Source organism: Eschrichtius robustus, chromosome 3 (genome assembly GCF_028021215.1).
Source record: "Eschrichtius robustus isolate mEscRob2 chromosome 3, mEscRob2.pri, whole genome shotgun sequence".
Lineage (NCBI taxonomy): Eukaryota > Metazoa > Chordata > Mammalia > Artiodactyla > Eschrichtiidae > Eschrichtius > Eschrichtius robustus.
This window is the reverse complement of record NC_090826.1, coordinates 69,759,296-69,831,384: the sequence shown is the minus strand read 5'-3', so window position 1 is coordinate 69,831,384 and position 72,089 is coordinate 69,759,296.

The window sequence follows — 72,089 nt, the reverse complement described above, 5'->3', positions numbered from 1 at the left end:
CTGCTAATGCAGGGGACACAGGTTCGAGCCCTGGTCTGGGAAGATCCCACATGCCGCAGAGCAACTAGGCTCGAGAGCCACAACTACTGAGCCTGCGCATCTGGAGCCTCTGCTCCGCAACAAGAGAGGCCACAATAGTGAGAGGCCTGCTCACCGCGAAGAAGAGTGGCCCCCGCTCGCCGCAACTAGAGAAAGCCCTCGCACAGAAACGAAGACCCAACACAGCCAAAAATTAATTAATTAATTAATTTAAAAACAAAAACAAAAACAAAGACTATTATAAAAGACAAAGAAGGACACTACATAATGATCAAGGAATCAATCCAAGAAGAAGATATAACAATTGTAAATATTTAGGCACCCAACATAGGATCACCTCAATACATAAGGCAAATCCTAACAGCCATAAAAGGGGAAATCGACAGTAACACAATAAGAGTAGGGGACTTTAACACCCTGCTTTCACCAATGGACAGATCATCCAAAATGAAAATATAAAAGGATACACAAGCTTTAAGTGATACATTAAACAAGATGGACTTAATTGATATTTACAGGACCTTCCATCCAAAAACAACAGAATACACTCTCTTCTCAAGTGCTCATGGAACATTCCCCAGGATATATCATATCTTGGGTCACAAATAATGCTTTGGTAAATTACAGAAAAATGAAATCATATCAAGTATCTTTTCCGACCACAACACTATGAGACTAGATATCAATTACAGGAAAAAATCTGTAAAAAATACAAACACATGGAGGCTAAACAATACACTACTTAAAAACCAAGAGATCACTGAAGAAATCAAAGTGGAGATCAAAAAATACCTAGAAACAAATGACAGTTAAAACACGATGACCCAAAACCTATTGGATGCAGCAAAAGCATTTCTAAGAGTGAAGTTTATAGCAATAGAATCCTACCTTAAGAAACAAGAAACATCTCAAATAAACAACCTAACCTTACACCTAAAGCAATTAGAGAAAGAAGAACAAAAAAACCTCAAAGTTAGCAGGAGGAAAGAAATCGTAAAGATCAGATCAGAAATAAATTAAAAAGAAATGAAGGAAACGATAGCAAAGATCAATAAAATGAAAAGCTGGTTCTTTGAGAAGATAAACAATATTGATCAACCATTAGCCAGACTCATCAAGAAAAAAAGGGAGAAGAGTCAAATCAATAGGATTAGAAATGAAAAAGGAGAAGTAACCACTGACACTGCAGAAATACAAAGGATCATGAGAGATTACTACAAGCAACTATATGCCAATAAAATGGACAACCTGGAAGAAATGGACAGATTCTTAGAAATGCACAACCTTCGGAGACTGAACCAGAAAGAAGTAGAAAATATGAACAGGCCAAACACAAGCACTGAAATTGAGACTGTGATTAAAAATCTCCAAACTAACAAAAGCCAAGGACCAGATGGCTTCACAGGCGAATTCTATCAAACATTTAGAGAAGAACTAACACCTATCCTTCTCAAACTCTTCCAAAATATAGCAGAGGGAGGAACACTCCCAAACTCATTCTACGAGGCCACCATTACCCTGATACCAAAACCAGACAAAGATGTCGCAAAGAAAGAAAACTACAGGCCAATACTACTGATGATCATAGATGCAAAAATCCTCAATAAAATACTAGCTAACAGAATCCAACAACACATTAAAGGATCGTACACCGTGATCAAGTGGGGTTTATCCCAGGAATGCAAGGATTCTTCTATATAAGCAAATCAATGTGATACACCATATTAACAAACTGAAGAAGAAAAACCATATAATCATCTCAATAGATGCAGAGAAAGTTTTCGACAAAATTCAACACCCATTTATGATAAAAACCCTCCAGAAAGTAGGCAAAGAGGGAACTTTCCTCAACATAGTAAGGCCATATACGACAAACCACAGGCAACATCATGCTCAATGGTGAAACACTGAAACCATTACCACTAAGATCAGGAACAAGACAAGGCTGCCCACTCTCACCACTATTATTCAAGATAGTTTTGGAAGTGTTAGCCACAGCAATCAGAGAAGAAAAAGAAATAAAAGGAATCCAAATCAGAAAAGAAGAAGTAAAGCTGTCACTGTTTGCAGATGGCGTGATACTATATATAGAGAATCCTAAAGATGCTACCAGAAAACTACTAGAGCTAATCAATGAATTTGGTAAAGTAGCAGTATACAAAATTAATGCACAGAAATCAGGCTCCCTGATGTCAGACTATACTACCAAGCTACAGTAATCAAGACAGTATGGTACTGGCACAAAAACAGAAATATAGATCAATGGAACAGGATAGGGAACCCAGAGATAAACCCACGCACATATGGTCACCTTATCTTTGATAAAGGAGACAAGAATATACAGTGGAGAAAAGACAGCCTCTTCAATAAGTGGTGCTGTGAAAACTGGACAGCTACATGTAAAAGAATGAAGTTAGAACACTCCCTAATACCATATACAAAAATAAACTCAAAATGGATTAAAGACCTAAATGTAAGGCCACATACTATCAAACACTTAGAGGAAAACATAGGCAGAACACTCTATGACATAAATCACAGCAAGATCCTTTTTGACCCACCTCCTAGAGAAATGGAAATAAAAACAAAAATAAACAAATGGGAGTTAATGAAACTTAAAAACCTTTCACAGCAAAGGAAACCATAAATAAGACAAAAAGACAACCCTCAGAATGGAAGAAAATATTTGCAAATGATGCAAATGACAAAGGATTAATCTCCAAAATTTAAAGCAGCTCATGCAGCTCAATATTAAAATAACAAACAACCCAACCCAAAAATGGGCAGAAGACCTAAATAGACATTTCTCCAAAGAAGATATAAAGATTGTCAACAGACACATGAAAGAATGCTCAACATCATTAATCATTAGAGAAATGCAAATCAAAACTACAATGAGATATCATCTCACACCAGTCAGAATGGCTATCATCAAAAAATCTACAAACAATAAATGCTGGAGAGGATGTGGAGAAAAGGGAACACTCTTGCACTGTTGGTGGGAATGTAAAATGATACAGACACTCTGGAGAACCATATGGAGGTTCCTTTAAAAACTAAAAATAGAACTACCATACGACCTAGCAATCCCACTACTGGGCGTATACCCTGAGAAGGCCATAATTCAAAAAGAGTCATGTAACACAATTTTCATTGCAGCTCTATTTACAATAGCCAGGACGTGGAAGTAACCTAAGTGTCCATCAACAGATGAATGGATTAAGAAGATGTGGCACATATATACAATGGAATATTACTCAGACATAAAAAGAAACGAAATTGAGTTATTTGTAGGGAGGTGGATGGACCTAGAGTTTGTCATACAGAGCGAAGTAAGTCAGAAAGAGAAAAACAAATACCGTATGCTAACACATATATATGGAATCTAAAAAGAAAAAAAAAATGGTCATAAAGAACCTAGGGGCAAAACGGGAATAAAGACGCAGACCTAGTAGAGAATGGACCTGAGGATATGGGGAAGGGGAAGGGTAAGCTGGGACAAAGGGAGAGAATGGCATGGACATATATACACTACCAAATGTAAAATAGTTAGGTGGTGGGAAGCAGCCGTATAGCACAGGGAGATCAGCTTAGTTCTTTGTGACCACCTAGAGGGTTGGGATAGGGAGTGTGGGAGGGAGAGAGAAGCTAGAGGGAAGAGATATGGGGATATATTTATATGTATAACTGATTTACTTTGTTATAAAGCAGATACTAACACACCATTGTAAAGCAATTATACTCCAATGAAGATGTTAAAAACAAAAAGGCATGAATACCAGGAGGCTGTTTATGGGGACTGTCAGGTGACCAATCTACCATACTAGCTACTGTCCTCCTCACACTTTAAAACATTTGAACCAGTGTGTTCCAAAGAGAATTCACAGGTCTATCTCATTCATTTATTGAGTCAACAAACATTTTATTGGGCACTTATTAATTTGCTGGACAATGTGTTAGGCACTTGAGATTAAAAAAAAAAAAAAAAAAAAGAATTGTGGTCATCCAGTTAGGTTTAAAACTAGAAAATTAGAGTCATGAAATAAAATTTAAATTGTATGCAATAGTGATATTGCTAATCTCAAATAAAAAAAAAAAAAAATAAAGACAAACCTTCCTTAGAGAAGAATTCCAAATAATCTATGTAGGTGTTCTCTTCAGAAAGGAGAGGTTGGTTCGCCTCTACTTGAGTGTGGACTGAAAGGGTAAGTTACTTCCAAAGGATTCAGTGTAAAAAGAGGAAACTACAATGGCGGCATCTGGTGAACATTAATTTCATTAATGTTAACATCACCAGGAATATGTTGTTGATATCAAGTAATCTCTGATATGGTGTACTGAGAAGGCCACTTCACTCCTGTTGTATTCTTCCCTAGAACCTCTAACCCCAATCTAAGCATAAGAAAACCATCAGACAAATCAAAATTCAGGGATACTCTACATTACATTACACCTGATTACATCCCTTCAAAACTGACAAGGTCGTTTGAAATAAAGAAAGATATAGGAATTGCCACAGACCGGAGGAGTCTAAAGAGATGCAGTGACTAAGTGCAATGTGGTATCCTGGAATGGACTCTAGAACAGAAAATAAATGTTCATGAAGAAATTAGTGAAATCTTCAGTTAATAGTAATTCACCTATATTAATTTATTTGTTTTGATGAGTACACCATGATTATGTAAAATGTTCATATTAGGGGAAAGTTTATAGAAGCTACAGTATATCTGAAATTTCACAAAATTTGTTTATTTTACAAATATTTATAGAGCATCTGCAATTCTTAAGAGATTGCTGAATATAGCTACACCTACCATATATTTAATATAATTTTCTTCTCAACATTTGTTTTAATTTACAATAACCATAAATATTGCATGGAGCTTAAATTTGAAGCTTAAACTAAATTTGAAACTTAACTTGAAGAAATAAAAAGGTCAAGATGATAATTTTTCATTAGTCAAGAAACTCTTTACTTCATGGATTTTTTAAAAGAAATATTTCATAGTACCCACCTAAATGACTAAATTCAACCACAGAAATTGAGTTTCTGTTATTGAAAGTTAAATTTGAAATATGCTTTCATTTATTTATTGCTTTACCTTTCATGCTTTACACTTGGTCTTATGATATTTTGGAACTTTTACATACTAAATATGGAAGCCAAATAAATAAAGCATGATATAACATGGCATCCAATAGAAGACACTAGCCCAGAATGAGGCAAGGTCCCCTCCACACTAACTAACTGCATTTGGGAAATTTTGACCATTCTTGAGCTCTGTTGCATTGTCTAAAAAACAAAGAAAGAGGTGATCTTTAAAAGAGTTTTTAGACTTTTAAATTTTGGAATTCTTGATAATATAATAAAGAGAGAAAAATCTTTGTAAAGAATAGTTAAAAAACAATTTTAACCCTTATAAACCCTTATACAAATTTAATATAAGTTTAAAAACTTTATATTTTGGTTAAAAGTTTTTAGTCACATAATATACTATTAAAGTCAAGCCATATATTAAATCAAGCTTAATCTCTGTGGACTTTTTATGCATATCTCCTTTATACTATTTACATTAGTATGCCCAATCAGCTTATTAATACAGTAATACAATTTCAAGTGTATGAATGAATGACAATCGACTGAGGCAACCTAAAGTATACTAGACAGTCTCATGCACAGCAAAATATTTGTCCTCTTTATGGCAATAGCCTCTTAAGCACTTTCTCTGTCAATCTTTACCTTCAGTTCTCAAAGTGAACAACAGTGGAAAAGGGTCATTCTTCAATCCCAGGTATTTCTCCCCCAAATATGTAGTTTTGATATACTGTCAGTGAGTTTGGAAATCTCGTAAGATGGAACTTTCTTGCATAACCTTAAGTATTTGCATTTTATCTGTATTATAAATATTACATGAATTGTGCAGTTTTGTTGTTTTATAATGTCTCATGTTTTCTGACATCAACTGCTAATAGGATTAAGGAAACAGATAGTCAGAGGGAAAAAGAAAATGTAGAAAATAAGAGATTGATGTAGCAGAAGAGGCTCTTGGGGAAAAAGAGTAACGTTAAATGAGATGTTTCATTCTCAAGGCTAAGTACTTTCAACCAATCAGGGCGTAGGATGTGAAACAAATACAATGGATCACTGAGACATGGACTGTGGCCTTTCAAGACCTTGGGCCATACAGACATCGCAAGTCACTCAGTTCCTTTTCTTTTTCAGAAAATCTTTCTCAGCAAGAGGCAGCTAGGTTTTTCACACAGCAAGCAAGACTCAGCATGTGAAGCTTTGAACAATCCTGCACTGCAGGGAATGTTTTGCAGAAACTGCATGACAAATTGCCAGAAGGATTACCTCTTGATTTCCTTTGTCCTTGGGTTTATTTCATCTAATAATGGAGCAAAGATGATACCTTCTACAATGAAGAGAGAATTTATTCATGAGTCATATGTGGCAAAATTGTTTTCAAATCCTTCTTGTTCATAACTTTCTAAGAAAACAATACTTCATTGAATATAAGATGTATGTTTTTCCTTTTAAAAGTGTTTACTATCATACAATGAATTGTAAGCATAAAATTTTTTTTTTTTTTTTTTGCAACAGCTTGAAGCCAGAATCCTAAAAAGAAATATTTCCTCCCTCTCTTACTAAAAAGTTGTGAACAACCATCAGGAACATAATACAGGGTCATGCTAAATAAAAATCAGGCCATTTAACTACAACAAAAAATTCTATAAACTAAATAGTACTATAAATTCTAAGGATGTTAGTTTTATCTGTTACTTTGATGTCTGGCAACATATATATTTATAAATTTGGATATCCATTATGATTACACTAACACACATGGTTGTCCTGGCCTAAAAAATACCATGAGGTTGGTGTCAGAACACCTGGCTTCAAGTATCACTTCTGTCCCTTAGCCCTTGACAATTCGAATTGCAGTTTCCTTACCTGTGAATTGGGGATGATGATGTGTAGCCTGCCTGATTCACCTAGTAATTTGGAGGATGCAATAAAAGAAGGTTTACACATTGTCATAGAATTATGAGGATATATTTCATGAGAAATAAATCAAAAGCTAGTGCACAGAAAAATGTATCATTGTAAAGATGAATAAGAGATAATATTTAGAAAGATTAGAAATAAAGATAGCCTCCAAGTAAATGTTCAAACAGGTGGAAAGGATGACAATAACAAGGGAAGCAACTGAGGTTGCAGTAGAGAAAAGGTATAGGAGAGTGGTGAGTCTCAACTCTGGAGAGGTAGGTATGTTTCAGCTCATGTTAGCTGTTAAATATAGGTCTTTAAGGAATAATTTTAAAAATAATTAAAGGATTATTTAAAGCAGTAGAATAATATAATCAGATGTCTTTTTTAATGGATCATTCAACCACAATGTGGCGAATAGATTGGAGGGGAACAATTATAGATCCTAGGCACTAGTTCTTTGGTTATTTCAAAAGCCCAGGCCAGAAATGATAACTAGACAAGAGACATGGTAGTGGAGACAAACAGAAGTGACATGTTTTGCAACATGTTTTGGAAACAGAATTGTTAAGATTTTGTGAGGACTTGAATATGGGAAGAAAGAGGGAAGAGTTAGTGATAACATCTCATTGTTGAGATGCCAAATGTCTGATGTTTTGTTTACTGTGATAGGGAATTTTGAAGGTGGATGATGTTTAGTGAGGGGAAGTCAGGTAAACTGTTGAGATGAATGTCAAAGGAGACATCTATGTTACAGATAGAAAATTGACATTGCTTTTTATAACAATGGTAGTTGAAGTCATCAGTATGGATGACATCAACAGGGAAAGGGCATTAAGGCAAGAAGAAAAATAGCCCAGGATGGCATTTTGAGAATCTCCGAATTTAATAACATTTGTGACAAATGTGTCAATAAGCTGCTTGGTTGAACTGAGCACAAAAGGACAATTCCTTTTATCTCATTCCTTCATTTATTTGTCCATTCAATAAATATTTTAGAGCCCTCCAATATTCCAGGTGCTATTGCAGTTGTCCAGTATAAAGTGACTAACACACAGTACCCATGCTCATAAAGAACTTAACTAACCTCATAAGGGAGACAGACTATACAAGTAAACCAACAGAGAAGATAATTTCATAGAGTCATCATACTATAAGGATAATCAAACAAGACGATGGGATGGATATTAGTGGGTTCAGTGGAGGGAGGGGATATAATATAATATAATACAATACAATACAATATAATATAATATAATATAATATAATATAATATAATATAATATAATATAATATAATATAACCAATATAAACTGGTCAAAAAGGCCTCACTAAGGAGATGCCTTTTGAATTTAGACCAAGAATGACAGGAAGCCACCAAACCTAGGACAATTTGTAGGAGATAGAGATAGAGACTAGTAAGTGTAAAATCTCTAAGTTTGGGGCTTATTAGGTGCATTTGAGAAAAAAGAAGGACATTCAACAAGATGTAGGTAGGAATTTTTCAGTAAGATGATGAAGTAGGCTTGTCTGATAAATCTTACTTCCTCAGTGAGATATTTGGTAATATAATCAAGTGTCATTGAGGATAGTAGAGGGAATTTTGATATTTGAGGAGACATATGATATGAACTGGTCATCTTGAAGAGTATGAACATGGACAATAATAAGGGCATAATAAGATTATTTTGACAGTGTAGAGCAGTCCCTGGTCTTAAATTTAAAGTGAGAAAGGTTAGCACATCTGTGTTTGTTTATTTTTTTTTTTTCCTTCCAGGCCATTTAATGAGTCTTCTTCTCATGTGAAATCTACAATAAATTGGGTTCGAGGTTGTAGTTCTATCAGTGGAGTACAACAGAAGAAAAATGGCACAAGAGAATGATCACAATAATATGCAATAAAATGCAACTAAGAAAGAGGAAAATAACTAAGAAGCAGATGAGAGTAAAGGACTAGTGTACCTGGCAAGTCTGAACAAATATTTAAGCAAAAGTATTAGATTACAGGAGCTAGACATGATGGGTCAAGAGTAGAATGCTTTACATTGTGATTTTGCATCTTGCACGTTTATAGTAATGTCAAGTTCCACAGCTGCACTGTCCAATATGATAGCCATTAGCCACTGTGGCTATCTCAATTTAAATGTTGATTAATTAAACAAAATTACAAATACAGTCCCTCAGTTGCACTAGCCACAATTCAGGTAATACAGTAACCACATGTAGCTAATGACTATTGTACTGGACAGTGTGGAGATAGGACAACTCTATCAATGCAGAAAGTTCTATTGGGCAATGCTGGTCCAGATAGCCATCTTTGGAATGGATGGTAGAGGAAGAGAAAAAGAAATATCAATGTAAATTAGGAGGACAGTAAAACAAGAAGCTATCGTGTTGATTGAATCTTTAATGTTTACAGGTTCATGGAGGCCTAAGAGAAAGCATGATCTTTTTGAAAAAAAATGGCAGTAATTTCTAAATGGCTGGGAAAACGAGGTGTGGAGTACCCAAACACACTCATACATGATTTCCGTTTCATTGACATAGTCAAGTCCACCAATTATCCCCCTGCGGGGGCTTGTTAGGAGACTTTCTAATCTCCTGATATTTTGTTCCCTGCTGTTTCAATAGTTTACCCCCAAAGGAGTGCCACACATAAAGGCAACTCACTGCAATGTCATCAGCTTCTCACCAATCTGCTCATGTAAATAACATCACCGTTGCCGCCACCAACCAAATGATTATTCAAAGTGCACAGCACTAGTAATGATTATATGACTAGCATCTAGTAATGATTATATGACTAGTAATGATTATATGACTAGCATCTAGTAATGATTATATGATTATATGACTAGCTAATAATATGCTGAATACAGACTTCAACAGGATTATCAAATCCAATAGAGATAAAACACTCTCAACTGGCAAAAATATTGAATATATACATGTATGTATGTAATATTATATATGTAATAATACACATACATATGCACACAAGATATATTAGTGTGTGTGTGTGTGTTTGTGTGTATCTACAACATCATGCTTTGGAAGGAATCAAGTATCTAAATATCATTTATTAAATCTCTCAGATATAATGCCAAAAAAGACTTTCTGAGCAAAACTGTAATAGGAAAAAATACTTGGAAGACTGTGAGGGATTTTTCTACTCTATTTTTTCCCACAAAAAGTCAAGTGAAGAAGAAGCAATTATCAAGATCATTTAAGGATAGGAAAGAAAAAAATTCTTGCCTCAATTATCTGAATAGTTAGTGAAATGCTTGAGCTTGAGGCCTCAATTATCCAAGTAAATGAATCCATTTTCCACTATATTTTCCATGTAAATCTAATGAATAAATTGAATTTGCCTAAGGTGCTAGTTTGCCTGAAGTGCTAGAGAATCTCTTCCCTCAAGGTACAATTAACTCTGTGTTAGACTAGGTTCAATATTCAACATATAACATATTATTCCTAGGAATGTTACAGTAAACTGTGATCAAAGCATAGTAGAGATGCAGGTTATGCTTACACATAACCAAAACACCCATATGAAAAGTGTAAATCAGCTTGCTTTGCCTAAATAAATGTCATAGGAATATTGCTCAATTATAACTGCAAACAGTATTTAATTAACATGATCAAGAAGGTTGCAGCCTGTTCAGTTAAGGCTTTGTTAGAAATTTTTTACAACCATCAAATTGAGAAATAAAAAAATATTATTTTGGGGGGGTTGGTGGGATGAATTGGGAGATTGGATTGACTTATATACACTAATATGTATAAAATAGATAACCAATAAGAACCTGCTCTATAAAACATAAATAAAATTCAAAAATTATATTAAAAAAATATTATTTCTTGCCAAGTGCTTGAAGCTAGCCTTGCTTAAACCAGAGTTCTGAACTGGTGAGATGTGATCAAGGCATCATTTTTATAACGCAGACCTAAGAATACTTTGGATATGTTTAAGAAAAGAACTCTAAAACTCATAGTATACCCTTGATAAATAATTTCAATTTAGTTGATTTAAATGAATTGTTTAAAGAATGGGTAGAGACAAATTTCCAGAGAGAGTAGTTTTGTTTATTTTAGAAATTTCATTATCACCATGGTCTGTTGCAGCCTAAAAAAAAAAAAGACCAAAGGGCATGTCCACAGGGGTATTGGCAGGGAGAACAGATGTTCTGGGCTAAGTCCATTGTGATTCTAGCTTTACTGTACAGCACATTGAACATTTTGAACTTGTATTTATACTTTAGAATTCAGAGAATAGAGCTGAAGTGACTTCCCAAATATATCAATAAAAAACAACTTGTTTACTAAATGAAGTATCAAAATGCTATGATCATAGTCTCTTTGATAAATTGAGTATTGTACTATGAATTTCCCTCTGACACTCTTTATTCTTACACATGCCTAAAATTTGAAATTAGATATGCCTACAACTTGCCAAGAATGCAGCAGTACTGAACTGCCCTTAGGTTTTCTTCTAAATAAGTTTCAGCTGCCTTGCATCTGAAAGCAATTAGGACAAACTTTAACATGAAACAGATTCAGGCCGAATGTTCCATAAGTGGTAGAGACGGCAAATCGATTTTTGGAAGTGGTAACCATATTAGGCCAACCCCAAATTCAGCAAGTTAGATTCATGATGCCAATGATAATGGTCACGAGAATCAAAAATAAGATTGGATGTTTTGTATTTCGTGCTGCTCTGCAGACTGTGGTTGATCATAGCCAAATACATGTTAATATTTTCACTTATCTATGACTTCAAACAACTTTACAAATATTTGGTTTTCTTCACATTCTTAACAACTCTGTGAAATAGGCCAGAGAGGTTACCCATATTTCCCATATTAAAAAAAAAAAAAAGCGTACCTTTCAGTTACATGATTTGTTCAAGGTTTCCTGAGTAAATAAAGAGATAACACTTACCTTTACTCTTTGTTCCATTCTATCTTTATCAAGCTAATATGTTGCCAACCCTTAATGATACATCTATACCCTCTAAAGTTCATTATCTGCTAAAAGAGTGGAGTACTATTGCTTTTTTCCTGGCTTAAAATTAATTTAAAACAGAATTAAACACATATAAATTGAAAAAATTTTCTGAATCAAACAAATTTGGAGGGAAGAAATTTATTACATTATAGTACAGTAATAAAAATAAACTTTGACTGCATTTTTTTAAAAAAATCTATAATTTTGAATAAATTAGTGAATTGAATTTTATCTATATACAATTCCTTATTTAAAAGGACGCTTTTTCTAGTGTGCTAATAAAAGGTATGCAAAGCATGACAACTTTCGGAAAGAAAGATTGTTCTTCCTCTTGACACATTGAATCTAAAATATACCTCATTGCTGATTTTGAAAATACAGAATAATTTGATTTCCAATAGGGTTTTTCAGTAAGAATTAGCATTTCTGGCATTTATATTTATTAAACTAAATTTTATTATATCTTCTCAGTATAGATATATAAATTAAAATAATATTTATATTATTTAATTTGAATGAAATTATACATTCTTTCTCAACATTCTTTGGACCCTTCAAGTGAACCCTATAGAACCTGACTTTAAAACCAGCCCAGAAGGGCAAGGAAGTTTTGAAATCAACTTTGTTTTGGGGAATTTAAAATTTGGAAGCTGTTGTAAGAAATCCTTAGGAAAAATAGGAATTAAATGGAATGGCTGTTAAAATTCCCAAAGTAAGCTGAAATTCATTTATTACCAAATTTATTTTTTGAGCCTATATTTCAAATCCTGAACAGGTTTCTTATATATCGCTTCAGTCCATATCAATGGTAATCTTGAAATAGTAAAGTGGTTACCATCTTCACATTTCTTGAACTTAATGAAGCATCTTGGAATGTAATTACTTGGCATTTCAAAAGAAACATTCCATATATCTATCAAGCAGTTAGCCTAAAATTACTGATAAAATTTCATAATAACAGGGAAGTTAAAGATAGCCTATGAGGAGAAGAAGATTTTACACAAAATAACTAATCCTTTTGTCATTTGATTTCAAATGTACATAATAACCCTTTAATAATATTTGAGGCATGAGCTGATAACCAGCTTAAGTCAGTTGCCTCCTCTGATGTAGAAAAAAAAAAAAAAATTAGGTTATTGTTCAATTATATTATTTTAAATTTAACTACCTATTTTTAGAATTGAGCAAATAATTTTACCACTAAAATAATGAGATTTAGCAGATAAAATAACTGCAAAATAAAAGCTATGCTTTCTTCAAGTTCTAAATATTTGAGAAGAAAATATAGAAAATCGAATTCTGTGTAATAGTTATTCCATGAACACAGACTACCAAAAACTGAAACTTCCTTCTCACGCCCTTGATCAAAAATACTAGCTAATGTTTATTGAGTGCTTTCTGTATATCAAGTGCAACCCCATGAAATTGGTATTATTATTATAATGTCCATTTTATGGATAGGGAAATTGAACTCCAGCGAGGTTAAGTAAAATTCCCATGGTCATTCAGTTGGCAAGTGAATTTAGTCATATTGTCCATCTGGTCCAGAATCCAGCTCATATTTACTGAGCTCAAGTAAATCTGCTTCTAGATGTTTGTTGCTTTTTTCCAGTTAGCATTATTTGACTTTTTTTTCCCCTAAATTCCAGAGACAACAGTTTTTTACTGCACTGGCCAAACTAGAAATTAAATGTTTTATATTGGATTACACTATTCTAGCCTTGTTTACTATGCAGAAAATTAATTGCCCCTAAAAGAGTCTCCAATTCAGAACAAAATAACTTTGTATAGATTAGGGTTTTACTGTCATATTCAGAGTGAATTTTTGGTTTTCTGAATAAGTTTATTTTATTATGTCACATATAACTGAAATGTTTCATGAGATCTATTCAATGTGTCATATCCCATTCAAACTATATCAGGTAGATACTCAGATATTTTTCCTTGATATGTTCACCTGGTTACCAAAAGCAAAACCATACAATTTAAAAAATCCAATATATTTTCTATATCCTATACTAGAATATGCTGACACTTTTGCTTTATTCCTTTACTATGTGCATCATGTTCCTAATCTTTGTATTATGTGTCATTGTTTCCTGGATGTCTCCTCAGCGAGTAGAAGATGAACTGTAAACTATATCAAATGGTGATCAATATCAGTCTTCAAGGGATAGTCCACTACAATAGAACCTCAGGACTCTTCAATAGGACATACTGTTCATCAATCGTTTTAATATATATTGTCAAAAACTGTAATGTGTGATTGGCTGCAAGGTACTTCATATGCTATATATATAGCATTTTCAATGTTAGAAGTAAATACTTCTATATTAGTTCTGTCATGTCAGCTGATATCAATATTTTAAATGATGAACAATATGATTACATCTATACCAACCATACTAACACATCTAATACAAATCAAGAATAGCTGGCCATGGCCTTATTTGTTTATAAACTGTTATATATTTAATGAAAAAATATTAATTAAGAAGAACATTTTGAATCAAATTCAGTTATTCTGCCTTTCAATAAAAAAGAAGACAATGATTTTAAATAAAATCTAGTAACCTGGGACTATTTTTCTTCACTATTTTATGCACATTTGTGATTAGAAACATATATTAATTACATTCAGGACAGGTGCAAGGTAAAGGTTTTTATAGAAGCCAGAAGAAAACCCAAAGCTATGATTATATTTAAGTTTTGTAACTTAGCCAAGTCTATTATTCATATTTATAATTTAAAAAGTCACAGTACTCTCAAAATATTTAGACCCCTCCTGATTGTATTAATATTTGATATTTGATTAGGTTAAAATGCAAATGTGAACCCTCCATATGGTGCAGAGTGAGACAGGAACAACATGTTCCATGTGGCCAAGCCACCTTGGATCTTTCAATAATAAATATTCACAAGCTCCATTAACACCACATCATCACTGCTTAAGTTTTAACCTGCCCAGTTTTGGGTCAGTGATAAAATTTCATCAGTATCTTCACAACAGCAGAATTAATGCTAGTACAGGGCACAAAAGTGGATATTCTGTGGAAATAAGTAAAATGGAATCCTGCAACAATATTTTCTCAAAGTAAAAAATGAGGAGAAATAAAAAAATAACCTTAATTCTGGAAGGTGAAAGAAAATATCCAGTAAGGTTACTAAGAATCAGGAAAAAAAAAACAAAAAAAACAAATAAAGTTCCTGCTTTTCCTGGTTGTCTATTTTTATTTTTAATTCTTGTGTGGATTTTAATTTTTAGGATCTTCTTAGGAACACTATAGCAGGTTGATGTAATCACAAGGCAATAGGAATGTCAAATAAGGGAAGATAATGATTCTGATAGGCATATATTCTTATTTTGAATTTAAGAGCAAGATAGTGAAGTCACTTTGCAAAGTCTGAATATTTTGTATAATTTTTTCCAAGAGCAAAATATTTATGAAATATATCGCTGGAAGGTTAGCATACTTGCTTAGTGCATGGAGAAAAAGAGATCAGAGGAATGGAATTGATCCCTGGTTTGGCCAGTTAATTTAAACGTTTCATATTGAAGGTAAAGCTCACAGGGTAAAATAAACAATTTTTAAGACTGATGTATGGTTTATAAGAAGAGCCAATAAAACAAATGGGGCATTTCTGGTTTCCTCCTCAGCATCCATCTTCTACCCTGAGAAGCCATGATGGGCAATCAGAGTTCACCCCATGACCAAAAGTGAGGTTTGAGAACTAGACTAAATAAATAAGTTTGCTCTAGCCCAGTGGTCACACTAAGGGGCAGGTAAGAGACTCAATAAGGTCCAAACAGAGTGCATCTCAGAACTTTAGCTTGGTTTGCCTGGACAGAAAGAGGTGTTCCTCCTTTCAGGTGTGTTGATTTGGAAAGTGAAATGCTCCAATTATTTATGCTACCATAATAAATCCAGTTATGAATGAAATCGATATTAAACAGAGCATAGTAAATCACAGAGGAACAGATCCAGAAACTTGGTGACAAGAGGATGACTTGACTGAACCACAATGAAGTTCACAGTATTTCAGGATTGATTCAACTATCCATGCCAATATCTTATTAAAGCAAAATGGATTTTTTTCTTATATGTGAAAAAATGTTTCCTAAATTGATAAAAGAAAGGAAAATTAGTAAATGGACCAAGACCTATTCAGTCCCAAATTAGCTTTTAAAAAAAGCAGATATACACACACACTCACAAGTAACTCAAAAGGCATTTTATTTAAAACAGTGATCTTTTTCAAATTCTAAAAATTCTAAAGTCAGATAATTATCTTTTCTTGTCCTCACTTTCACTTTGTTTTAGCTCCTTGTTTTTAACCAGACTTTTCTCATGTGAGCTGAGGGTAGAGGATATTGGAATTGTCCTGTGGATCCTAAAAGACTATCTCTTGAAGACTAGGGGGTGGCAGTATTCACTGAAGTATTAGGGAATGTCATAGACATTAAGGAGATGGAGGAGGTCAAAGGACTTGTATACTTTGGGGCTCTGATGCCTTATGAAACTTTGGTCTTTGCGACAGTCACTCATCACATGCATGTACTTGGACAGATGCTGCAGTAGAAGTCTCAGCAACTTAATCTGGTGCATCACTAGAAAAGAATTTTCCTTGGCTCTCCACTGCCTATTCTTAGCTCATTTCTCTGGGAGCGCCACACTGTGACTGCAGGGTAAGCAACACCCAAACGGCTCATTAAAGCCAATATTATTAGCTTTAGACAATCCCATGAGGTCTGCATCAGCTTTTAATCTATCTCATCCCTATCTTTGAACTGAGTAGGACTATATTAGGACAAAAGTACTTCAGTTCCTGAACAAACAGGAAGTATATTTTTTTTAATAGCAAAAAACATAGAGGTAGATATAGCAAAGGATTTGGCAGAGTTTTAATAAGCTACATTGATTATGGAAATTAAGATCCTTTCCCAACATCCCTAACAGAAGGAAATTTAGAATTAATAGGCCTTTTATTATCCTTTTTAAAACTCGAATTTCTCAACATTGATTTAAAGCCTTTTCAATACTAATCATATGTTATCTGTGTTACTGGATACAAAATAATTTATGTGGAATGCAACAACATATACATGTAGTTATATGCAGGCACAAGAAATGTATATTTCAAGGAGTGACAAAGGAAAAGTGCAGTTTAGCACTGCTGGTGATGGCTTTGTTAATTCAGAGGTATGGTTGTAAATAACAATGTCCACGTGTATGTAATGAAAATCATAAGCTTATCTACTTACACTTGATACCTTTGAGAGTTTTTGGTGGTTCATAATTACAAGACCTCCTTAGTGCTTGATTCACTCCTGTGCATTAAATAAACCACTTACTGAAATGCATTATCACATTCTGAACATGAAGTACTTTAATATGAATAAATGATATGCTGGAGTCCTGAAAGGGTCATTACTAGAATATCTCGTATCTGTTGTTGTTTTCTGACTCATGACTTTTACATTTTGCTTCCTCAGACCCCTACAAAGTCTCCTGTGAATAATTTCTGAGGGTTCTGAGAAGGTGTCCTGTACATGCTCAATGGGCTCAGTGTTGGCGCGACTCTGCCAGGTACTGCTGTTACTATCTTCTGCCATAGATTCTCCCTCTGTTTCACAGGGCATCGTAGGTTTCTGAGGGCATCCTCTTGCTTCCTCTGCACAACTAATGCTCCACTCCTTCTCTATCAGGGAATGCAGATGTAGTAGTCTTTCCACAAGGCTCTACTTCCTCTGTTGGAGTTGCCAGGTCCAGCAGTATTCAGAAATTCTCTTCTGGTGATCCGAAGCTGTGAAATATTGTGCTAATTTTCAGAAAATCAGGATGAATATATATCTCGGACTATGGTCATGTGGATGAGGAACATGCCACAGTGCTGCCTTGGTGTCAAGCTGTCACAGAGTCCATTGAAATGGCACATCGAGCTCTCTTTCTCTCTGAGATGCAGACTTGGACCCGGAAAACTATAGACAAAGACACTTGAAAGTCATCATGTTTTATTAAGAGCTAATACCCTAGACTTTCTTATTAGGTCAAATTCATTTTGTTTAGTTCATTCTCTTAAAATGAATTACCTCCCACGTGAATCTTCAGATTTCCACAAAATAGAATTCTGTTTGGTCTGTACCTTTAGTTCCTCACAGGTGCTCAAAATTACCTATAACTCAACAGTGGATGATTTAGAACTATAGCTCAAATTAAACAAGTTCACGTTTCTGCTAACTATTCTTATCTATAGTTTACTTGAGTAGCAGTAACTGATTCACTCATAAAAAATAGGTTCCCATAAACATTTTCAAATTCATCAAAATTATCTTCAGCTTAAAACTGAAAACTCCACTCAATGCAATAAATATTTCAATTAAATTGAGAGTTAAATTAATATCATCCTGATTTGACTGCCTCTCTGCAGGCTCATTTGAGAGGCATTTCTTTTTCCATCTAACTCTAATCCATTAAACCATGAACAAAATGCACTGTCAATTCCTTTCTCAATGATTTTGCTTTATGGGTTATGTCCTATTTCTTCTCTACCAGATCATTCCCTTCCAAATAAATATACACTTAGCCATACTGCTCATTTTTTTAAAGCAAAGAGGGGAAAAAGTCAACCTTAATCCTATGGCTCACTAAAGCTAACTCTCTCCATTCTTCCTTTCCCAACCAAACTTCAAAATATTCAACTCAGCTCCTTGCAGTCTAGCTTCTGTCTCCAAACCTTCAACCTAAGTTGAGTTCACAAGGAAAAAGCAACCGGAGTGAAAACTCAAATCTCAATATCTTCTCTTTTCCTCAGTTGCCTGTTGAATCAATCTCTTGTCTGGACCCACTGGAAAGCCAGAGGACAAGAGTGTTGATGCAGTCAGCCTCCTAGTGCAAATGAAAATTTCCAATAGCATACTCGTTTCTATGGAATAGTTCCAAACTCATAATGCTGTCAGAAATGATGGATTTAGGTGGCTTTAGTTGTAACACATATTTCTGTTCTCATGACCACAGTTAATCAGTTAGGGCTGGAACATAATCATTGTCTGAACAGAATTGATCATATTCTGTTTCCAGAAAATTCGCATCAAGGACACAGAGCGCCAGACAGCTATATCCTTCACCAGTAAGATCTTGTAGAATATGGGCAGGAGCCAGCAACACGGTGAGATGAGGTCTGAATAAGCTGTCTTAAGCAAAAGAATCCTCTCAGCTAGAGGAGATAGGAACAGCAATGCCCAGGAAAAATGAGTTAGAATCCATTAACCTCCAGACTCAGAGTAGCTACCTGATAACTTCCCACTTCTGAATAATCTCAGGTTTAATTTATGTACAATTTCTATATTTAAAAAAATACACTTTTTAATTTGAGCAAGCTTATGTAGGTTTCTCTTCCTTCTAAATGATGCATGCTTAAGACAATTTCAGTCAAGATAACAAGTTATTTATTTAGGTTAACGGGCTAAAAAAGAAGAAATATTCAAACAGAGGTCTGTATGTCTTTCCAAAAGTCACAGAAAAATGCATATTGAATCATTTCTTTTCTAAGTGAATACACTTTATGAATTACATGGTAAATTGACTCAATTTTGATCTCTCTGACAAGTGCCCAGTCACAGTTTTTAAAAAGTGAGTTTAATCAAGAGCTTATACCTGAAAACTCTCTACAGACTATCAATCAGATTTTGAATAAGTGTGTGAGACAACACCAGCCAGAAAGGTTTTTGATTATCAGCTGATATTAATATAAGAAAATGACAGTAACATCTACTTTTAAGTATTTAGCACAGACTGTCTCGGGTTTCTATTTCTATTCTTTACACCTTCTTATGTTTCATTCCGACCATGAAGTTATTAGGAAAGGAGAGTAGGTAAAACAAGTCTTTTGAGTATTTCTGAGACATCTGGAGAGAAACTAATGGTAAATTACCATCAATTTCTTATATATTTACCTATGGGAAAAATCATTTTCGTTTTTTGATTCACTAGGGTATATCTATCTAGCAGCAGAAGGTCACGAGGATTTTAAATTTTCTGTCTGCTATTTACATAATGCAGAATTAAAATTCAGTTTCACTGAATACAACCATGTATGAACAACTCCAGAAACTTCTATTTATATAGACCATAACGTAAATGTTTATTCCCTGCCTTTAGCTGTGCAATGTAAAATCTGCACAACCATCCTTTTTTTTTTTTTTAAACATCTTTATTGGAGTATAATTGCTTTACAATTGTGTGTTAGTTTCTGCTTTATAACAAAGTGAATCAGTTATACATATACATATGTTCCCATATCTCTTCCCTCTTGCATCTCCCTCCCTCCCACCCTCCCTATCCCACCCCTCTATGTGGTCACAAAGCACCGAGCTGATCTCCCTGTGCTATGCGGCTGCTTCCCACTAGCTATCTATTTTACATTTGGTAGTGTATATATGTCCATGCCACTCTCTCACCCTGTCACATCTCACCCCTCCCCCTCCCCATATCCTCAAGTCCATTCTCTAGTAAGTCTGTGTCTTTATTCCCATCTTGCCACTACGTTCTTCATGACCTTTTTTTTTTTTTTCCTTAGATTCCATATATATGTGTTAGCATACTGTATTTGTTTTTCTCTTTCTGACTTACTTCACTCTGTATGACAGACTCTAACTCCATCCACCTCACTACAAATACCTCCATTTCATTTCTTTTTATGGCTAGAGTAATATTCCATTGTATATATGTGCCACATCTTCTTTATCCATTCAACCGATGATGGACACTTAGGTTGCTTCCATGTCCTGGGTATTGTAAATAGAGCTGCAATGAACATTTTGGTACATGACTCTTTTTGAATTATGGTTTTCTCAGGGTATATGTCCAGTAGTGGGATTGCTGGGTCGTATGGTAGTTCTATTTTTAGTTTTTTAAGGAACCTCCATACTGTTCTCCATAGTGACTGTATCAATTTACATTCCCACCAACAGTGCAAGAGTGTTCCCTTTTCTCCACACCCTCTCCAGCATTTATTGTTTCTAGATTTTTTGATGATGGCCATTCTGACCGGTGTGAGATGGTATCTCATTGTAGTTTTGATTTGCATTTCTCTAATGATTAATGATGTTGAGCATTCTTTCATGTGTCTGTTGGCCATCTGTATATCTTCTTTGGAGAAATGTCTTTTTAGGTCTTCTGCCCATTTTTGGATTGGGTTGTTTGTTTTTTTGTTGTTGAGCTGCATGAGCTGCTTGTAAATCTTGGAGATTAATCCTTTGTCAGTTGCTTCATTTGCAAATATTTTCTCCCATTCTGAGGGCTGTCTTTTGGTCTTGTTTATGTTTTCCTTTGCTGTGGAAAAGCTTTTAGGTTTCATTAGGCCCCATTTGTGTATTTGTGTTTTTATTTCCATTTCTCTAGGAGCTGGGTCAAAAAGGATCTTGCTGTGATGTATGTCATAGAGTGTTCTGCTTATGTTTTCCTCTAAGAGTTTGATAGTGTCTGGCCTTACACTTAGGTCTTTAATCCATTTTGAGTTTTTTTTTCTGTATGGTGTCAGGGAGTGTTATAATTTCATACTTTTACGTTTACCTGTCCAATTTTCCCAGCACCACTTATTGAAGAGGCTGTCTTTTCTCTACTGTATATGCTTGCCTCCTTTATCAAAGAGAAGGTGACCATATGTGAGTGGGCTATTCGGGGTCTTTTGTGTTTCCATACAAATTGTGAAATTTTTTTTCTAGTTCTGTGAAAAATGCCAGCGGTAGTTTGATAGGGATTGCATTGAATCTGTAGATTGCTTTGGGTAGTAGAGTCATTTTCACAATGTTGATTCTTCCAATCCAAGAACATGGTATATCTCTGCATCTATTTGTATTATCTTTAATTTCTTTCATCAGTGTCCTATAATTTTCTGCATACAGGTCTTTTGTCTCCTTAGGTAGGTTTACTCCTAGATATTTTTTTCTTTTTGTTGCAATGGTAAACGGGAGTGTTTTCTTAATTTCACTTTCAGATTTTTTCATCATTAGTGTATAGGAATGCAAGAGATTTCTGTGCATTAATTTTGTATCCTGCTACTTTACCAAATTCATTGATTAGCTCTAGTAGTTTTCTGGTAGCATCTTTAGGATTCTCTATATATAGTATCATGTCATCTGCAAACAGTGACAGCTTTACTTCTTCTTTTCCGATTTGGATTCCTTTTATTTCTTTTTCTTCTCTGATTGCTGTGGCTAACACTTCAAAACTGTGTTGAATAATAGTGGTGAGAGTGGGCAACCTTGCCTTGTTCCTGATCTTGTTGGAAATGATCACCCTGATACCAAAACCAGACAAAGATGTCACAAAGAAAGAAAACTACAGGCCAATATCACTGATGAACATAGATGCAAAAATCCTCAACAAAATACTAGCAAACAGAATCCAACAGCACATTAAAAGGATCATACACCATGATCAAGTGGGGTTTATTCCAGGAATGCAAGTGTTCTTCAATATATGCAAATCAATCAATGTGGTACATCATACTAACAAATTGAAGGAGAAAAACCATATGATCATCTCAATAGATACAGAGAAAGCTTTCGACAAAATTCAACACCCATTTATGATAAAAGCCCTGCAGAAAGTAGGCATAGAGGGAACTTTCCTCAACATAATAAAGGCCATATATGACAAACCCACAGCCAACATTGTCCTCAATGGTGAAAAACTGCACAACCATTCTTGATCATGCCAGATCCATCAGGACATTAGATGTTTTAAATTAGAGTTTCTAGAATGTAAGCTCAAAAATGGCAATTTTTGTCCTTTTAGTTCACTGTGTACCTACAGCACCAAGACTAGTGCCTGGGATAGAGTGGATGCTCAATAAACATTTATTGCATGAATAAATGGTGAAACTAATGGCATTGGAATCACCTGTATTAGTTAATTAAAAAAACACATTCTTTTCCTATATAGGTTATTACGGAATATTGAGCAGAGTTCCCTGTGCTATACAGTAGGTCCTTGTTGATTATCTATTTTATGTATAGTAGTGTGTATATGTTAATCCCAAACTCCTAATTTTTCCCCCTCCCCATGTTTCAGTATTCTGTAATAACCTATATAGGAAAATAATCTGAAAAAGAATGGTTATAGGTATATGTATAACTGAATCACTTTGCTGTACACTTGAGACTAACACAACTTTGTAAATCAACTATACTCTAATATAAAATAAAAAATTAAAAATAAAGATAAAAACAATCCTAATACAATAAAGTTAAAACGGGTTATAAAGTTAAAATGGGTTACAGAGGTCATCTATTTAGCTGAGTAGTCAAAAACACCTTTTACTAAATTTGATAAATAGTTTCAAAGGGAAAAAATACAGCATAATGTATTCTGTGCTGTGTTTTATCTAGTTTTCATTGGATAGATATATTTATATTACTAAAATGACTGTATGTATAAAGAGATGGTTGAGGATTTTTTTTAATAAAATTCACTTTTTAAAGAATAAATTCATTTAAAAATAAATAAAAAATAATTAGAAAAATAAAAACCAGAATCCTGACTTCTCTCCAGATTTGCTCAATCACTGTATTAATAATTGGACCTAAAATTATTTGATTATTATAAACACAACTTTTTGGAACAATCATTGTTGATTCATATCTAGTCATAGGACTAAATATGCATATTAAATTCAGGATGTATACAGGGAAAACGCCAACCCTATACTCCTCAAGCCATCTCTCAAATAGAGGCTTTCTGGTAAGTTTGTAGAAAAAACCTTATGTGAAAAAAACATAAAATAGAAGATATGTAGAGTATTTTGTCTGGACTACACAATGATAAATAATAATTTAATTAAAACCTTGAAAATTAAATAAAACCTAAAGTTTTCTTTGAACCGTTAATTAAATTTGCTCTTATTATAAATAGACCTAGATTGTCCAGCTATCAGAGGGAATAGAAATTATAAAATATGGAAAAAATGTTTACTGTTTAAAACTATGTACATTTTGTAAGATGTCAGTATATGGTTTCATAATATCTTCATTGTGATAATTAATATTTACCAAATCAGTTTCTTGTGCCTGGATAATTTATATATGATATCTTTCAATAAATGCTGGTTGATGATTCATATAAGGAAGTAGATAGCTCCTGCTAAAGTTCATACCAAAGTTAATGTAGAAGGAAGGGAAGACAAATTAGTCAAGCCATTCATTGTGAAAGCATGTGTAGCAGTATCTGTAAAATATGCACAGGAGGATGCGAGAGGGATCCATACTGCCTGCACCACAGGTAACTTAAAGACACCCAGCAGAACACGCTCTGCCAGCCACTTGCTATATCTCCACCAGATCTCTTCAGGCAAGACAGAGTTCCTCACCCAACACAAAAATGGGAAATTTGTCTTCTTGCCGGGTTTATGTAAAGACTCTGAATTGAGTTGTCTGAACCAAGACATATTTAGATCCAGCAAATGCAAATAACTTCCTAATTTAGAGCATTTCTACCTTTATGAAGGAAAAAAAAAGAGAAAATTATCAATATGTAGGAAATGCCCTTACAAAGATTAAAAAAGGAGAGGAAGAAGAAATCCAACAAAATTATTTAGAATTCTTTATATTCTTCATTATGTTCAGGTTTCTCTACAACCAAGTTGAGGATTAAAGGTTTACCATACAAATGCAAAAACACTTCTGCACTGAAAAATCTTTATTTTGATCTAATTGGAATTTCAGTCTAGTTGGATTCATGATGCTTACTGGTATAAGAATAATCTAAATGATGGCTAAAATGGAAGAGAAGAGACTCAGAGGGAATAACATGACAGGCACCATCAATAGTAAGAATTGAAATAAGCTGGCAAATTAGGGGCTGCAAAGTGAAAGGGAAAGAAATAGACTAAATTACACAAACAGTTTTTGCCAAAGTTCTATACAAAGAACAATATAAGAAAAATATAATTAAGAAAATAAAAAAATGGTGTAGAGGTTCCATTTTTCCATGGATGAAGTATGGAAACTAGAGATAAAAAGTAGGAATATATGAGTAGGAATATATGGGCCTCAAGATGGAGACACTTTGTTGTGACCAGTCACATTTAATAGCTATATAAAATGGCACAGAAAGGAAATACCTAGGAAGATTCATAATTTTGAAAATAACACTAAACTTCTGGGTAGGTAGCAAAATATAAAGTTAATGGTTATAAACTAGGAAGATTTTATGAGCCTGGATAGGTGGTTAGAAAAGTGGCAGAGGAATTTGAAAGCATTCAAGTGTAAGATAATATGAGTACCGAAGTATAATAAGAATGCATGTGAAAGATATCAGATCAGGAAAAGAATTTAGGCATCATTTCCCTGATGACAGTAATCCAATGCACTATGTATTAAAAATATAATCCAAAAATATTTCATTACTGAAAAATGCACTGAAAGCAAACAGAAGAAAATTGTTAGATATTAAAGTGTATCTAATGCGACAGGCACTATTCTAGGCTCTAAGGATAAAAAGCACCAGATAGGTCCCTGATTTTATGGAGCTAGAGCCTAATGTAGGGGAAAGACTGCTAATAGTAAGTATATTTCAGGAATGTCAAAGCATGCACCTGGAATCTTCTTCCTGCACATATAAGGATATCTCACTTTCTCAGCTTCTTCAGGTCTTGGCTCAAATCCCACCTTCTCAAAGAGGCTTTTCCTGAACGTCTATTTAAAATTGCAACACTGTTTCTATTGTCCAACACCCTCTGTTTCCTTGCTTTATTTTTTTCTATGTAACACTTATCACCACTGACATATCATTGATTTTACCTATTTATTTGTTTATTGCCTATCTCCTCCAACCAGAATGTGTGTTTTATGCAGCCAGGAATTTTTGCCTATCTTATTTATTGCCATATCCCAATGTCTAGAAGAGTCGTAGGCACTATAGGTACTTAACAGATATTGTTGAATTAATGAGTAATGTCACGTTTTGAAGAAACTAAACTAATTAGATGGAGATTGATGAGGGTGGAGGGCTATGTTAGAGAGTGTGGTAAAGAGAGCCATTTAAGCAGATGATGAGAAATGGGAAAGAACCTGCAATGTAAAGATCTGTGGGGGAGAAAATTTCCAAAGCAACAACAAGTTCAAAAACCAAAAGGCAGGTGTAAAGTACGAAAAAGCCTTTAAGGGGGAGGGGGGATGAGTATTGAGGGTGGAGGGAAGAAAGAAGTGAAAAGAGATGGAACCATTAGACAGGCAAAAACCAAATGAGGCATTGCCTTGTAGGACATAGTAGAGTCTGAATCATATTTCAGATATAATTAGATGCTGCTGGAATTTTTAAAAAAAATAATCTTTTGCTATTATATAGAGTATTATTGGGAGGAGTGCAGTGAGGAATAGTAGAAATAGAGAGAACCTCCAAGAGGTTTTGCAGTGATGCAGGTGTTAGTAAGTTAGGGCAGTATAGTAGCCCTGCAAACAGTAAGGGACGAGTAAGATCCTGGTGAAATCCTTATCCAACTCACAAGCTTGGTGATACTGAGCAAGTTATTTAATCACTACAAGTTTTGATTTTCTTATCAATAAAAATGGGGATAATAAATTGCTTATTTCAAGGCTTGGGTGATTGGATGATTGAATTATGGTTCAATATTTTTAGTTTAAAAAAATTAAATCTGATAATTTTGCATGGATTAAATCTCCAGATGTAAAGGTATATGTGCATTATTAGCAACACATGATAAGATACCCACCAAAGATATGACATTTATTCCCTCCTGGAATATATGATTCAGAGCACTTAAAATTTAGACATATGCCTGAAAACCACCTGCAGATGAAATAGAAAATACCTCAGAGAGACTCGGGAACTGGGCATATCAAGAGCATGCACTCTGCTTGGTTTCAGCTCTTCCCTAAGATCAATTCTCCTCATAAACCTGTTTCTAGATATGGATTCAAACGAAGGTGAGGAGTGTTTATCTGAACCCTGTTCAGAATAGGTTCTGGAACCTATTCTGTTCACAGAAAGCATAAATTAAAAGTTTTTATTACTGTTCTTTGTGTTGAATTCATATAAATAATTCTTAAAAAGTTATATATTCACAATTGACTCAAAAAATAAAACGTATGCATTACTACAAAAATCAGTTTAGAATTTGATAACATACCTTCTTCAGTGTTGTCACATTTATTTTCAGAAACTAAGTTAAAGATATATATTGACTTTCTTAATATTACTGTCATTTTAAGTATCATTTTCATTGCCATGGAGTAACACCTAAATTCACAATAAACTCTGAGGCAATATGTAAAATAGTGAAAGAAAAATGAAGTGCTCAAACAAAAGTATAAAACTCTATAAATCATGAGTAATAAGCAGTTACACTGTAATATAATCCCTTTATCAATATCCAAGGCACTAAGACTTATTTGTTCTTATAGAAAAAGCCCAAATTTGGTTTATTTTTCTCACTTCAATTAAAGAAAAGCTTCCAAATCTCTTTCTACAGTAAATCTCAAAGATCTGTTCAGAAAAATAATCCAAACAAGGAAATAAGGCAGAAAATGACTACGTGTCTTTAATGTCATTCTGGAGCATTGTATGACAGGCTCACCTGCGCTATTTAGTTCTCTAGGGAAATACACTTTTGACTGCTATTTACTACTGATTTATGTCCGGGATGCAGTAAGGTTACTATTAACTTGTATATTGTTGTCTGGTAGAGAAGCAAAGAATTTCTGTCTGATAAAAAAAATAAATAAATAACCACAAAAGTTACAGTTTTCTTGGCATATAGGACATTAAACAATTGTGTTCCTAACGAAGCAAATTTATTTCAGCCTGTCTTTCCCAACTAACTATAAAAATTTGTGTGTCTAGAATGCTCTGAATCAACCTTATCATCCACTGGCTGCCTCATTAATAAGTCAAATACATCTTTGATATGTGCTCACTGTATATTTGTATGAGACATGATTTTGACAATGAAAGTTATACCTTGCCAGTTTTCAAGGTTCTAACAAAACGTTCAAGTAGCCTCTCTTGCTTGAGGCAATTACTTAATTGCTAAAGAAATACACCTTATGATTTGAAAGATGAAAGATCTCTGGTGCACTTTTATCCCACTTTGGGCTTTGGATTAATTCTGAAGTTGCAGTAGAACTTTACGTTTTCTGAATTTCTCTCTCTCTCTCTCTCTGGTTTTATATTTGCTTCCAGTTCTTAGCAACGTTGGTTCTCTTGCTGGTTAGCTGAGGCTAAGAAATCATTTCTCATAGGGAACAGCAGTGGTTGAGCATCACATTTTGTGGTCTGACCATTTGGTTATCTCTGTTGGGATGCTAGGGCTCTCTCTAGGGTTAAAAATGAAAGTTGGTCTTCTTTCTCTTTGTTTTATTCTTTGTCCACAATGAATTTTAATGTTAAAACATTTCATGCCCACTGGAAATGAGAAACACCTTTGAGATCTGGAACAGTGAGCTTTTATGCTCTGTTTAGATATAACTTTGGTTAAGGTGCGGACTTGAAACTGCAAGTTCTCTGTGTGTCTCAGTAGGTTTAATTGAAAAAAACCTTTTCACCTTGTGTAAGAGTTTAAAATATTTTTGTACCTCATAAGTATACACAAATTAAATTAGAATTTCTCTAAAATTAAAAGATTTCTATGTTTCCTTTTTATAGAAAAGAATAAGGCAAACATCAATAAAAATTACATAAGATTTCCAGGGAAGGGGAGGAAGAAGGTGACTACTTACACTTTGAATGTGCTAGTCTTAAACAAAAACAGAAAACAAACTTCCCTCAAAATTGGCTAGCTCAGAACAATTTTGTATAAGAATTCAAGTTTACGTAAACAAGGTGAATCTTTGGTAAATTCAGACAGGTTTTATAATTGTGGTTCAAAAGACTATTTGTCTTTTCTCTGGTTTTATTTATTTGAATTATGATACAAAACATGCATGTATCTTGGGCTTGTTTCTCAAAAAGATTAGTTAATATGAAACTCCTAAACTTCTTATATTTATACACAGAGTATATAACAAACAGTAGTCCTACTTTAATGTTTATGTTTATAGAAAAATGTATATTGTTAAGATGCATTAAATTATACTTCTAGACAACTTTTTTAAAAATAGCAACAGTGATTATGTTCTCTAGTATGTCAGTTTAAACATAATTTCTCAGATTCTTAGTTAATTTAAAATCTTGGGACAAAATTAAATTGAATTAATGGTAATCTTTGGATATCTGGATATATCTAAGAAAAATTTGAGAATTCTTGCTCAGTTAATATATATCTAATTTTACTTTCTAATTTAAGAGGTCATAGAATGACTATACCTTTTGGTCCTCTTTATAAATATATTTATTTTGCCATTTAATAAAATGTTCAAGAAATTGTTCAAGCTGTAGGAGTTCTACAAACGTACTACTTACATTTGTGAGTTTTGCTTATGCTAAAATATTTGTATATTATGATACAAATGAACCTATCTACAAAGCATAAACAGACTCACCAACATGGAGAACAGACTTGTGTTTGCCAAAGGAGAGGTGGGGTGGGGGAGGGATGGACTGGGAGTTTGGAGTTAGTAGATGCAAACTATTACGTATAGAATAGATGGACAACAAGGTCCTACTGTACAGCACAGGGAACTATATTCAATGTCCTGGGATAAACCATAATGGAAAAGAATATTAAAAAGTATGTATATATAGGTATAGCTGAGTCACTTTGCTGTACAGCAGAAATTAACACAACACTGTAAATCAACTATACTTCAATTAAAAAATAATAAAATAAAATAAAATATTTGTACATTAATGCATTGTTCTCTCTTACCTTTCAGTTTTCTCTGTGAAATAGAAATTAATTCATTTGCTTAAGAGTTAGAATTTATACTGAGGTCAATTCTATTCCAGGAATAACAGTGTCAAAGAAATACAACTGCAGGTAATGTGATGTTTCCCTTTCCTCCCTGTCTCTTTTTTCCCCCACTGCAAGGGACAAAGGGAATTTTTTTATCCTAAAATAAAATGTCAGCTTGTTCCAGAATAAGAAAAAATATAGTGTAGGACAAAACTTAAGTGGGTAATGCAATTTGTAGATTGTTTAAGGAAAGTGAATTTTAGTTGCCTTGGTTTACAATTTATTATGGGTTGAGTTGTGTCCCCTAGTACCTGTAAATGTGACCTTATTTAGAAATAGAGTCTTTGTAGATGTAATCAGGTTAAGATGAGATCATTAGGGTGGGCTCTAATCCCCTATGACTATTGTCCTTACAAGAAGAGAGAGATACAGAGAGGAAGAATACCATGAGAAGAGAGGGACATTCAAAAGGAGGAAGAAGATGGGGACAGATATTGGAGTTATGCTGCCACAAGCCAAGGAATGCCTGGGGTTACCAGTAGTTGGAAAGGCAAGGAAGGATCCTCCCTTAGAGGTTCAGAGGGAGCATGGTCTGCCTACAGACTTCTAGCCTCCAGAACTGTGAGAGAATAAATTTCTGTTGTTTTAAGCTACCTAGTTGTAGTAATTTGTTATGGCAGCTCATGGAAACTAATACACCATCCCTGTACCTATTGAATCTGAAAAGAAACAATGAAATGTATTTAAATATTAAAGTTGACTCAGTCTTGAGGGTTGGCTCCTAAAAATAATTTTGTGAATTCTCTACTGCTAAAGGTAATATTAAAGCAAAACTAAAATTTTGGTTTCCTCATGGATCAAATGATTATTTGGTCTTAGAGTATTTAGTCTTCTCAATTTTTACCTTTTGAATAATCTTCCTACATAAGAGAGACTCAGTATTTTGCCAGGATAATTTTCTGTGGTTTACACCTACTTGCTCTTAGAATTGATTGTTTTTAAAAGTAAGCAATGAGTATCCCTTGCTTCAGAAAGAGCTATGATTCATTAAATTTATGTTATCTTCTTTCACAGTTCTTTAAAAATATTATATTGTCCCTCTGGCTAATAGGTGACTGAGCTAAAACTGTTACTATTCTCAAGCATCTGTGTTCCTAACTTAATCAAATGACCATAACTTTTTCGACAGTTCTTTTGACTTCTCCATCCCAAGATCATATCCTAAATTCAGAAAAAAATATATTTTTAAGATGTCTTTTATATCAAAGTTATCTTTGTTATTTCACTGTTTGTAAATCATATTTATTTTTTTCTTTCACCTCAAAAAAGGAGGATGCTAGAAATGATTACATGTATTTTGTATGCTTCTTACTTATTATCTAAACACTAGTATGATTTACAGGGAAGAGGTGTCAGATGAAAAGTGAAGATTAGCCTTTCTTAGGTTGATTCTATAACAAGTAAAAGTTATTAATATAAATATGTTTTAAAGATTTTATCATTTACAACAGCGGTCCCCAACCTTTTTGGCACCAGGGACCGGTTTCATGGAAGACAATTTTTCCACGGACAGGGGGTGAGGGGATGGTTTCGGGATGATTCAAGTGCATTACATTTACTGTGCACTTTATTTCTATTATTATTACACTGTAATATATAATGAAGTAATTATACAACTCACCATAATGCAGAATAAGTGGGAACCCTGAGCTTGTTTTCACTCGCTGCTCACAGAAAGGGTTTTGATATGAGTCTGCAGGCAATTGGTTTATTATGGTCTCTGTGCAGTCAAACTTCTCTGCTATTGATAATCTGTATTTGCAGCCACTCCCCAGAGCTAGCGTCACTGCCTCAGATCATCAGGCATTAGATTCTCGTAAGGAGCACGCAACCTAGATCCCTCGCATGCGCAGTTCACAGTAGGGTTTGTGCTCCTATGAGAATCTAATGCTGCCGCTGAGCTGACAGGACGCGGAGCTCAGGCGGTAATGCGAGCGATGGGGAGCGGCTGTAAATGCAGATGAAGCTTTCCTCCCTCGCCTGCTGCCCACCTCCTGCTGTGCGGCTGGGTTCCTAACAGGCCACGGACCAGCACTGGGAGTTGGGGACCCCTGATTTACAACATGTTGTTTTCTTAGGAGGTGTGTCAATGCCTTCGTTGTCCATAATATGTTCTTATCCTCAATGGAAACATTGATCAATTCCTTAGAAGAGAGTTATTTATTTCATTTCAAAACAATCTTGCCCATTCTGATATTGTTGGTTACTGTAATGAGATAACGACAGGTATTCAGCCTATTATCAACAGGTTACTTCTCCTTTCCCCTCATGTTAGCCTGAAGGCTCTGCTACAAGCTAGATTTTGTTGAGTTTTCAACAATGAAGGACAGTCTCAAGGCCTCATGTTAAAAATAAAACAAAAAACAAAACCCAAAAAACTGTGAGAGATATTCTTCACTACTGTTATATCAAGGAAAAGATTTATGTATTTGGGATTCTGAGTCGTCATTGCTTAGAAAACTGTCAGACTGTACTGGGAACTGAGTCAGGATTTTCTTTTTCTTTTTAGTTGAGAAACAGATGACTCATGAGAGCAGCATGCTGGCCCAAGAACCAGTGGAACAGGGATTAATTAAGAAGTAAATAAATCACTGTAAGAAACCTAATTGTGGTTACTTTTTAATTGAAAGTATGATGGTGTTGTTACATGTTCACTGTTCTCTTTTGATGAGTAGATAAGAAATCCTCTTTTTTCTTGATCTATTTCTAAGTCTGTATCCAATAGACCACACTTTTGCAAACTGAAATAATAAAATATTCTTTAAATAATATATTTTTACCTGACCCCTCAGAATTCTGAAACCGTACTTTTCACTGTCTCTTTACTTTCAATGGCAACATAGTTATTTTCATAGGTTTAATAGGAACTGTCATACTACTCACAAGACTGTAATTGCACAAATTGATTGTATAACCAGTCATAGCTTGTATTTGATTTTTCATTTGATCATATATGATAATCCCAGTAGTAAGGAAAAAATATTATTCTTCAAGTATGGAATCAATGCCTACAAAGCCCGCCTAGGAAACAGGTCTGGTAACTGTTCTATGGTTTATGGGTTCCAGGCCTTACAGGTAATAAAGGATACTTCCTCACAGGCTGAAAACTAGGACCTAGGAGAACCTTAAAGGGAGAGGGATTTATCCTAAATTATAGGTTTTGCAAATGAAATCTATGGAGATGAATTTTTGGGGATTGGTCTCTGTGAATCCAAAATAAAGAGCCAATAAGAGTGATTAGAAAGGAATTGCTAAAATAATATTCAACACTAAAAGTGCAATCCTAGATTATTCATAAAATTTCCAAATGAAAATGAACTCTCTGCCTTAATAATTGCTCTCTGTTGTATGGGTCTAGATTTGTTGTATGGGTCTACTACATGGAGGATTGTATGGCTAATTAACTTTTTTGCTGTGCCTATGTAAATTATTTTGGCCAAGATGTGAGAATATTTGGAGATTATTTAAAACAAAAATTAAGGACAGTTAAAAAAAACTGTCCAAAATATGGAAATAAGGCAATATGTTGGCCAAGTGTCATTTCAATGTCACGCTGGGAACTGCCTAATTAGACTATTCAAGGGTTATTAATTCTCTAGAAGAGGGGATCTCAAACTGTAGTACATGGACCAATTCAGCCCATTATGACCCTCAAACTTAAAATAGTTTTTACATGTTTAAAGTGTGAAAAACAAAGGAAAGAAGAATATGCAAGGAGACTGTATGTGGCCTGCAAAGCTTAAATGTTTACTATTGGGCCTTTTACAAAAATAAGTTTGCTAATCCTTGCCCTAGAATATGTTTTTGTCTGATTTGCAATTAACTATTTGGTAATGCCTAAAGTCTGAGAAGTTGCATGTAAATTTGTAGATTTTTGCCTCTTAAGAAGGCAAATTATTTCTATCTGGTAGAAAAGATAACCCTGAATGCTATATTTTTAATGGCTTTTAGTAGACTGACCAATCTTTTCTCTAATATAGCAAACTTGTTTGAGTCCCAAGGGACTATATAAATTGTTTTTTGTATGTACACACATATACATACATACATACATACATGTGTATGCACATATACATATATATACATTTTCTATATATTTTTTAGAATCAAAGTGAAGGGACTAAGAGTTACACATTGCTAAGCAAAAAAGCAAAAATAAGGGAAATATGTATATTAATAACCATTGAGATTGCTATTATTAGCTATTACACAACAAAAAAGCTTCTTCCCAGATAAGTTAATGATTTGTTACTACATTTCAAAACCTTTGAAGTTTAAAATTCAGTGTTAAAATTGTAATGTTATAACAGCTGTAGAAAGAGCTTCAATTTCCTTTCTTTATTATTATATAATCAGATGATTACTTTTCTATTAAAAATAGTCTACACATGTACATTTAATGTTCAGAAATTTGTGAGGTACTTAACCAAATGAAATGGTGGATTGATTTCAAATCAGGTCGATGTCAGTCTGAATTTGCTGAAGCTTGTTTTACTCTAATTTTTCAGTTTGAGGATACACCTACTATAATACATTAAAAAGTTCTTAAATATAAAGCTTTAGAAACATTACATGGAAATACTTAACAATAAAAGATGATTTACACAATAGCACATGTCATTTTGAATAATTTAAATAATTCAGATATCCAAAAATATATAGCTGACAGTTATCAATTATAGTATACCAATTTAAAGAAATGTTTTATGAGCATTAAAATAATTATTTAGAACTACATAATGACTTAGATAATTTTATTTTAATATGATAACTGGAATATAATTATACTATCAAAATTAACAGGTGTATGCAAAAATGTTAGGAATGAAATATTCCAAAATTCATATAGTTTCTATTTTCTAAATATCATACAATATTGCTGAATTTCATATTATCAAATATTTATGTAAAATTTAAATATACACATGTATTGTATATGCATCAGTTATATTGAAGCAGTGAGAGCCAAATATTTTAAATTTGAATAAATAAATGCTTTTAATTAAGTAAATTCAGTTATCTTAAATATCGGGTATATACTAAGTACCCAATAGAAATCAAGTGTCTGAAACATCATATTTATTACAAAGGACAAACCAATCTGAGTTACTCTTACTCTGGCTATTTTAGCTTTTATTGAATTATTCATTTGGTTCTGTGGAAAGCTGCAACTCAGAAGGTGAATCACTTTATAGCTTACAGACTTGACATGTCTAAATATTGTGAGAACATGAACTTTTTAAGATCAGATAGATTTTAGAGGCAACTAATGGGAATAAAACAATGTTCTTGAATATAATGTGGAGAATCTTACACCATGTTTAGAAAGGGAAAGATTCTAGGAACTTCCAAAGCAGGTGTTTAATACTACACTCCCAGGTCCCACGTTCTCCTTCATGCTGCTGCTAACAAATTTTCATTTAAACAAAGATATTAATAAATTATATCAATATCTAAAAATGTCTATTATCACTGTAGAAACAGGATTCAGGTAAGAAGGGTGCACTGAAGAAGGATCAATGATTCACTCCAGGTGAAAGGAGATTTCTCTGTTACTAAGTAAGAGTTGTCTATGACTTGAAATGACAGAATTTAAGCCTAAGAGAACAGTGAGGTGCTGTTGTTTCAAATTCACCCCAACTACAGTGTGGAAGTACATAGGATGCTACACTAAGTATGGGGCATTACTTAAATGTGGAGTGGGTAATATGAAAATGCACATGCTCTGGTAGAGGATGGGTAGTATAGTGGTTAAGAGTGCTTGCTATTAGACTGTAAGAATTCAATCATCCCAGCTCCACTTATTATTAACTACATCCTTTGGGCAATAACTTAGCCCAGTGGTTCTCAAACGTTGAGTGAGTGTGCATCAGAGTCATCTAGAGGGCTAGTTTAAACATAGATTGCTGCTTCCCATCCCCAAAGTTTCTGATTCAGTAGGTCTGGGCTTTGGATCAAAAATTGGCATTTCCCAGGTAATAGTGATGCTGCAGTCTGGGAACATTCTTTGATACCTAATCTCTATGCACTTCATTATATTCATCTGTAAAATGCTAATAATCAGAGGGTTGGTATAAAGATTAAGTGAAATAATCTATCTAGGGCTCTGATACAATGCTTGTTTCATAACAAGCATTATCATTAACAAAAATGAAGGTACTTAGCTAATATTAGAGAAAAAAATAAAAATGGATGCCTGCTTCTGACCAAACAGCAGATGGAAATCTAAGTGAATTAAAAATCTCAAAGTAAAAAGGGTGAGAAAAAAATTGTGATTTATAATATATCAGGGCCTAGATAACAGTTTAAAACTATAAAGCAAACATAGAAAATTTTAATCAATTCAAAATATTTTAATAGAAAAAAATTTTAAGTTTTTTATATATAACTTAAACATTTAAAACCAAAAGTTTGTATTTTTTGTGTTTGTGTATTTATATCATTTAAAACGGACAAAAGTTGTCTTTAAGAGCTTCAAGAGCTCCTAGAAAGTCATAAGAAAAATATGAATATGTTAATGCTTAAAAATAGGCAAAGGATATGAAAAGGAAATTCAAAAAAGAGAAAATATAAATAGTATACATATAAGAATGTTCATCTTCACTGGTAATTGAATTAATGCAAGTTAAAATAAAATTAAGAAAATGTTTTTCCCATAATTTGGCAATTTAAAATGTATAATACCAAATATTGGCAAGGAGGTCAGGGAAAAATGGTATTTTAGTGAATTTTCTTGTGAAAATAGACTGAATGTTTGTTTCACCCCTAAATTCATTTGTTGAAACCCAATCCCCAATGTGAAGGTGTTTGGAGGTGGGACCTTTGGGAGATGATTAGGTCATTAGGGTAGATCCCTAATGAATGGGATCAGTGCCCTTATAAAAGAGACCCCAGAGAGCTCTCTTACCTTTTCCATCATGTGAGGACATGGAAAAAAAGTGGCCAACTATGAACCAGGAAGCTAGTCCTCACCACCCACCAAATCTGCCAGCTCCTTGATTTTGAACTTCCCAACATCCAGAACTGTGAGAAATAAATTTCTGTTGTTTACAAGACTCCTAGTTTATGGTATTCTGTTATAGCAGCTCGGACAGACTAAAACAGAGTGACACACAATAAACTAAAATTTAGCAAAGTTAGGCAGTATATCAGATGGTTATTAAAGGTGGATAAATGCCATGGCTGTTGGTGGTGGCAGGGGTTGGAGAAATAGGGTGGTCAGGTAAGGCCTTTTTGAAGGTGATACTTGGATGAACACCTGAAAGATGTAAGGAAGCAAACCATTCAGATATTGGGAGGAGAACACTTTAGGTGGAGAGAATAATATTATTTTTGCAATATATATTTCTATTGAAAGTAGAAGTGTGACAAATAGAAGTAAGAAGAGAAACTACATGTGTAAGAAAAAAATCCCAAGAGGAAATATATTATACGAGGAAGTGAGCAGTGATCATCTTTGGGAATCCATATGATTTTTTCTCTTACTTTGATTTTGTTTATCTTAATGTTTTGAATGGCTGTTTACCAGTGCTAGCTACAAAATTTGTGGGGCTCATTGCTAACTGAAATGTGGAGCTTTTGTTCAAAAGCTAGAAAAAAGTGCTGTTAGCAGTTCAGAAATATAAAGCTTTTTTCTTTTCTTCCACATTCTTTTTGTCAATTTGCCATGGTGTTTGTTTTGTCATTTAATGTCATTCTAAATAAAGTAAAAATTTTAAATTATTACCATGCCTTGTACCACTCATTCTTATATCATGCAATGTTAGTTTTAAATGCAAATATAAGAGCATTTGACTTGCATTAGAATCACCAAAATATCATAACTCCTATTTCATATTTTGTGCATACACATATTTTTTTTTCATTACCAGAATAGTGGACATGCTGCATAAAATCAACCCAGCTTTATATTTCACTTCCAGATATGTGGGCAACCTACCGACACTCTTTACCTGCTGTGTACTGAGTAAGGAAGGGCTGAAAGGAAAAGGAGCTATAGGTTGCCCTATTAGTCCCTTTCTTTCTACATCATAATTTTCAGTGCAAGCAGCTGGCTAATAGACAAATTAACATGAGCAAGGAAGGATATGATAGGGTTTCTTGGTCATTTGTGTCTCTTAGACCATCGTTGTCTTCCTTCTGTGTTCAAAGCAATTTCTAGTTCAAGTGGAAAGTGCAGCCTCTTAAGGCTGCCAGTGTCCCCACTTTCTTAGCATATGTGTGACAGCCTTACCTTATACCAGCTTTGAGTCCCTCTGGACCCCCAGGAACCGTTGGTTCACCAGTGTTCTGAGGGTTGGGGCATCATGAATGCCGTAAGTAATAGGAAGACTAGGAACAGGGGACATGCATATTTTACACATCTTGTCCCTTTGGGCTTCACTTATAGACACAAGTTCAAGATAAAGTTGCCAAGAATTTCAAGAAGGAAAGAGCAGATCATAGAGCTAAGCATGGAAACTATCTAAGCAGGGGCCCTCATTTGGTTGCTCAGGTCACATGCTCACAAAGCCAGCGCTTCCATATAACTAGAATAATTACATTCTCTGGTTATACTAAACAGTCAGAATATGCATATGAAACCAAATGCTAAAGCAATTAAAATTTTAAGGCACCACACTATAATAAATGCTGCTTTTTATTTATTTGTTTGTTTGTTTTATTTATTTTTTAAATTTATAGGCAGTATTCTCTGAGATCCTTCGTTTCCCCGCTACGAAGGGGAGTGGGAAGTGTCTTCATCTCAAGCCGTGAAGAGGTCTCGAATGAACCATATGACAAGCCACGTATGTGTTCCCCACGGTTGAGAGCTCTCTGCCCTGGTGCTGGATTCATGCCTGTAAAGGCTAAAATAGTCAAGAATAAGTCAAGAGAGACAATAATGAGCTATGTTTGGAAAAAACTAATGCGTTATGTTTGGAAAAAACTAAAACTCCCATCCATGTTGGTATATTTCAATGGTCATTGTTTTCCATAAACCATATGTGGATAGTGAGGGTCATACAAGAAAAAGTTCTGCCGCAAATAACTTCCTGGAAAGGTGAAGGGACTCCAACAGTGAGAATGTGTGTTTGGAGTGGAACACACAGGAAAGAGCTGAGCAGAGGTCTCCCCCAAAGGACCTAACAAATGCACGTTAAATTAGTCATGTTAAAATGTGTAATTAGAATGCTAAGATAATGCGTGAGTCACAACAATTACAGATGAAATACTCTGTATTTTTAAGTTCCCTCACAATGACGTCAATTTTTTAAAGTAGCTCCCTCTTGATTTAAGAGCATCAAACTGCTATACCATTTTCTGAGAGACAAGACCTTCATACTCAGTGGCAAATATGTAGTGTAAGCATGTTGTTTTCAATTTAGAAAAGCCTAGGAGGAGCGGTAGATTATTTTAAGAGAGTCTTTCAAACGTCTCTGCCATCTCTGCTTCAATTACACTTCATATAGCATACTAATATTAGTAACAATTCAAACTCTTCTAAATCAGAGATGCAGCATGAATGCACCATTTTCTTCATCATGCTCTCTAAAAGTTTAACAGTAATCTTGAAAAAGAGCTTAAAACTACTATTGCTGCCATTATTAATGTATGGAATTCCAGGTTAATAACAACAGGAAATGAAAGGTCTTCTTCTAAATGCCATAGGATCTTTCTTGATAAGTTTCTCTTTTTCTAAATTGACTCTGTCAATTTAGATGTTTTGATTTCTGATGTAATAGAGCCTGAGTGCCTATAAACCAATTATACAACTTTTCCAAAAACAAAGTTGTTAACTTTTAATTTTTTTTAAATAAGCTTTTTTTTTTTTTTTTTTTTTTTCCCTGAAAGCATCATTTAGGCAGTAATCTCCTCCAGGGCAGGAACAATAAATTCAGGATTTTGTAAGTACTCCCGAGCTTCTAGAATTTTATTCTGTACCCAGTATATACTCAATCAATACTGATGGACCGCCTGCCTATAAGATCTGTACAAAGTAATTTGCTGCTCTGTGAAAACTCAGAAATGTGAGTCCCCAAAGATTACCACTGCCCTAAAGGATAGAGAATGAGTAGAAGAGGGGGAACATAAAAGATTAATGGTCATTCTCATCGTAGCAGATGTTTAAGAGGGATCGGGCATAGCCATCCTCTGCCACACACCACATTTTGTACTACTTCTGGGTTCTGTTTGCCCTAAGGTGCCTGCTGTCCTCTTCTTTGAGATGACAAGGAGATTTACAGCCAGAAACTGTATCTATTTTATTAAATGATGCAGAGCTACAGACCCTCATGATTTTATAAATATATATATATATGGCAAGATGGAGAAAGTTTGTGAATTAAAAAAAAATCAGCAATGAAGACATTCATTTAGTGGGAAAAAATATACATGGAAATGAAAAATGGATAATGAAAACAGATTTAATAGATTAACAAAAAGTAAGGTGAAAACAAAGAAAAAAATTAAGATTCCATATTTACACAGTATATTTGAATTAGAGGGTCTTAAAAACAACAATCCCTTTGTGAGTAGAATTAAGATGGGCAGAATTTTCATTTTCTGAAACAAACCTGTCCTTGAGATTTCCATGTTGCACCAATCTTTTTGGCTTTCCAGAAATATTGTAGATTCTCCAAATTCAGTAAGCTTGGTGGAGACATTAAAATGTGTGTGTGTGTGTGTGTGTGTGTGCGTTTAAGTGTTGCTTGATTAAAATTTGCCCCTCAGAATGAAAGAGATAACATTTTATAACAGGGGCCAGCAAACTTTTCCCAAAATACTTCTGGCTCTGAGGGCTATACGTTCTCTGTTGTATCTACTCACCACTACCATTGTAGCGTGAAAGCACAGAGACAAAATGAAAATAAATGGGTGTCATTGTTTTCCAATAAATTTTATTTATAAAAACAGGTAGTAGAGTAGTAGATTATCTTGTGAAGCTGTAGTTATCCAACTCCTGCTCTACAGTTAACAGTCTCACAAATGAGTATTTTCATGGGTCCAATAGCCTTTCAGTGGTTACTGAGAAATGGAGGAGATACTTGTATAATTGTAGAATCAGGCAGATCAAGGCAAATGATTCTAGAGCAGATGAATTAATTTTGAATTCTAAAGATCGATCTGGCTCTGTTTTGATGGTGAATTTACCAGCAATGATGTTATAAACATCCCTTGAGATCTTATAAGATTTCATAAGAAATGCCTTGTAACAGAAAATGTAAATCCAGGCTCATGTGTATCTAAAGCACATATAACTTATTTTTTGTGTGTGTTAAGAAGGACATTTACAGTGCAGATAGCACCAGTTTTTATGCTAAGTATCCTGTAGACACATAGTAAATAATAATTGAATGAAATGCCCTTAATTCTCAGTGTCCTAATAATTGTTTTACTGAATGGATTTGAATATTTAAAAAATTCAGTCTATTCTTAACTTCCTAATTGCCTCTGAATAGCCAAGATCAATGGTGTGAGGTCAGGACTCTCAGATAGGCCAATATCAAGGAGAAGATTCTTGATGGATCTATTATTCCTTCATCGACATTAAACTATTTCATAGTACTGAAAACATACAAAATACATTCATGTTTCTATGACTTCCTGTTTTCAAATACATACACATTATTCATCTATGCTAGTTATCCCATTTGAACAAGTGCCACTGGATCACTAATAAAAATAGCTCAAGTTATAAATTGTCATCCTGTATCTGTATCCCAAATCTAAAGAAACAGACAACAAAAAGGAGTTACATATTACAGAAGAACAGAGAAATTGATTGAAAAGAACTATATTTTCCGAGTAATGCAAACATATTGAGTGAAAGAAATTATTATTAGAAAAGGGAGGCACAATTTTATACATACTTGGATCACCAGCAGTGAACCATATAATTCTAGGCACACAATGGGATACTCTTCAGGAGGCTATCTGAATCTTACATTATCTGAATCAACAGAATGGCATGGAGACTCCTGGCTGTTCTTTTACTTAGATTAAAAAGAACTGTGTGTGTGTTGTATGTGTGTCCCCAAAAAGTGTCAATCAACAGCACTTTAAAAAAATTTTTTTACTTTACCATACTTACTAGCCTTTGAGTTAAAAGTTCTGATTCATATGTATACCTACACAGAAGACAAAATTTGAGTAAACTCCACATTAAATGATGTACTAAATATATTCTAGTATTTGTCAGACCCCAGTTGGCTAGCTAATATTCAAATCAAAATCAGAATGCTCATGAAAACCAAATGCAATCTAAAGAGCAACATCTTAATCCTATGAAATTGTCTCTGATTTTTTAATTGTAAAATTATGTTATTTTATTAGAATAATAAATAATTCATAAGGCATATATATGATGAAAATAAAATCTGTACTTCTGTCGTTACAAAAAGCCACACAGAAAGTTAGAGCTTAATTTTCTTTCGCAAAGTTTTCTCTACTGTTTTGTTGATCTGATCATTTGTGGCTTTCAATCTGCATATATATTTGACAGCATTTGAAAATTCTTTATGACTTACTCAAAAGTCTTTAAGTTGCTTTTCTATGTTATATGTGACTCCTCTGCATGGTGTTGGGGAGAATGAAAGATAAACAGGAAGAAAAGCTTTGAATGTAGAAATTGATGCATGGACAGACCTAGATAACACATTGTTTAAAGAAAAGACTTTCCTAATAACCTCCAACTTTACTTTTTGTGAAATAATTAAAAAAATAAACTCTTAAAGAATATTAGTACCCAGTGAATTTATTTAACTTAGTAATTTTCACCTTTTCTTTAACTTTGACTCTACATCCATTCTGAGATCATATTTGCTCTGTAACACACTCTCTTTGAATAAATGTATTCTCTTTCACACAACCCCAAAGGTATCCTGGTAAATGATGATATGGGATATTTGTCTTGGATCCTTTGTCAGGATACATAGGCATGAATAAAGACCAAAACAGGTGCCTTAACAGAGGTCTGGGCAGAAGTTAATACTATATGCAAATCCCTCCTTTCTCCTCTCTTCATTAACTAGGAAACAGCTGAATTTTCTCAAGGATGTGTGAAGAACATATGAACTTCAATTTGCTGCAAGCTGCAGTTATATTATTAACCTTGAAGAATTCCAATTTCATGTAAGTTCTATTTCAAACATATCCTGTACATTAGTTGTGGTTGATATCTAAATGTTTTTATCTGATGAGTTGGCTGCCTATAATAGAATATTACCACTGTGAGGCCTAGAAAGGGATGGTGCTTTTAGTGGAAGGTGGTTAGCAAGAAAGGGGAACATAAGAGGGTAGGGGGCTGCCTTATGGACAACTGAATTAAGTAACAAAGACAACTCAGAGTCCTGGGACTGTCTTCTTCTTCCAAGCAATCCTATTGGCCTAAGGTCACACTGAGGCAAGGCATGGCATCAAAAGCAAAGTTTGCTCTCATTAGCCAGAGTATGAGAATGTTAAAGGGACAAGGTAAGGTTTTCCCATGTACAGAGTGCAGGCAACACTCTTGCTGAAATGGGTTGCTAGAATTTGAGCTTGTCTGAGCTGGAAGTAATCTGAGAACCATAGATTACTTCCTTTTTAATATACAAAGAAATAAAAACTGAGGCCTAGAAATAGAGTCAAGCAGTAAATATTATAACTGAGCCAAAACTCGGCCTTCCCAAAGTTCTGCCTGTCTCATATGAAACCTCAGCCGTTCACACAGATACCTACCTAGTCTGCAGTGAACCCAATGTCTTGTACCAGAAGTTAATATCTTGTGAACATTCCGGACCCATGTCTTTATTTATAAAATACTGAAAGGCTGCCTCTCTCATATTTACTTCAATGCCTATTATGATGACAAAATTAAACAAAGAATATTAAGCAGTTTTCTAGATGATGAAGAATTGTACACAGTTATGAAACTGTTATTGCAATTAATAGTATCTTAGTCTCCTCCTGTGTCATGCATGGTGGAATGGGGTGTCAATTTCTCAAGTTTTGTTCCATTGATCAGGATGAAAGATGATGGATAGGCTCCTCTTCTCATAAAATTAAGGGAGGACCTCATTTGGGGTTTGAAATCTCCTTTAGCAGAATATAAAGAGCCATAATGCCTGGTTCTTGTGGATTGCATTGTGCACCTGCATATATTTAACGGCTATAACTAAATATTGTTTTCACTAAGCCAAGTCATATCCCTGAGAGGACATTTGGTCAGCATTCAATTCATAAATAAATGAGCAAGATAGCACAGAGTGGCTAAGTTTAAAGTCCAAATTAACTGAAAACACTTGTTTTGAAAAATATTATTTATGTTCACAAGAATACACCAGCAGAGAAGCATACGAGGAAGGAAGGAAGAAAGAAAGGAAAGGGGAAATTTCCTCTGAGACACATCAGCCTTTCCAATTTAGATCTGTATTACCTTGACTCCAGACTGGCATAGATCTTTTAGACTGTTTAAGATGATATTGCACAAATAAGAAGTGTCCTCGTTACTATCATCCAGAAATAGCTCCATATTTGAGCTCTATATCTATAAACTAGATACAATTTCCCCTCTTATACTTAATACATTCCCTCCACCTTCTTCTCCCCAGTTCTCCCATTCTCTCCCCCACCTGTCCTTCATCCACCAAGTCCCTGATTCACTAGTACCTTGAGGACATTTTCTTTCTTGGTCAGGTCACTCAAAAACATATGCAGAGGGGCTTCCCTGGTGGCGCAGTGGTTGAGAATCTGCCTGCCAATGCAGGGGACACGGGTTCGAGCCCTGGTCTGGGAAGATCCCACATGCCACGGAGCAACTGGGCCCGTGAGCCACAATTACTGAGCCTGCGCGTCTGGAGCCTGTGCTCCGCAACAAGAGAGGCCGCGATGGTGAGAGGCCCGCGCACCGCGATGAAGAGTGGTCCCCACTTGCCGCAACTAGAGAAAGCCCTCGCACAGAAACGAAGACTCAACACAGTCATAAATAAATAAAAGAACGTGAATTTCTTTAAAAAAAAAAAAAAAACATATGCAGATGTTCAAAACATGATATATTTTATGAGTTTGACATTTTTACTGCATTTTTTTCCTCAGAAGTTAATTCAGTTTTACCGTTGAAGAAAACTGTTGTTTCGCTGTACAAAAACAAAAAACAAAAAAACAAAAAACACTTTGCTGTGAAAATGGCAACATTTCTCCCTAGGGCAAAATGGTGGCTTGTGAATCCTCTCCAAAAGAAAACAGAGACATGACATGAAGTCATTATTTTCATATGAGCTGCCTATTCGTCCTTCCATTCTTTTGACAGGAGTGAATTTTATAAGTTCAAGGATAAAGCAATTTCTAGGATAAGTCCTGGATTTCTTGAAAAATAGATCACAAGCTATTTTTGTTTTTAAAATTCTGAATACAGGACCAGAAGATAGAGCAACCAAACCAGAGACTGATACAACAGGAAATATTAAACCGATCACCATTCTAAGTATTCACTTGAAGAAGTATAGTACATAACAAGTTATTTACTCTTGATCTCATTATTCCTCTTCTCATAAAAGACATTACTTTTAAATTGGGTTATATTAAAGACAGAATTTGTTATGCCTATTGTAGTGGGCTAAATGATGTCCCTCAAACCAAAAAAATATATGTCAAAATCCTACTCTCTGGAACTGGGAATATTACCTTATATGGCCAAATATATTATTAATTTAAGCTCTTGAGAGGAAGAGCCTGGGTTACCCAGATGGGTCCTATATTCAATCATGTATTTTTCTTTTCTTTTTTCTTTTTAATTAATTAATTAATTTATTTATTTTTGGCTGTGTTGGGTCTTCGTTTCTGTGCGAGGGCTTTCTCTAGTTGCGGCGAGCGGGGGCCACTCTTCATCGCGCTGCGCAGGCCTCTCACTGTCGCGGCCTCTCTTGTTGCGGAGCACAGGCTCCAGATGCGCAGGCTCAGTAGTTGTGGCTCATGGGCCTAGTTGCTCCGTGGCATGTGGGATCTTCCCAGACCAGGGCTCGAACCTGTGTCCCCTTCATTGGCAGGCAGATTCTCAACCACTGCGCCACCAGGGAAGCCCCCAGTCATATGTATTCTTATAAGAGAGAGACAGAAAAGGAGATGGGATATGACCATTAAGGCAGAGATGGAGTAATGTGACCACAAGCCAAAGAATGCCGGGAGCAGCCACCAGGAGCTGAAAGAGGCAAGGAACACATTCGTCCTTAAACCCTTTGGAGGCAGTGTGGTCCTGACAACAACTTGTTTTCAGACTTCTGGCCTCCAACACTGTGAAAACATGAATTTCTGTTGTTCTAAGTCACCAAGTTTGTGGTAATTTATTATAGCAACCCTAGAATACTAATATACCCATTAAATAAAGATTTAGTGAAGATAGTTCATTTAAATGATGACTGAAATTTTGGCATAGCCTACCAAAGGCCACTTGCTATAAGATTCAAAAAGAAAGCAACTGAATTTACAGCTCTTAGTTTTTATACTTTGTATAATCTCTATCGCAACGTATTTGCTTTTTCCAGCTGCCCCTTGGTGACTGAAAACTTGCCCTTGGGTTGGAGTTGGAGTTGTGTCATGTCATGTCTTATCCCTCCTTAAACATCATGTTTCAAACTTCCTCAAGGAAGATTTCTTTCCTACATGTACGAAAATAATGTTTCACTATTTGCTTTCATATTTATTTACTGATGATGCTATGTTAATTTTCATTGTGATCAAAGCAGTTTTAAATCAGTTTTGTTCTTTTAAAAGTGTCAGTATAATTGATCCCTTTGATATTTCCTGTATTTGATATATCAGTTTCTTCTTTGGAGCCTAGAGAATCATGTTTTGTAAATAGTGTTTATTGACGAAATGGCAAGTAGAAATAGCTGTTTAAGCCTTTATATCCCATTTCCTTACTCCTTTAGTCATACCTAGAGATTAGAAGTGCAAAAAGAGAAGAGCAATCGTGTAAAACGACTATTGGATGGAGCAAAGGTATGAATCAGAGTATGGCAGAATTCTGAGACTTGAGATACAAAACAAAATTATTTGTGACCATATTATCTATGCACTCTCTCTTCTTTAGCACTGAGTGGATAAATTAATATGTGAAAACAAGAGACTTTTAACATAGGAAATATTTCATTCCAGGGGCTCTCAACTTTCTGGACTCAAGAACCATCTATATACTCCAGTGGTTCCAGACAGTACCTTAAGAATCCTTGTTCGGTTCCATGCCATTTGGCTACTATTCTGTGCAATCATTGTTGTAACTTCAAATAGTGTACCTCAGAGCAAATTAAAAGATAAGGGTAGGAGGTTCAAGTGCTAAAAATAACTCTTTTAACCTGCTGAAGAGTGCCTTGGGTGATATATTAAAAAAAGGTCTTACTCTTATCGACCCTTGTGTTGAAGGTATTGATTCTGTCTGAACAGTAGTCAATTAATTAGAAGTTATGAACATGAGTTGAATTTTATTTCCTTTGTCTCATTATTCCACATTGTTAAAAATCCTTTTATTCTAATGTCCATTATTTAATAATTCCAATTTGCTGACAGAGTATTTGGACATCCACCTGTACTAATCACTTTGCAAGTAGTGTTTATAGAATCTAAACTTCATATCAAATGTGTGAAGCAAGTGTTTCAAATGTAATTAAATATTCTTCATGGTGACTGGAGTTCCAACTTTCAGGGATCAAGAGAAACATGATTCAAAGAATGAGCAAAGAAAAATTAAGCCAAAAGAAAGAAAATTTTGTTAAACAGAAAGAAGTTTGTTTATAACAACTCTCCAAATGTTATCTTCTGGAAAATGTGCTTAAAGTAATCCTTGTATATAATCTTATAATATATATGTAATTGTTGCATATAAGAACCATAAATAAACTATTTAACTGATTTTCCAAGGAGTTTCATGAATATTTATGTTGGAATTTTCTTGAATCCATTTCCTAGACATGTAATTTATCATAGATACTATTTATTGTAGGATTCTGTAGTGCCTTATTGCTTATAAAAGACAACAGGGCTAAGTCATTCCAGGATTGACTTAAGTAACTTAAAATCTAATATTAAATAAAGGATTGGGTTTTAAAAAACACAGCATCTTCTTGATATTAAGAGCTAGATGGCTCATAGTCATTTTTTTCTTCTTCGAAGTAGTTGATATAAAGGTTAACTCTGTACTTCAGAAAGTTTAAAAGAGAAGTAAGTGATAAGATACTTGACATGGAAGGCTCCCAAAATAGAGGTCATTGTCAAAAATTCTCACAGCTAGCTTAGATATCTTCGCAGAGAAAGTGGAAACGAAGCCACTGGTGAACGATTTGGACAAATGAAAGGATTTGTCATTTAGAAGTCATAAAATCTCCAGCTTCAGAGAATCATAGAGGTCATTCTGGACAAACCTTTCCACTTTATAGAGAAAGAAATTGAAACAATTCTCTCAGCTTTTACTTGCAATTCTTGGAACTATGGATCCAATTCTATACACAAATGGACATAGTCAAGGGGTAATTCATTCCTAAATCAAGTATTAAACACTTACTAAGTCTCAGACACTCTGTAGGTGCTGGGAAAATAAAAGCTAATAATACCCAGTCCCTGTTCTCAAAGGAGCTTACTGTCTGTTAGAGATCAAGAGAGAAATATGAACAGAAATAATGCCAATGACTGTGCTGTAGGAATAATTGGGATGTCTTTAGATTATAATGAAGATTCTAAGTAGGGAAGGCAGAGAGCATAAGAAACAGGGAGAAACATGGATAAATGCACATAGGTCAAGCCTTCTTTGTCACAGTTTTTTTTTTCCCAAGTGTTCCTTTTACTATTTTAACCCTCAACGGAACAAATTCTCCAACTAATCTCTCTTTCTGTACCTATGTCTCTCTCTGGGCTCTCTCTCCCATTTACCCTTTTTCAGCTGTTGCTTTGTGATTGGCAATTTCCATAGTACTCTCAATCTCTATCCAAAAAGTTTTCTTCATCTTCTACCCTGGCTGTAACTTGGTTATTCTCTTAGGACAAATTGCATCTCTTGCTGCCCTCTTGGGTAGAGTCTATTCTCATACACTTCAAGTATAACAGAATCAGGAGGATAAGCCAATGTCCTTTCTGCTTTTTATCACTGCCTCCAGAATTTTTCACAACTTTTCATCTTATTGAAGTATAAAAACAGAGCAAAGACTGCCACCATGTTCTGCCTGCCGTGCACCACACACGGTGGAGTGTTGCTCCAGGATCATGTTTCAGACATGTAAGACCCCTTATCCAATAAACCATTGATGTCTCCATCACTGACTCCAGGCTCTTTCTTCAGTCTTGAAGCTGGGCAAGCACAGGCTTTGTAGGCCTGTGGGGTGCAGCCTAAAAACACCACAACAGCTTCCACCTGAAGGGCTGCATGCATTTTTTTTTCCCCCTGCTTCATGTCCTGTGCCTGATCTTTGCCGGACTGGCTTTCTCTTGTCCCTCAGGTCATGCCTAAATACTTCTTTCTCAGAGAAGCATTCCCTATCTTCTCATTTTAAAGAAGTCCCTCATTCCCCCAGTCATTTTCTGCAATAGCACTGCCCAACAGGACTTCCTGTGATGGAAAAGTAAGAAATGTCCTATAACCAGTGTTGATCAATACAGTAGCCAAGAGCCAAGTCACATTTGGCTATTGAGCTAAGGAACTGAATTTTTCTTTTCATTTAATTTTAATTTTTGTTATTATGAATATTTCCATATACAGCTCTATAAAATCACCGTATTTTTCTTTTTCTCAATGCACTAATAACTACCTGAAGTTATGTTCATTTCTTTTATAAGTTCCATGAGGTCAGGGATCTGGTCTACCTAGAAAAAGTGTTGTACACATAAAAGGTATGGTATTGGTTATCTATTTCTGCATCACAAATTGCCACAAATCCAGCAGCTTAAAATAGCACTCATTTATATCATGGCTTCTGTGAGTCAAGAATCCTGGGTATGGCTTAATCAGGATGCTCTGCTTCAGTGTCTCTCACAGGTCTGCAGTCGAAGTGTTGGCCAGGTCTAGGGTCTCACCTGAAAGCTTGACTGGGGAAAGATCTGGTTCCAAGCTCATATGGTTGTTGGCAGAGTTCAGTTCTTTAAGGGCTGTTAGAAGGAGAGTCTGTTCCTAGCTGGCTGTTGCCTGAAAGCTGTTTTCAGTCCCTGGCCATGTAGGCTTCTCCAACATGGCAGCTTATTCCATCCCAGCTTACTTTATCAAACATGCAAGGCAAGAAGGAAATGGAGAGATTGTGCTAGCAAGAGAGAAGTGGCAATCTTCTGTAAACTGATCATGGAAGTGACGGCTCATCACCTTTGCTGCATTCTGTTGGTTAGAAGCAAGTCACTAGGACAGCCTACACTCGGGGAGAGGATTACTCAAGTGCATGAACACCAGGAAGCAGAGATCATTAGGGGCCATTTTAGGGCAGTTTGCCTGCCACAGGTGGTGATTAAATGTTCTCTGGGTGAATGAGGGAATGAAGGAAGACTCTCTTCTTGCTGAGTGGTTGTGCCATGTGTAGCACTTTTATTCCTCACTGTGGAGGATACAGTCTCTTGAAATGGTCAAGGAAAAGATAGGGGACCTTCCTATGAAGAAATATGAGAAATTAAAAGCGCAATGGAAAAGGAAACTTCTTAGCAAATTAGGCAGGTCTCTACTTGATAACTGTTAAGAGCAGGGGCTCTGCATCAAATTGCTCAGATTCAAAGCCCAATTCTGCATTTTCCCACTTGTGTCTATAAGTTCTCTGTGCCTCAGTTTGCTCAAAGAATGGTTGTCAGGATTTAATGAGTTAATAGATGTGGTGAATTTAGAACAGTACCTGGCAGAGAATAGGCTCTCAAGAAGTTATCATTGTTATTATTATTGCTACTACTACTGAATTTTGTGTTGAAAACAAGTTTTCTGCTTTTATTGCTGTTAATGAGGTTCTTATAAGTTAATAATCATATCACCCGGGGTTCTTAGTTGCAGGCAACAAAAACCAACTCCAGCTGACTTAAGCAGGAAATGGGATTTATTAAAGACATAGAGAATGACTCCCAGAATCACTGGAAGAACTAAAGAACTGGCATGGTGCTGTGCAGTCAATAACAACACCCAAAATCATGAGGCAGAACCTGTCTGGAGACAGTCATGAGAGTTTCTCTCATGGGAAACTTCAGAATGGATGGCTCTGAGCCCTTGTGATTCAGCACCAGTGAGCTTGATATGAAGTTGAGGCTCTCCACACATTAAAGAAGGAGCCCTTGACACCAAGGTCAAGGTCATTTTTACATGCCTACCAAAAACTTACATTTGATGTAATAGAAGGAGATGGGGAGAAAAAAAAAAAAGAAATATAAAAACAAAACTCCTGATCCTTCAAGGCACAGATCATGTCAGTTCTCCATCCTCCTATTTGTTCTCTATCAGTGCCTGGTGAGTTTAACTGATAAAATGAAAACTTCACGATCTGGCTCAACTTCTTTGTCCCAACTTCTGTTATCCTTTATTGAAAAAAATCTAATATGCTGATCTCTTAATTCTTTACCTCCCCTTAACCAACTAGTTATTCCTCCACTTCCATAAAAATACATAAATATCGTATATGGCAACAATGGAAGAACAAAATGACGTTATTTATATTGATTACAACTTGTTGAAATGATAATATATTGGGTATACTGAGTTAAATAAAATATATTATTAAAATCAATTTATTTATTTATTTTTATTTCCTTTAATGTGGCTACTAGAAACTTTAAAATAACACGTGTAGGGAATTCCCTGGTGGTCCAGTGGTTAGGACTCCATGCTTTCACTAACGAGGGCCCAGGTTCAATCCCTGGTCAGGGAACTAAGATCCCACAAGCTGCACAGCAGGGCCAAAAAAATGAAATGTGTAGTTCTCATTTTATTTCTTTTAGACAGTGCTAATCTAGTCCTTTCTGATATTTCCCTTCAATTAATCTTAATTACTGAAACAGATGAGTTAAAATAAAACTGTGGATTTATTTTTCTTTCTATATTAAAAGCATTTATTTTTAGTATTATAAACATGTATATTATTTGGGAAAGTTATTTTAGAATCATGCTACCTTCCCTGTGAACTTAACATGTTATGAATCAGTAATATTACGTCTACTAAAGCCTTTCCCATAAAGCCTGTTTTGTTAGATATTAATATATGTTTTGTGGTAGATTAGATTATCCCTCCAATTCTTCACTCTTTTCCTCATAATTGGATCAAATATCCATGCCATTTCCTATGCATTGTTCTCCCAATGTGGTCACAGTACACTCCTTAGTCCATGGGATATACTTTGGCCAATGAGATGTTAGCAGACATAATGCAAGCTGAAGTTTGAAAAAGATTTGCATAATTGAGCTTGAAAGGATGAGTCCAAAAGGGAGATGAGAGAATTTTAGAGTGGAGCCAAGTTTCAACAGCTATGTCCAGTCAAGAACCGTCAACTCCCAGCTGTATAGGGAGTCCATCAGAGATCAAGAGAGCTGATCAGCTGACCCCTAGCTCACATGTAGACTCTTAAGCTAAATAAAAAAAATTATTATTGTTTGCTGTTGAGCTTTTGGGGTTGTTTCTTTTCTGGTTTTATTGTGTCCTTGATTCATTGATATACTATAGCAGATTTGTTTTGGATCATATTGCCTGGTATGTGTTTAACATCATTAAAAAAAATAGGTATGTCCTTATGTTTTAGGTTTGTTTCTTATGAATAGCTGTAATTTAAAACTCTGTCTTAAAATATGTTTTACTTTATTAGTGAATCCATTTCCATTGATTGTGCTTACTAATTATTGGCAATTATTCTCTTCTTTGTTAATAATGATACAGCCTCATTGGTCCATTTTCATTTATTGAATGCATCAAGTTTCTTTCACCTAGAGATTTTGCACCTCCTTTGCCTGCCGCTTGTCATGCTTTTCCTCTTGCTGATTCTTTATTTTCTATCAGGGTTAGTCTAAATATTACTTCCTTTAAGAGTCGTACCCTAATTACCAAATCAAGAAATGTCCACTTTTTATTTATTTATAATTTATTTTTATTTATTTATTTATTTTTTACATCTTTACTGGAGTATAATTGCCTTACAATGGTGTGTTAGTTTCTGCTTTATAACAAAGTGAATCAGCTGTACATATACATATATCCCCATATCTCCTCCCTCTTGCGTCTCCCTCCCATCCTCCCTATCCCACCCCTCTAGGTGGTCACAAAGCACTGAGCTGATCTCCCTGTGCTATGCGGCTGCTTCCCACTAGCTATCTATTTTACATTTGGTAGTGTATATATGTCCATGACACTCTCTCACTTCGTCCCAACTTACCCTTCAATTCTATCTTCTACAGTAGCATTTCATTCATTTCTTTCTCAGTTTATAAAGAGATTTATTTATTTTTCTCCCTGCCAATTAGACTTTAATTTCCTTGAGGACACTTGCATCAGGTTTTTATCATTATCATGACCCAAGGAACTCACAAGTCCATTACATAAAGTTGAAAGTATTGTTTTCAGTCCCTATTATTCCTGGATCTCTTAGAAACATAGAGAACTGTTGACATTTTTAAACACTATGTCCTCTGATCTTAATAGTTTTTCACGTACCAACTTATTCTTATTATTCCTAATCTCTTAGATAGAAGATAGATAGATAGATAGATAGATAGATAGATAGATAGATGTAGATCTAATCACTTACAAGCAGATTTTGCGCAATTTTTTTTTTCATAATTCAGACACTTTTTACTTCCTTACCTACTTAATTGTTCCACAAACCATAAAAAGCAAATAAGCACAGAAATTAAAATTGAAAAAAAAGTTTTTGGCTTATATACCTGGATGAGTAGGACTTTTCTTTAGCATACTTCACTATAAAGTTGAGAAACATATTGGTGTGGGAGTAATTGTTTTTCAACATCTGAATTTAATTTTATGTGTAGTATCAGCGGAAAGACTGATAAAAACGCTGAACTCAAAAGAATGATTAGTGATATATACTAGAAAATCATCCAAGTGTTGTGTCATAGGTATTGAAGTGATAGGCATAATGGCAATTGCACAAAGAGGAAAATAAGGTCCAGAATAGAAACTGGGAACATTAAAATATGACGGGTGGTAGATAAAAAGGAGCTAGAGAAAGATACAAGGAAGCAATTGTCCTAAAGAGGAAAAGCATGGTACCATGGAACTCAAGAGAAGTTATTGTTTCAAACAGGAGAAAATGGCCAATAGTCTTAAAAACTCTGAAAAGGTCAAATATTAGAAGAGCTGAAAGAAGACCATTAGTTTTGACAATTTGGAAGCTGTAGGTGACTTTTGACTGAGGACCTCAGTGGAAAGATGCAGGTGAAAGCTTGATTGCAGTGGGCTGTAAATTGGGAATGGGAAGAGGATCATTTCCAAGGATTGTCTGAGGAGCTTGAGATAAGATTAAAGGTTATCATTAGAGGGGAATATAAAACTGAAAATGTTATTGCATGGTCAGGCCACTCAAGATGACTGTTCTCTTGCTCTCTGTACATCTCCTGCTCGACCAGTTGCTGCTTCACCTACATCCTACTCACGTGAATGTGTTTGCCCCCTGTCCCAGTTAGTGATTGTTCTAATCCTTAAACCAGAACGGCTCCACCTGCTAGTTTATTAGAGGAAAACATCTGCCCTCCTGATGGTTGTTAATCTGAGGGTCTATTAGGGACATGCCCCAGCTGCTGGTTTCCCTGATAACTGATGAGCCAGCCTGATTACAATTCCCCCTGTAAATGGTGGCCTCCTTCTCGCCTGAGTAGAGAAGATTCCTGTCGTGTCCTGCCTGCCATCTTCTGCACAAGGTGCGGTGTTGCTCCAGGACCTTCTGCTTCAGCCATGTAAGATCCCCTATCCAATACACCATTGATGTCTCTGTCACTGTCTCTGGGCTCTTTCTTTGGTCTGGAGGCTGGGCAACTACAAGGCTTACAGGTCTGCAGGGTGCAACCCAACAGTTGTTTTTTAAAGTTATTTTGCCATTATTCATATTTCATGACATTCTAAACTGACAAAAGATTTTCAAACACTTTCTGGATTATACATAGCTGCCTTTTGCCATGTTGTGAGAGTCAGGTTTGCCTGATAAATAGGCCATCTTTGGCTTTCTGTATTTCTGTTCATTTCAAATAATACAGATAATCGAATTCTATACAACAAACCAAATTGGCCATTAAGACAACACAAATTCCACATGGATTGTTAAGAGAGCTAGTGTTTTTCATCATCATGACACAGGCTGTGGCTCCAACACTTGTTCAAAGCCACACATAACTCATATAATTGGTATTAGGGCTCCTGGTCTCCTGAAGGTTAATCACATATACCTCAGTCCTTTAATGGGTATAATCTTTGAAGTAAACAAAAGACAATGCCCCACCCCATAATTTAGTGACCATTCTATTCAGTCGTACCTGCAGTTATTATTTGATATTGGACTTTTTATGACAGGTAGAACATATAGGTCAGCTAAGACATAGTTTAATGAGAGTAAATAAATTTTAGTGGAAGCTGATAACTGATTTCCTGTTAATAATACTAACACTGTCAGCTGCTTTTTTCAGAGAAAGAATCCATATTGATGTAAAAATAGAGATAATCTCTGGCTTCTGATAATATTTCAGTGTACTAAACTAATGCCTGAGGTCCTTAGGAAAAAATACTTGATGGTAATGATTAACACAATTTTCATATTTGGGGTCACTATGTTCAGGGCCAGGGTTTTGATCCTTTAAGTGGCTGTAATTAACCAGTGGTCTGATTTGTGCCTGCCAGAAGGTTTCACTCATTTCCTTGGCAGTATTATTTGATCAGTTAGTTGGATTGTGCCCAGCTTATTTGGCAAAGATTTTGTAGAACGATGCTGTGTCCATTATCTTTCCTTGACAATGATTTAATCTCATTGCAAGAGTGTCAAAGCTGGTTATTATGCTAGGCTCACTATTCTTGGATTTGGAAGAGTTATTCAATTTTATATGAGCTCACGTTTAGCTGTATGAATTAAATAATCTCTTTATAGCTACAAAAACCATTAAGTCATTTATCCTTGTGTGCGTGTGTGTGTGTATGTATGTGTATCCATTAATATTCTTAGTACTCCAATAGAATATAGACGTTAAGGGTAGAAATATGATAAGAAGTGGTTCTGTATCTTTTAAGGATCTATTGAACATTTATTTGTCCATTTTATCTGTTAATTTAATAGGGCTATTATGTGCAAGGTAATGGAATGGACTCTCTGAATACAGAAAATGAATGAGGCATAATACCAGCCTTTAAGGGGCATATAGTCAGGGATGCTATAAGCACCTTTCTCTAAGAACAAGGTAGCTCGCTATGTTGAAGAGTGATTGTAAATTTTTTCTTCTTAAAACAAATTTTTTCTCAGTCCATTTGGGTTGTTATAACAAAAAATATCATAGACGAGGTAGTTTGTAAACAACAGAAATTTATTTCTCACAGTTCTGGAGACTAGGGAGTCCAGGATCAAGACACTGGCAGGTTTGGTGTCTGGGGAGGGCCTGCTTCCTCATAGATGGTCATCTTTCCACTGTGTCCTCACATGGCAGAAGGTACTAGGAAGCCCTGTGGGATTTCTTTCATAAGGGCACTACAGTTTTGTTCAGAAAACATGTCATTCCTTGAGAAAAACCAGCTGTTACCTCTAATCTTGATCCTATTCCACTATGATCTTAAGAGTTCCTCATTTTTGACCTGGGCCCAAAGGAGAAGGTAGTCAATTAAAAAACCCCAGAAAACCCACATCACCTTTATCATACCATACAGTTTAAATAAAACTTATTACAATTTTATTTAAATTGTATGGTATGGTAGAGGTGATGTAGGTTAGAATGATATGTTCTATGGAAAAGAAATCAAAGACTGTGTTTAGTTGGGGTATCAGGAAGGCCAGTGAGTAAGAAGGATTCGTGCTTGGGTTATAATTATAAATAAGATACGGATTGTAGGCATCATTAAGAAAGTGGCATTTAAGCAAAATTTGTAGGTGAGGAGATAGTAAGACATCAGAATTTGGAGTAAAGCCAGTAATTGCCAAGACTCTAAGGTTAGAGTGTGTCTGACAAGTTCGAGAACCACAAGCAGGCCACTGAGATGAAGCAGAGTGTGATGGTGAACGTGTGTGTCAGTGTGAATGGGGCAGAGAGAGCCGGATGAAACATTGTTTCTGAGTGTGTCTGTGAAGGTGTTTCCAGATGCATTTGAATTGGTGGACTTGGTAAATTGATTGCCCTCTTCAATGTGCTTGGGCATCATCTAATCCATTGAGGGCCGGAATAAAACAAAAGGTGGAGGAAGGGGGAATTTGTCTTTTTATTTTCTTGCCTCACCACTGGAACTGGGACATCTCATTTCATCTTCTTCTGCCTTTGGACTGTTTTTTACATCATTGGCACCCCCGGTTCTCAGGTTTTCAGACTCAGACTGAATTATGCCACCAGCTTTCCTGGACAACAGATCATGGGACTTCTCAGTCTCCATAACTGCACTAGCCAGGTCCTCATAATAATCATGTACCAATCCCATTGCTGTTTCTCCAGAGAGCAATGCCCAATACAGAGTCAGGGAAAATAGTAGTAAGAAGTAATAGGGGCCAAAATGTGTAGCAATAGCCTTACAGGCTACTGTAAAGTCTTCGGCTTTTCTTCCAAGTGAGACAGTGGAACATACAGAGGCTTTGAGCAGAGGTGTGACATGATCTTATTTGTGTTTAAAAGGATCTTTTTGGCTGCTATGTTTAAAACAAACTGTAGAGGAACAAGGTGTGGAAGCAGAGAGATAGTTAAGAGGACACTGCAAAAATCTTCACAGGGTGTAATAGTCAGCTCTGGTTTCTATCATGTAAGTTACAATATGAAATATGTTCTTTCTCTGCTGTAGCTAGAAATGAGGATAGGAGAGGAAAGCTAAGTTAAACATGAGTTCTTTGTAATTGTCCTGTCATTTAGTGAGAGGTCACTATGTGCCAAGCACTCAACTAAGCAGTTTTAATGTTGTGAATTATCTTATGAAAATCTTTAAAACACATATTTTAACTCCAATTTCCAGAAGAGTCGTCTGGGTCAGAATGCAGATCCACTTTAAGAAACACAGTTCCACTACTCTCTGTGATGCTTTGGCTCTGTGGAGTAACACTGAATATCATATAATTCTACAGAGAGATCAGCAAATTTGTGAACATTCCCTTCTCTGCATTTTCAGTAAAGCCTATTCCCTGTAATGGAACTTTTTGTGTCACACTGCCAAAAAACCAAATTGATAGCCATTACCGAAACTGAACAGTGTTTAACACTGCATGACCATAGTCTCCTGCCAAATTTTCTACAAAATTAAAATTTAGAAGTATAATAATCCAATAAATTTCTGTCATACCTGTGGTCATTTTTTATTAGACCAAATTCATAACAAGACTCTGTGAGTCAAAAACAACTTGTCATCTTTGTCTCAGGCTCAGGAACATGGTGGGATTAGGACTTCGTCAAGAAGGATCTCATGTACTCAAACATGGGCATGAGTTTTCTTATCAAAACTTAAATCATGAAATAAAAATCTTGGCTCTCATGGCTAAAACAAACAAAAGTAAAGCAATAACAATGAAATAACTCTGTTTACAAAGTGAAATCTGGCAGAACGACAAATTTATCTTTGCCTCATTTTCAAAGCAAATTGTAAACTTTTTTAATACAAAAATGAATGTATTTTTTTTACATTTATTTCCCTGTAAAGTGTTTTCATATATTTGCTGACAAAAGTTGAGAAAAAGAGGAGAAATGTAAAAGTTGGCTTGCAAAGAACATATTAGCCTTTTTATCTTTGGACAATGATGACAAGAACTATGAAATTACTGATAAATATTATGATTATAGTGAATTGGAGAATTTAATGCATAAACAGAGAGTAAAAAAGCAACTGCCTCAGTAAATAATAGACAACATAATATAATAATTCGAAGGAGTTTTAGGTGATCCAATCTCTTCTGCATTTTTCAATGGAAAAAAAATTGAAGCCTCCTTTAAATGACTGCAAAGGTTCAAGCAAGTTCATAATAGAGTAGATGGTATATTAGCCTAGTTCTGACACCAATAGCTTTGCTTCTTTAGAGTAATGGCTTGTTTTGTTTTATTTTTAATTTCTTAATAGTTGAGATATTTTTGTGTTGAGACTCTGTATTTATCTTTCACATTTGCCTCCCCAAACATAAAAATAATGAGATAATACTAGTATATATTGAAAAAATACATAATTTGTCTTTTGCTGTCTAATTTTTGCCAGTTAAATGTTTTTGTGTTTCCAGTCTGTTCTCCTCCCACAGTGATTTAGGTGACATTTTCGAATGTGAAAAGGAACCAACCGTTCAAGTGTGCCCATTCATCTAGACACCATCCTCTGTCTGTGTGATTTGACTCTGCCATGCTCCAAAATACCTCTGAGTGACTGGTGTTTCCTAGCTCCTATTTGGTGTTAAATCAATGTGTACTATCACTGAAGAACTTTATGAATGGCTTATAAAATCCAAAGAGAAGACAAACTATTCAGATGATACTCTGTTGCTTTCCCATGATCATTTTCCATGAGTGGTTTCCTTATACACAACCCACCAAAGAGAAATTCTTCACTCTGCTTAATTTAATTACTCTCTTATCCCCATACAGAGCGCAGAGGGTGGGAGTACTGGTGAAGAATATTTGTGCTGAAGATCTAATTGACTTGGCCTTTCCACATGTTATAACTTAGTGGTTTGAAGATGGAGGAAAAGCAACTATAGCTATCTCCATGGTTCTCAACTGGGGGCATAGTTATCCCTCAGGAGACATTTGGCAATGTCTAGTGAACTGTTTTTTTATTGTTGCAACTGGGAGGTGCTGCTAGCATCTAGTGGGTGGAGGCCAGAAATACCGCTAAAAGATCTACAATGCACAGAACAACCTTCCTGCAACAAATAATTCTTCTACTCAAAATGACAATATTGCTGAGGTTGAGAAATCTTGTTATGACTTAAATTTGAAATGTCCCCATCTCCATTACACACAGCATTTTGCTCTTTCAGAAAGCCAACTACAAAGTGAATCTTATGAGAACACAGTCTTAACACAATTCTGAACTTTGTGGTGTCTCAATGAAGCAAACTTTAAAAAAAGTCACCTGACTTTTTAAAAGAAGACTTGTTGAGGCACGTTGCCAAGTAAAGCTCACAAAGCATCATCAGAGGCCTTCCCAAAGTCTCCTAAACTTTTCACCTTACTAGGTATGTCTGTCACAGAACAGGAGAAACAAAAATCCTGGAGAGTCTAAAGTATGCTAGTTTACTATACAAGTCTTTAAATAATAACTTCCTAAGGAGGCTATGTTTGTTGCACCGAGACCAGGAGTGAGAAAACTTGGATCCCCTTTACCCCACCCACAGTTAAAAGGGAATTGAAAAACAGGCCTCTGTAATGTCTGTTATTGTAACTGTGTGGACAGCTTTGTTTTTTCATGCCATCGGTGTCACAAGAGCCCTTCTTCCAACCAGTCATCAAGATTTGGGTTAGTGATGGGTTGCAATGTCCTCCAGCCAGCTTGACTGATGTCGTTTAAAAGTTACCTCCCTATAACAGCTAGTGACATGGCTCGGGCGAGGCCATAATTGAATCCAATTAAAAATCTTATTTCTTCCATGCTGTGAGAGAAATCAGGAGCCTAGCCCTTTGTCCCAGTGTTGCTACACCACAGGGTTCTATGGAAGGTGCATTTGACACTGGCTGGTCCTTAGGCAGGCATGTATGCAAAAATCCTTCAATCCCCAAGACCCAACGTCGTCGGTCATTCTTTCACTTCAAGATTCATAGGTAAGTTATTCTCCTCCTAACAAATAACAAGATGACAAGGAGTAAAGATGAAGAAAAATAGCTCACTTATTCACGTCCCATTGTAGACACTCAGAGCTTTCGCTGAAAACGGTATTTTCCATGTTAGAAGGAAAAATGACTGGTAAAATAGGTCAGGCAGGAGTGAAGCTTTACAAATTGCAGGTATGCCACACTTTGCAGTAACATTTCTGATTATAAAACTTTGGAAGAAGGGTCAAAGCAGAATTCAATGTGATAATATAATTAAAGACATTTTCCATAAGTCAGCACTTATTCTAGTTGTGTTTTCCCCTTGGAATGAAAACTGTGTAGGCAATTAGTTTAAATTAGGCTACGTGGGGATATTATTTGTATAACAAAAATAAGTTTCTCTTTGTAATTAAATTTAATGGTGTTGCACTGGAGAGAAACTGAACAAATTTCTAAGACTTTCGTTGCTCTCATCAACCCAGGCTTCTGAGATCCATTGTTATAACAAGTCATTTTGTGGCTTCCCCGACATGGTCTGCATTTTTAACATGCTAGGGAGGTACTTTTAGCTGCAGACGGAATAAGTAAATCATCTTTCTCTGAGGTTAAACTAAGTTCCAATACTTCCCAGGCTGTTTTGATGTTGCTACAAACTTGCTTTGGTTTTAATCCTCCTAAAGAATGTGAAGAACACATTCTTCTAATTAAAGCTCTAATTATCATATGATCTGCATATGCACATGAATTTAATATGGAAACTTTCGGACAAATTCATGTATTTTTAGCCCTGTTCACAAACTAATCAGGGCCTAGATATACGATGTTTGTACACACATGTATTTACAAAATATAGATATTACGTGAGAGTGCATTATTTGAAGGTTTCCTAGTATGTATAACTTCTATAATCAGAAAACATAAGAAAGGACAAATTACTTCCTTATAGCATACAAAGTCTAGATTTGGTTTACTTTTTTCTTGACATTGTCCTTGGAAGCAGAGTGAGTCAGTTTTCTAATATTGAACTCTCTTTCCATTGAGATGAATAGGGACAAGTGTCTTTGTACTAATGAAGGTAAGATTTTGTGGTAACTAGACCACAAAATTTCAGATCATCCCACAAAGTTTCGGATTCCCATGCCATTCTGTCATTCACTAGTTTAATATTTTGAGGAAGTTACTTAAGCTCTTCAAGTCGAAGTTCCCTCATCTACAAATTGAGGAAATAATGCCTACACAATTGTTTCAAAGGATTGTTTCAAAGATCAAATGAATTAATATACTAAAAGTTAAGCACGGTTACAACAAGCAGTTAACAATTGATACTTAACAAATGATACTAACAGTTACAATCTTACTGCTTTTGCTGTTCATAGTAGGAAAAATGGAGAGTGATCAGGTAGAAAAAAATCAAATAATGCTTCTTAAGTTTATAAATTGAACTCCTCTATCAACTACTCTGGCCTCCACAGTGATTAAAGTGAGGTTCATAAAGCAGTTACAAAATGGATAAAGTTGCTTTATTTCTGCCTTGCCTTTTTCTCATACTATCTCCTAGCCCTGGAAAATCTTTTCCCACTTACTGCCTGGTAAATGGCTATTCACTCTACAGACCCTAACTTAAGACATATTTATTTGGCAAAACTGTGCCTTATCTTTCCAACTCCTCTTTATACTTAGGACTTTTCATCATCAATATATTTTGTTTCTGACTTTATTAAAGCATTTAGTACATTTACCACTTTATTACTTCCATGTTTGTCTCCAATCATAGATATACCAACTTCAAGGACAAAACTTTTTATTTGTCATTTCCCAGTGCATAGCAATTTCAGACATATTAATGTATGAATACCTACTTGCTGGATGAATGAAGGAACATATGAGTGAATGAAAGAGTGTGTTTCTCTAGCAGGATGTGTTTGTTCATTTTATGACAAATCAGTAGTAACTATATTCTTCCATCGTTTCTAGTCCTCTTTCTGAGAAACATACTTCAGTTGTGCTTGGCTGATAATTCTCCGTCTTAATACAATATTTACCAGTTAATTGGCATTACCTTCTCCTGTAATTATTTTCCTTTTTATTTGCCAGCATGGTATTTTCTTTATTGATTAAAATAAAAATAATAAAATAAAATAAAAAGAACCAACAACTGATATGCCATCTTTCTAACTTGCTGTCCTTGTTTCTTCTATCCCTTTGTCCTCCACTCTGCCTAAGCATTTCCAATGGGACTCACCCTCTACCACTTTATAGACCCTACTCTATAAATTATTGCTAGTGTCTCCCAATTTCCAAATTCAGAGGTGTTTCCTTAGCTCCTATTTTCATTGTTCTTTGAGGTGTTATTGGACCTTGCTGTTCCTTCTTTCCCTTGCATTCTGTAATATTCTATTTCTTTTTCTCTTCCTATAAAGCTAAACCTTATAAGGAATAGAAAATTTAGAGAATACAGAGTAATTTGCTTATTATGATTTTTAACGTAGAACAAAATGGAAGGGGTTAATAGTGTTCATGGATATTGATGTTAAGAAGGAAATTCTGGGATGGTTGCATTAATGGAAGATAAGAAACCTCTGGAGTATATATCCAGGGTAATGGTGGTAAATTTCAGAGTTGAAGGCAGAATTGTGCAAGGTTTTCTAGAGTTGTAAATTGGCACAAAGGGGACATTTTGAGAGGAATGTTAGGACATACATAACTGATACATGTTATGTATAGTACTGGACATATATAACTAATAAATTCCAAGATTTCATTTGTAATTGGATATAAGCCATAAAGTCCTAATCTGGTTTAAGTAAACCATTGATTACTGCCTAAAGTCCATATATGTGGAGAACTCTAAATATTTACTGATTAGTTTACAGCACCATGTCTATTCTCATGCTTAACGGGATTATAACATAATGAAGCCAATTTCGCCAACCACCCACAAATGTTAACTCTTTAATTATTAACCACATCTTGTGTAATCTATGGTTCCGTTTATTTTTTTTTTAATTCAAGAAAGTTCAACTGCTCTGGGGGTATTCTACTTAACTCATATGACCATGAAAAGAATAATCTATATCTCTGAAAAAAATTGGAGAAAAAAGTATGGATGAAAGTGTTAATAAAAACATAAATGTGAAATTGCTGTTGATTAAGCCAAGATGCTGAGTGGAAAAAAATGTTTCCTTAAAAGTATAAAATTTACAGGGCTTCCCTGGTGGCGCAGTGGTTGAGAAGCTGCCTGCCAATGCAGGGGACACGGGTTCGAGCCCTGGTCTGGGAAGATCCCACATGCCGCGGAGCAACTGGGCCCGTGAGCCACAACTACTGAGCCTGTGCGTCTGGATCCTGTGCTCCGCAACGGGAGAGGCCGCGATAGTGAGAGGCCCGCGCACCGCGATGAAGAGTGGCCCCCGCTCGCCGCAACTAGAGAAAGCCCTCTCACGGAAACGAAGACCCAACACAGCCAAAAATAAATAAATAAGTTAATTAATTTAAAAAAAAAAAGTATAAAATTTACAGATAAAGAACATGGAAGTTAAGCAAGGTAGAAACACACCATCAGAAACTGTTTTTTTAAAAATAGTAGATTGAAATATAAAGAAAGACACTGAGAGAAGGAGGGAGAGAGAGAGAAAAGAAATATGTGATTTGAGGTACTTCTGAAGCAAAGTAGAGTTTAGGAAAGAACTTTTGGGGCACCGAAGTTTGGGAGAATCCTGATAGAGATGCAAATTTGGTCGTGAGTGAAAAAGACTCAGCAAAGCCAATTTCTACCAGTTAGAGAAGGGAGTAAACATATAAGAAGGAAATAGAAAAATTCAGAAGTCCATGAGAAATAACAAGTATTTTCCAAATAAACCTGAAGCAAAAAAAAAAAAAAAAAGGAAATACAGTCTGAAAAATATTTCAAGTACTGGTAAAATGGGCTATTGAAGGTATTTGTTAGTGCTGTCAGCCTATGAAAGGACAAGCACATTTAGAAATGCAAATCTGAAGTTTGCTTCACAGGGCTCTACTTAAAAGGATTTGTGACTTTTATAAAAATAAATGATTTTCTCTTGCCTCTACCTCTGTGAAAAATGTCCCTTTGGGATTCTCCTAACACAGGTGCATATGAGTTCAGGTTTCCTTGAGCTGGAGTGGAATATTTGGGTGTGGCTCTTTGAGAGCAGCTAAAATTTGCAGTGATGATTAGTGTGACATCTGGTATGTATTTAGGATATTTAGAATATAACTTGTTGAGCATTTATTATGGGAAGTTAGGACACAAGGGTATATTTAAAAGAAAGTACCATAAATTTCATACAAACACAACAAACATGAAAATGTTGTTCTAATTTGTTCATGACACCAAAAAGAACAGTTAATTTTCCCAGTGTCCTATATATAAAATCAGTTAGGAAATTTTAAAAAGTTGTATTCCTTTATGTTGGACCCATTTATATTGATTTGCTGTTTGTGAGAGGAATAGCAATCAAGAATCATAGGTCCTGCAATCATTCATAAACTATGTTATTTGCCATCATCAGTAAACAAACACAAGTAGGCTACTTGTGAACCAACATACTTTCCTTAAGAGAACTAAAATTAACAATTAAAATGCTAATCTTTTACAATAAAAACTTTCATTTATTGAAACATCAATTTAACATTTTGTTTTATTCAGTATTGACATATTTAATAGATTATGTATTTGATCCAAGCCTGCGATATACATTTAGTCTTAATTAACAGGTGATAGATATTGCTAAATGAATAATGTATCTGGCTGAACTATATCTGGTTCTGAAAGTGATTGGTCTTTTTATTGAAAAATTAATCTATATCAAAAGGTGATGCATCTCTTTCAATATGAGCTAACTCAAATCTGTAATGATTTTTGTTTAGTGTATAAAGGTAAGACAAGGAGCAAGTTTGCCCTCAAGTGGACTTCAAAGGCAGATCAGAGTTCCCAAACAGGAAGAGGGTGAAAAAATGTTGGGATCATGGATTTATGTATTCAGATTAATAGGGAGGCTTTTAAACGACATGCCCCATTCCTTATAGAAGCTTTTTTCCATTTGGAAGCGTCTTATATTTTTGTAGGTGCCCCATTACATATTGCATTATTGAAATGACACACCATGATTTTAATCATATTTTAAAATCTTCAAATATTATTTTGTACCCATTAGTTATTTTGTTAAATTTTTAGAATGTTTTAAGGCAGCAACTTCTGCCCTAAACTGGGATTAAAACAAACTGGAAAATCTAAATTTTCCCCTCTTCGATAGACGTTCACTATTCCAAGGAATCATCAATAAATCTATAATTAAAGCTAAATGACAATATCCTAAGTTCGTTTTTGATTATAAGATGCACTAAATTACATTATTCTTATAACTTTGGTAGCATTTGGCTTGTCTCAAGCAAATCAGCTTTAATTCCTTCTAACAGTACAAGTCCAGACTCTGTGCTTAACAAAATGTAACTCTTTTCTGCTACCCAGGACTTAGCTTTATCAATCAATAATTTGTAATTTCAGTTAAACGTTTGCAATTTGTTCTGAAAGAATCCTAACTTTTAGCCTAACTTATTTTCCTCAGTGTTAAGAAAATAGCATAGCATCTGTGGTTCCTGGCAAATAGTAGTTGCTCAGCAAATCTGCAATGAATGAATGGATGAATATCTATCCTTTGCTGTTCTAATGATCTGGAATTTTTTTTTTTCTTATTCTCCTTACATTCTACAGTTTTCATGTTGTGCAAAAAAATAGTGAAAATTGAATGGAAATCAAATATCACATTCTTTAACAGAGAACCTGTTTACATGCTGACATGAAGTAAATTTTATTTTTATTGTCTGTGAGTTAGGAAGTAGCTTTGAAAATATGTTTCCGATTTTTATGCTATTGGGGAAACCTTATTTCATAGGTATATACTAAATGAGTTCAAATCATGAAATAAAGAAGATACGTTTACAGAGGATTTTTCTTAATTGAAATATAGTTACAGTTTAGAACCAAAAATACACAGTTTACATATAAGCATTGGCTAGCTTGTGCGAGAGTAAGAAACCATCTTCGAGGTTTATTTGTCAGAGGTCGTCAGAGGTCACCAGAGGTCCTGAACCATTCTTATGCAGGAATTTAAGTAGCATAACTGCCTTTCACTGTGGTGAGGGTAGAAAAGATGGAGAATCATTTATCAACTTTTAAAGCTTTCATCAGAAAGTGGCACATGTCACATCTTGGCCAGCCCAAGTTATATGGGGATACCTAAATTCAAGGTGTAGGGGCTTCTCCGGTGGCATAGTGGTTGAGAGTCTGCCTGCCAATGCAGGGGACACGGGTTCGAGCCCTGGTCTGGGAAGATCCCACATGCCGCGGAGCAACTGGGCCCGTGAGCCACAACTACTGAGCCTGCGCGTCTGGAGCCTGTGCTCCGCAACAAGAGAGGCCGCGATGGTGAGAGGCCCGCGCACCGCGATGAAGAGTGGCCCCTGCTTGCCGCAACTAGAGAAAGCCCTCGCACAGAAACGAAGACCCAACACAGCCAAAAATAAATAAATAAATTTATTAAAAAAAAAAAAGAAGGTGTGAAGTGTGATTCTCCCCATATGCTCAAAAGTATAGGAAATCCAGAAATAGTAAAGTGGCAATGTCTATTGTAGCTGTAAGAAAATGATATAATTTAAAAGAGTCAGATAATTTTTATGTGAAAGAGTTTTAAATTTGTTTAAAAGTAAACAAAAAGATCACACCTGAAGAAAAATGCAGTGAAAAAATGTAGTTTTACCTAAGAAATGTATATGACTATAAATGATTCTAACATAAAAGAGCTCATATACTTGACTTATCTGCTATATCTTTTCTGGTTTATCTTTAAATCATTTATCTGATTTATCTTTACATACTCATAGCACTTAGTGAATATAGCATGAACAGTACTTATCACACAGTAGGTTTTCAATACATACCTGGCGCATAAAAATGAGTCAGCGGTAATGAATGTAACACCCTATCTAAAATCTTGGGATGCTAACATTCTAAACTTTGTCAGATTATGATAGGCGAGAGGAGGATAAGATGGAGGGTAAATCTGAGAATGGTTAATGAGGGGCTGAGCTTTTGGAATCTGGAATGTCCAGGGAGCCAGTGTCAGTGTCAAGGGTCACAGTGAGAACTCTGGAGAAGGTGGACACTGAATTGAAGGATGATAGAATTTGACCTAATGCAACAGAATGAGAATCTTCAGAGGAGTGAAGACACTAAAAATATGTATTTCATATACACGAACAAAAACCCACCTATGATCATTCTTATGCACAGCAAGATTTCAAAACAAATTGACTAAAATTTTAAGGACCTTTCTAATCCTGAGAATCTAAGATCCCCTTACACATTTTCCCAGAGTTCTTCTAATGCTCACAGATCTATTTATTTCTCTGAATGTCTTATTGCATTATACAATTAAACACCTTGAATTTATGCTGACCATTCTTTACTTTTATTTTACTCTCAGAAATTTTAGCCGGGAACCCATGGTCTACATTTTATATGGTACATTTTATTATAATGAATGTAGACATAATGGAATTTAACGCTATTATAGTAACACCCTGGTTAACCTGAATTTGTTCTGGTTAATTGCATTCTCTAATAATTACATTTAACAAGTGAATTCTACTCCTTTAAAATGTTGTCAAAATTCTTTTCTTTCTCAAATGCATTAGTTCATTTACTACTTTAATAAGTAAAACATAGGTGAAGATAATTGAATCTCTGTGATAATTGAGAATCTGGTAGTGCCTGGAGGGGTCTCATTATGAAATTAAATTCTCATTGTAACATTGTATTGTCTTGGAGACACAGATATAAAGATTAATAAAATTTGACTGAGTGACTCCAGGATTGAGCCAGAAAGCTAAAATTTTCATGAAACACACCACACCACACACACACACACACACACATTTTCTTATATTTTATGAGATCCTTCGAAAGTTCAAGATAAACCAAATAATTTTTGGCTAGTTGATGATTCAGTTTAGTTGAATTCTGTTGATTCAAGGTCTTGCTATGTTGAAAAAAATGAAGTTATTTTTCAAAGTTGAATTTTAAAAGTTCCTTCTAATTCCCCAGTAATTAAAGTAATTAAATTTCCCCAGTAATAAAGCCTTATATGTCTGATATTGGACATCTGATATCTACCTACTGATTATATAATTATATATGTGTGCATGCAAGTAGATTTATTTTTGCCACAATGGAATATTTCATACTTAGAAAAGTATAGAGAAATGTATAACAAACACTAATATACCCACCTCCTAGCATAAAATTTTATGTTTTACCACGTTAGGGTTTTTAGAGAAAATATCACCTTTCCTCCCTAAAGCTGTCTATCCTAAATTTATTGTTAATCATTCTGTTTTTATATTTATATATTTACTGTAAGTACTTTTCTACTTTTAGCATTTAATATATGCATTTTGTATTTTATATACTCATTAGAGTTTTATGATTTCAGAAGTATAATTATAAACTTTCTATATGTTCTTATATACATATATACTTGTACCACATATAACCTGTGTACTTTATATATAGAATATGTATATTATATGTTATCTCCATGTTATTAAACTTCACATGAATTATAAGTATTGTTCTATAACTTATATATTTTTATTTTTGCACACAACTAAGATTTTATAATATCCATTGATTTTTAAAATTCTAGTTCATTGATTATATTGCTAGGTGATATTTAATCATATCACTCTACAATTATTTATTTTCCAGTAGATACACATTTTAATTATTAACAAATTCTTGCTATTACAGACAATGATGCATTAAATATTATTATACATGTCTCCTTGTATACATATAAGAAAGTTTCTCTGGAATATATGCGTAGAAATGAAATTGCTAGGTCTAAAGCTGGAGACATAGTCACTTGACTACATAAAGCCAATAGTTCTCCAAGTAAATCGAATATGTCTACACATATGTTAATAGCTTCAAAACTTTGCTATACTTGTTATGATGAGGATTTTACATTTTTGCTGATATGATAAATTTATAAAAGTACTAATTTGTAGCAATAACCTAAATTTCTGTTTGTTATTGATTAGCTCTTTAAATATTTATTTCTCCTTTTAGTTTTCCTTTTCTATAAATTATCTGTTCATGTCTTTTGCCCAATTTTCTTGGACAAGGCATTAATTAGTAATTTGATGGCATATTTTATTAGCAAGCAATATCATACATTGCTAGTGGGAATGCAAAATGGCCCGGCCTCTATTGGGGTGGGGGGGCAGTGTTTGATAATGTTTAGCAAAATTACATGTATTTCTACCCTTTAACTGAGCAATCCCATTTCTAGGAGTCTATCCTGAAGATAAACTGGTAAAACTATTAAAAAATTGACCACAATCTGTTTTTTTACAAACTATTTGTGTAAAAAATTTTGGAAATAATTCAAACATCCATCTGGTTGAACAAATGTCATCTACAGAAGGGAGTACTGTGAAGCTATAAAAAATAATTAGAAATAATTTCATCTACTACCATGAAATTATTGTTAAGTGAAAAAAATAGTGAAAAAGAAAAGTGTATACTATGCTATCATGTATTATTTATACATCATTTAGATGTATGTATATATATACATATGTATATATATGCACCTCTTTCATGTATATATCCTAGGCTTCTTTGAATATATCTTGCTTTATAGACTTCAATTTATAACCATATATCAAGTAGAATAAATTAAAAATAACTCTTACAAATTGAAATCAATAAAATAAAACACATTTAAACTATTTACTATATATTGAGTTGGTGGCATAAATAGAGATAACTATTTCAATTACTTCTAAATATAATAATTTAATTATATATTTATAAATTAAGCTATTTTATTAATTCTATTATTAACAATAATATCAGTATTATAAATATAAATTGAATATCATTTGTATAAATCAATGTAAATAATATAAATATAAATTTATATCATTAACATTAGGTCCAACTTTTAGTTTGTTACTTAATATTGATCTAAGTAAAGGAAAACAAAAATTTTTAATTTATAGCATGAATTTTAACATTTATCTTTATACGTGCAATGTCAATTTTAAATGCACATATAAAAGCACTTAACTAATATGTTGAATCACCAAAATTACACACTTTGTATTTTGTTGCTTAGACATGCATGTGTATTTCATTCTTGGTAAAATAGTGGAAACCTGCACAAAATGAACTCAACTTGTTTATATGTGCATAATGCATATTCAATCAAATTCTCTGCCAGTGACTTACTATTGAATAAGAAAGGACTAAAAGGTAAAGGAAATATTGCTTTTTCTTTTTCTTTCTCTGTCATCAATATCAGCATCAGTGTTTGGCTAACAGAGAAGTAACATGAGTAAGAAAGAATATGATAGAGTTCATTGGTCATGTATATTTCTTAGAATGGCACTGGTTTCTTTCTGCATTTGAAGCAAATTTTTGTTCAGATGCAAAGTGTGACTTCTCAGTGGCTGTGTTTCCCCACTTACACTGTCATGTACTTAATACTCTTAATTTGTACTTGTTTTGAGTCTTACTGAACCCCCATGCATCATGGATCCACCAGAATTCTGAGATCTTGGTGGGACATTGGAACCATTATATGCAAATTGGGAGACAAACAAGATAGTGTGCACACCTAGTGTGTGTATGTTCTCTGCTCAAATGAATGCTCTTTTGTCCCATCAGACTTCATTCACAAAACAAAAGTTCAAAGATAAAATTATTAAGAATTCCAGGGCAGTGACAGCAGACCATTAAACTAAGCACAAAGCCCTTCTTGAGCACATGAACCTGTGTGACTGCCCAGGTTGGATATCTATGAAGCAAACCTTGTTTATGCATATTCTCATCCTGCCTGAGCCCCCAAAATTGTATTTCATAATGTGGTTAATTATTATATCTACTTCTAAGAATTAAGCTAAAAACTGGAAATAAAATTCTTACAAAATGAATATAAGTATATCTGATCATTAGATTCTTTCCACAGCCGAAGAGAAAGAAATGCAGTATAAAATGGGGGTTCTTTTTTTTGATATTGAGCTGCATGAGCTGTTTGTATATTTTGGAGATTAATCCTTTGTCAGTTGCAAATATTTTCTCCCATTCTGAGGGTTGTCTATTCATTTTGTTTATGGTTTCCTTTGCTGTGCAAAAACTTTTAAGTTTAATTAGGTCCCATTTGTTTATTTTTGTTTTTATTTTCATTACTCTAGGAGGTGGGTCCA